This window comes from Podarcis muralis, chromosome 4 (assembly GCF_964188315.1).
Source record: "Podarcis muralis chromosome 4, rPodMur119.hap1.1, whole genome shotgun sequence".
NCBI classification, from domain to species: Eukaryota; Metazoa; Chordata; class Lepidosauria; order Squamata; family Lacertidae; genus Podarcis; species Podarcis muralis.
Genome location: NC_135658.1, coordinates 86,909,016 through 86,981,104, shown reverse-complemented (window position 1 = coordinate 86,981,104; position 72,089 = coordinate 86,909,016).

Below are 72,089 nucleotides of genomic sequence, written 5' to 3'. Positions count from 1 at the left end.
CAGTCTGGTCAAACTCATGCTGGTAGCTTCGAGAACACTGTCCAACCAACTTTGTAACCAGAGGTTCAACTGAATAGAATCTGAATCACATGCACCACAAGGCCTATGCAGCCTCAACTTGGCTCCCCGGCCTGGCTTTGCACTGCAAAGTTTGCAGCAGCACGTGCAACAAAATGGCATCCAGCATTCAAAAACCCCCTCAGCTTGCATTAACTAGCCACACACAAGGCATGCAAGCTCCACCCCCCAGTCGTTCTTAGACTTCTTATTGGGTGAGCAACACAGCCAAGCAACACAGTTGGAGCCTCCCTCCTCCCTGGCCGGCAGGGAGGGAGGGAGAGGAGCTGCTTCCTTTGAAATTTAAAGGACATCATTTAAGGGACATTTAAGGGACATCTATCAATAAGGGACAGCAGCAGGACATGGCGCTGGAATAAGGGACTGTCCCTTCAAATAAGGGATACTTGACAGCTATGCCCCCAAGCACAGCGAGTGCGACCGGGCAAAGTGGTGAAGCAGCTGCTCCCGCTCTCCCCCTTTCCCCGGCTCTCTGTAGGCTTAAGAGTCGTGGGAGAGGGGTGCCAAATGTCACCCCCCCTTCAGCCACGCAGATCTTCCCCATGGGTGCATTGCCCCGCCCCTCAGGTGGAAGGGAGGAGGGAAAAGCAAACTCTAGGATAAGTTCTTAAAGCTCTTAGAACACAGTCATATAGTTCTGCCTTAACAGATCCTGAGAGTCTAGAAGAGCAGCAACTCCTTGCCTATGTCAGTGACTGTTTCAGCTTAGGAATTACCTATGATCGTGAAGAAGCCCTTGGTGAAATCCTGGAACTGTTGTGGGTTTGTTGGGTGGGGTGGTGGTGGGGAGACTTCATTCTCTACAAGCAGCATCTTCTAAATTACTTGCTTTTGAGCCCATTCTACATATAAAAACAAGAAACAGATAGCTTACGTCTGCCACCTTATCTGCCTCAGTTGCACAGCCCTATTCTACATTGGCCTCTATTGATTTTCAAAGTCTTGCCAAAGTGAGTTATGTGCCGTTTTGATTGCCTTCACCCTGACCTGGAACTTCATTCTGATAAATTTTCATTTGGATGGCCCTGTCTGCTCCAATTTATTATGGGTTACTTTAACCAGTTAGCTCAATGCACTTGTTTCTTTTGATTTAAGGGCCACTTCTTTTAAGGGACACTTCTGGAAAAGTTTGCTCTAGCCCTTCCATAAGTCCAATTGCCTCATCTTTTCTGATTCTTCTTTTTCTTGCCATCTCACGTTTTTGTAATTTGCACTGCTGACCCTCTGTTATTCTTTCTAAGCTCTGTTGGAAACAATGGTATTTGCATGTATTTAATTGTACATTGGACTGCAGTGGTAGAGACTATATTCCTCTAATGAAAACAGCTAGTAATCTTACCAGGATGAAAAGATCTGATTAAAAGGAACTCAAAAAAAAAAGGTCTGTGGATAACAAATGTTAAATGATTTCTCCTGGGTATCTAAGAATACAGAAACAAAAGACACAGAAAAGGAATCTCAAATTCTTCAATATCATTCTGAGACTCATAAACTTTGAAAAATATATGTCCAATAAAATGAGTGTTAATAATTCCATAAATACTGATTTCTGCTAAATTTTATAGCAGCTCCAAGGAATATGTTACAATATTAAAGATGAATAATACATATTCCACCTATAATTATATAAAACATTCAGTCTAAATGCATTACACCTAATTTAGAGCACAGTTGAACATTCATAAATGGAATTTAGAGGATCGTAATTTTATTACACATAAACATATAGCTGAAGTCAAGTAGTGTGAAATCCTGATTGCACTGCAAATGGATCATAGGATGCTGCCTTATGCTGAATCAGAACATTGCTTCACCTAGCTCAGTATTGTCAACATTGACTTGCCAAGGTTGTAGGCAGGAATCCTTTCCAGACCTACCTGGATTGAACCTGGGTTGTTTTACAGGCACAGCTGGTCCTACAGTACTGCAATACAGCTACTGTATTTCACAAAGGACAGAAATATGTCAAAAGTATTCTAAATCACAGCTATGGTTTTCGCCCCACTCACAATGGATGATAGTGATGATTAGGGAATCAGATCAGGAAAAGCATTCAGAAATATGTTCTGATTTAATGAACTAAACATATATGTCCCCCCCCCCCTTTATCTTATTTCTTAATCAATTTGCCATTCATCTTTATGGCTCAGCTACAGCCCTTCCAACACAGCAAAGCAGTCTGGGTACATTGCCATGTTCATTATACTCTTTGCACAAGCTGATCAGTTCGTGGATACATGGGAAGCTCTTACCATCGTGTCATTGGACTTCTTGTTTGTCTGAATGGAAGAAAACTCTGACATTTGCATGGCTGGAATAAAGAGAGGACTCCCATATTTTGCCTCTGACCCCACCCAACATTTGCATGCAGCATCCATCACAGCTGGATGAAGGCTGCCATTTGAATACATTTCTAAAACACACATACACTTCCTGGTATCCCAGAATGTGCAGAAATGTCAAGGATAATGTCAAAACTGAAGGATAATACATTCTGATCTGTGTATTGGTATGAACTGGATCAGTTCCACCTAAAAATGTGGACAAAACCAATTTATTCCCCTTCCCTAGTTCAAGCATATACTGGCAAATCTTGATTTGTGAGCATTCAATACATGCACTACTACAAATGTGTGCGCCTAGTTTGGCACCAAAAGAGAGTAGAACAGGGGCAGAGTGGGGGCAGAACGGGGAAGGTTTATGCACACTCAGTCGGGACATACGATGACTTAGAACATACCCCGGTGCAAATGGGGGCTTGCCTGTATCAAAATACACATTTTAATACGTGTGTGTGTGTGTGTTTAAAAATGCTCATTTAGAATACAATGGTACATTGGTTCCCGAACGGCTTGGCTCCCAAACAAATCTGCTTTCAAAGGTCGTTCCGGTTTGCGAATATTTTTTGAAGCCGAACGTCCAACATGGTTTCTGTGGCTTCCGATTGAGTGCAGAAAGCTCCTGCAGCCAATCAGAAGCTACACCTTGGTTTTCAAACCGTTTTAGGAGTTGAACAGACTCCCAGAATGGATTAAGTTTGAGAAGCAAGGTACCACTGTATGTTTTTTGAAAGGACTATATTGTTGTCTTTAGTACATAGCTTCATGCAGAAATGAAAGAGTTACAATTAAGAACATGCAAAAATAAAGTATCAAACACCAGAATTGACAGATTCATCTATCCTATCGCTGTAACAAACAAAAGAAAAAAGAAAAGTCTGTCACACGAAGATGTGCCTCTTTTGGATCATATGGAAGAAATTAATTTTGCAACGTCACGTCACTAATGAAACACCTTCACTTCTGCTGGTTGGTTACTGTCTGGGAAGATAAAAACTCAGTGTATCACCCAGAGTAATGATGCTAGGATTTGAGTGCAGAGGATATTCTGATGGTGTAGAACAGGGGTGAAGAACCCTTTTTAGCCTGGGGGACATTTTCACCTCTTGGCAATTTTCTAGAGACCACATGACAGTAACGGTAAAAAGGTAAAGGTACCCCTGCCCGTATGGGCCAGTCTTGACAGACTCTAGGGTTGTGCGCCCATCTCACTCAAGAGGCCGGGGGCCAGCGCTGTCCGGAGACACTTCCGGATCACGTGGCCAGCATGACAAGCTGCATCTGGCGAGCCAGCGTAGCACACAGAAACGCCGTTTACCTTCCCGCTGGTAAGCGATCCCTATTTATCTACTTGCACCCAGGAGTGCTTTTGAACTGCTAGGTTGGCAGGCGCTGGGACTGAACAACGGGAGCGCACCCTGCCGCGGGGATTCGAACCGCCAACCTTTCAATCGGCAAGCCCTAGGCGCTGAGGCTTTTACCCACAGCGCCACCCGTGTCCCCGACAGTAATGGTACCCAGAGGCAAAAAGTGGGTGGACCAATCAGGGCAATGCACTAAAGGAGAGCATGGAACAGAGTTGGTGAGAGGTGAGTTGGTGTTAGAGTTGGTGCAAGAGACAAGAAGCAGCCACAGTCCTTTTTGTAATTTCTGGCTCCATCATTAATTACCCAGAGTACTTTCAATGACCTAGCAAAGGAGAACACACATCTAACAATACCCAAAATACCCTGAAGCACTATGCCGTTTCTTGACGCAAATATAGACTGCACTTGGCCTGAGCTTGCCGACTTTGAGCATGATATAGAGGGGAGTCACAAGAGTTGTAGAATCTTATTAAAGACTTGGACTTATCACACACATTTTCTCTGCCCTTGCATGTACCTCCATTTTTCTGTCTCTGTGTAAATCAAGCCTGTCAGATGTTCCATAGCTGCGGCTGGAAAATAATGTTGTTTAAGATGAAAGAGAGAGAGAGAGAGAGAGAGGAAGAGGAAGGAAGGAAGGAAGGAAGGAAGGAAGGAAGGAAGGAAGGAAGGAAGGAAGGAAGGAAGGAAGGGAGAGCTGCCCTGAAGTAAGAGAAAAGTTCCATTTTGGCATGATAGGTAATTTAAGAGACCTTCTATTTCAAGAGCATTGCTATTCAGAGTTTGCTAGTGTCTGTGTGTGTGTGTGTGTGTGTGTGTGTGTGTGTGTGTGTGTGTGAATAATGTGCATCCATTAATATGTAATAAACCAAGTACTATCTTAATCAAGCAAACAAGTGAGGAGTAATAAAAAATGAGGCAACCAACAGTGGAATATTTAACATGTAAAACTATTTACTAAAATAATTCTCAATAGATAAAATACACATATGGCATGCAGCTGACAAAGGTTATGGGCAAAATTAAATGATAAATTCAGGCTTTGGATATATTTATTTTTACTGCATTTCTACACTAGCCATGGAAGGTGTCCTTGACACACAAGGATGAAAGGTTAAGACTTTAGTACTGATATTACGAAAACCCCAAACTTGAAAGTGATGGTCGACTAAAATTGCCACCCTATTTTCATGTGACAATTACCTCCCCACCCCCAATGTGAAAATTAAGGAAGATTTTCAATAGCTCAGAGAAGCTGGGAGAAATTCTCCCCAAATTGTCAATGTGGGAAGGACTTAATTTTATGAAGCAGCCAAGGGTTCCTTCCTCTTACTACATTTATTATTTTATTTTATTTTATTTTAGTCTCAACAACTTTCAGTGGCTCAATCACACTGCATGGTGATGCACAATTCCCAAGGAGAGTGTTTTGAAAGCAAGGTTCATGTCTGTGATCAGTTGAATAAATTACATCTCCTTGCTAGTAGAACTGTCTCTTGCTGAAACTTTAAATCTGATATGTGTGGAAGCAGAAGAAATTTTCATTTCCCCCTTTTTAAAAGTTCTTTTGCATTAAATGCAGCTCTTAATATGCATGTGAACTCTTCATGACTGAGTCATATGCAATGTGGCCTCTGGCATCTGCACATGACTGCAAAACATCATTTGAGAGTCCCCTGGTAGAATTAAACTATATGCCTTCAGTCATCAAACTGCATACACTAGTCTGCTATTTTATTATTCTTCATTATTATTTATTCAATTTATATACTGCCCTTTATCAAAAGATCCCAGGGTGGTGTACAACATTAAAAACACATTAAGGTAAAGGTAAAGGGACCCCTGACCATTAGGTCCAGTCGTGACCGACTCTGGGGTTGCGGCGCTCATCTCACTTTACTGGCCGAGGGAGCTGGCGAACAGGTTCCAGGTCATGTGGCCAGCATGACTAAGCCGCTTCTGGCGAACCAGAACAGCACACGGAAACGCCGTTTGCAGTCCCGCAAAAGAGGTACCTATTTATCTACTTGCACTTTGACGTGCTTTCGAACTGCTAGGTTGGCAGCAGCAGGGACCCAGCAACAGGAGCTCACCCCATCGTGGGGATTCAAACCACCAACCTCCTGATCAGCAAGTCCTAAGCTCTGTGGTTTAACCCACAGCGCCACCCATGTCCCAATTACATTACAGAACATCAATGATATAAACTTAATAAAAATATATTAAGAAGCATACCGACAGGCAGCCTAATAATAAAATAGTCATCATAATAACAGCCCTCTCCCCCATTTTTTCATGCCAGTGTTACACTGAGAATATCCCCCAAATTTCTGACAAAGTTGGATGGATAGTTTTATTTCTGCTCTGCAGTTGGTATCAGAGTATCACTAGTCTACAGTCCATCTTGACTTGGCAGAGGGAGAAGGGAGAAAGGCCCTGAACAGATCAATGCACAGCCCAAAACTGCAGACAGGAAGTAGTTTCTGCTACTCATGTGGCCCCATTTACAGTGGTACCTCCGGTTAAGAACTTAATTCGTTCCGGAGGTCCATTCTTAACCTGAAACTGTTCTTAACCTGAAGCACCACTTTAGCTAATGGGGCCTCCTGCTGCTGCCCTGCTGCTGCCGCACCCGCACAATTTCTGTTCTCATCCTGAAGCGAAGCTCTTAGCCTGAGGTACTATTTCTGGGTTAGCAGAGTCTGTAACCTGAAGTGTCTGTAACCCAAGGTACCACTGTACAGCCCATTAACTTTATCCATAGCAAAATGTTTCCCCTTAAAATTTAAAGGTCTAGTATGGCTTGGCCATGCTAGATAGTGACTATTCTAGCTTCCCAGCAGGCGAGTTGCTGTTCCTTACCAGGAAAGAGAGCAGGAAGAGCAAGGCAGTGGATAGGTCAGCATGGTGCGAACCAATCTGACACTCCTGCTGGTGCATTAGCACCACACCAACCTCCCTGTCACCTCATTCTCCCAGCAAGCAACAGTGACCTATCTGCTGGGAAGCTAGGGTAGCAGTTCTGTCTCACCCTGCAAGCCCACTCTTGCAAACCCTGGTGTGACAAAGAGATGGCACACAGAAATGTCTGTTAAAGCTGAAAGTTGCCCTGTAGAAATCTGTATTAGTTGCATCCAACTTGGAAACAAGCCATATCTCAAAAAGTGGATTTCATTTTATGCTGGTGGTGTGACAGAAGGAATCTTTAAGACAATGGAAATCTCTTTGCCCAGTGCCCCTGTAAAAAAATTAAAAAAAATATGATAATGGGCTATGCTAGAGATGTTGACAAAAATATATTCCATTGCAATGGCTTTGACAAGGATCATTTGGTTCGGCAAGAAATCTCCATGCTAACTTTCCCAACCACAGTTATTAGTAACTAATAGGAAGGGAAAGTGGGAGGGAGAGTGTTTTATTAAATGTTGTTTGTACCCTCAAAGCATCCTTGATGTGTTGTTCTCACATTTCTGTCACAATTTCCATTATAAATAGTATCTTTCAAGGTTTAATATCTCGAGTGTTTCAAACTGTTAAATCTTGGTACAAAGACTGTCAGTCACTTGAAACTAGGGGGGGGGGGGGATTCAAAGCACAAAGCAGTAATTTTTTTATATAAAAAAAAATCCATCTGTACTATTCTAATATGGAAAGAAGGACTCAAGGACAATTGTTTTGCTGGGTAAAGCTCATAAACATTGACTTGAAAAGAAGATAAGCCTGGGGAATGAACAGTTGAGAATAGCTTTGCAAACTAACATAATCATATGCATGCCTAGCTAGAATTAAGTCAAACTGACTTCATTCGAGTTTATTTATGAGTGTACATAGAATTGCAAAACGAGATACCTAGTAGTAGAAGCACCAATCTTATTATTGTCGTTGTTGCTTATGAATCACGTTTCATGTCAGTATCACATAAGACGATTTACAAGCACACAGTAAGAAAAGAAAAACCTGTTTTAAATGATACAAAAATATACCAGAAGCCAATCATACGCAACAGCATCAAAGAGACCAATTAGGAAAAGAGATAGGCAAGCTTTCCTATTTCTGGTTCTCTGAGTTCCTTGTTTTCCAAATATTCTCAGTTCTAGTCTCAGAGTCATGGGTTTGAGCCCCACACTGGGCAAAAGATCCCTGCATTGCAGGGGATTGGACTAGATGACCCTCGCGGTCCCTTTCAACTCTACACGTCTGTGATTCTCAACATTTCTGTTTGTGATCCCCCACCCCTCCTCCAGTCCTCATGGAAATCCACCATCATTTTTAGTGCAGATTCCGTCTATTATGCTAGGGTTGCCATCTTTCAAAAAGTGGAAATCTGGACATAAAAGTTGTTGAGCTTATGGGGGAGGCGTAAAGTTTAGTTTTTGAGCTATTTTTTAATGAAATTCACCAAAATCTACACTACCAACATGGGCTGCCATAAATCCGGATTTTCCCAGACATTTAAGCGATTTCTGCCCAGACGTTGTTTACGAGAGCTATGCATTTTTTCTACACATTTGTCCGCATAACAGCAATGCAAAATTCAGAAAAGTGCAAATTTCAAAGGATAGCTGTGTTTTGGTTTGCATATTATTTCAGGAAGAGCAGAATTGGTAGATTCGCCTTTCAATGTAAAGTGGTTTAAATTTCTCCCGATTCCCACACAGAAGAAATCATATCCATGCCCCTTATCTTCTAGCCATTTCACAGTAAGATGAGGGCCTCAGAAGGATCAGCAAGCTGACTGTCTGAAAAATCTCTTTTATGTAGTACTTACAGAGTGCCAAAGTGCTTTACATACATAGTATACACATTACCCTTTTAGGCATTCAAAACTACATGTTTAATGTTGTGTGGAGTGAGGCCTAGCCCACTGACCCACACTACTGTCCCTGTATCTTCATTCTTCCCCTGCCCTACCACCACCCACATGTTGAGGGGCAAGATCTGAAGAGGGGAGCCTGAACTACACTCCCCCTCACTTGAGAAAGCGTGTTCTCCCTAACAGAGAGCACGTGTTGCGGTTGGGAGAACAAGCCACCCTGCCATTACTAGGCAGAATTGGTGAGGAACCCAAGCCTTTAAGTGGTTAAAATTGGGTTGCTGGGGAGTTTTGATTGTAGCCAATTTGGAGGTGGGGTCAGAGTCTTTAAATACAGGGGCCAGATGTTGGATGTCCTCTTGGCCATTTTGCACCGGATCACCCGCCCTCCCTCCCTTTAATAGGGTGTTTTTTTTCTTGATTGCTTGACCTTGCTATGCCTGTCATGGGGTTGTCCGCCTAGGAGCGGGGGCCTGGTAGGAATTTTGCCATCTGGCTGATTGGCTGGTGCCATTTGGTTTTTGCCTACTCCGTAGCAAATCATCACAACTTGTAAGGTTGGCGGTTAGGCATTGGTTAAATTGGTGCTTGGAGGGGTAAGTGCCTACCCCTCCAAATGATGCGGAAAGGGAATTCCGTTAAAGGAATCCAGGGGCTTGCCATTCTTTTCGTCCTTGTCCCTGGCATCGGACTTGGGCCGTGCAAGCCCCACAGGAACATGAGGGTGAGAAGTGAGGGGCTGTTGCCCAGCTTCATTTTCTCACCCAATACTTGTTTCCCACGCTGGCTTCCGTTGGTGTCCGGAAGTGCCAGCTCTGTCCTTGGGGGCAAGCACAGATAGTCATAACCAATGCCTAAGCAACCACTCACATTTTTTTGTATTTTGAATAAAGTTGTGGCCAAAATTATGCCAAAAACCTTAACCAAAAATTGATGTGTGAAGTGTGAATTTTTTGGGGGGTGGCATTGTGGGACTCAACACGCAACCTTGTATGACTTTTATAGTGAATGATATCAAATACTTAACACAGTCCTAGCTAGTATATCTGCCCCTCCTCACAAAAAAATCTTCTCCAAAGAGCCAATGATGGAAGCAGCTCTTGCAGCCAGCCAGCCTCTATCAGAAGTATAAATGTGAATAATTCAGATAACCACCCTTATTGAAATCTCTGCCAATATTTACATATGGAATAGCTTGATCTTGCCAACTCTTTTGCTGCTGTACTTGAGTTTATTCCATTTGTTGGAGACTGCCAGAACATTCCGTTCTAGCCAAAACATTTTGTTCAAATTAGAGATTAACGAACACCAGAATAGCCACAATCCATGCACACTAGTTGGCACAGCCTTTTGTGCAAGTAATTCTTCTTGTCTGTAATTTTGAGATTTCACATCTATAATTACTGGAATCTACATTAAAACCTGACGCGCAGAGAGCACTGGGTGGAAAGCACTCATTAAAATGGCTCTCCTTTCAACTTGCATTAGAATATTAGAACTAACACTGATAACATCCTGAGGTAATAGCAACTGGAGTCTCTTCTTTCTCTTCAACATTTTCCCTTTCCATATCACAGCACACAAATGAAAGAGGGGTGAGTATTCAATTGACAACAGAGGAACTAGCAAGCATATCTGCTTCTGGCCACAGATGTCATGTGAGAAAGCCGCTCCCACCCCTGGGGGGGGCTGTGTTGCAGGCAGGCCACATGCTCTCCCCACGTGGGGGGCGTGGTGCCTCCATCTGCATCACAGGGAGTCCTGGGCACGTCACTCCCCCCCATCCTTTCGACCAATCCTTTCAACCGTGGGGTGTGGCTTGCGTTATTTAAACAGCCGCACAGCCATGGGGTTCTCCCTCTTTATCTTGGTTGTGGCATTCACCTGCCCCTCTGCTTTCAGGGTATTCCGTTAAAGGGATCTGGTGGTGTGGATCTTGTCCAAAACCCGAGTATGCCATGACCCCATCGGGGACCCTGGGGGAGCTCTGAGTTGATGCACATCAGTGGCTCTCAACCTGTGGGTCCCCAGATGTTGTTGGTCTACAACTCCCATCATCCCTTAGCTCTGGCCTTGCTAGCTAGGGGTGATGGGAGTTGTAGTTCAACAACATCTGGGGACCCACAGGTTGAGAAAGGCTGTTGTACATCAACAGGGCTCCCCTACAGGTGGTTGACCCTTACTAGACTACCTGCATGGTGGGCAGGAGTCAGATATAGTTGGTTCAATGCCAATGCCAATGCCTAAGCCAATGCCGCTCACATTCTGTAACCAATAAAGTTGTGGCCTTAATTATCCCATTAACCTGAAATACTGGTGTCTGTGTGTTTTATTATTCAGTAAATGGGGGAGGGCTCAGGGCCCTGACATGCAATCAAGAAACAAATTCAGGAACACCTCCAAGCTGCTAACCGTCAGGGAAGAAGGGGCTGGAGTGGTAGACTTGGTTCAAATCTAGGGTTCAAATCTAGGGCTGCCAAACATCTGAGATTTCAAAGGCAGAAATGACATCTAAGGGGAAATGTGGCACTTTGTCCTGGATCTTAGGCAAGTCAATCGGAAAAAATGCATGGGGGGGGCATTTTTGTAAATATCAGTAGTTTCCCAAACAACCAAAAACTCAACAATTTTGGGCTCTTCCTAAAATGAGCTCAACAACTTTCAGGGTGTCCTGGTTTTGGCAACACTATTCAAATCCTCATTCAGCCATGGACTTACTGAGTGCCTTGGACCAGTTCTTTTCTCATAGGCTAGAATACTTCACAGCTCAGAAACTGTAGCGCCTGGACATAAATGGTCTGACGTATCTCTTTAGATACATGTTATTCCTTCAGTAATGAAGCACATAATTGACATTTCTCTTCTCTCCCTCCCAACCCCAGTCATTGAACACTTCACACTATGCCTATACATTGATGATATAGTAGAGCAAACAAACAAAAACCCCCAAACATTTCCCAAACCTGCTTATAAAAGAAATACTCTGAGGAGGTGCAGCTTCACATTTGAAACTTGCTTAAACCATGGTGCCATTATCAAGAATAAAATGGGGGTTGCTTCTGCTGCCTTGATGCTAAATACATATACTTGGAAATGGGTACCATCTTGTTTTATGTGCATGTATGTATCTTTGTGTTTGTGTGCATTTGTGTATGTACAGTGGTACCTCGGGTTACATACGCTTCAGGTTACATATGCTTCAGGTTACAGACTCCGCTAACCCAGAAATAGTGCTTCAGGTTAAGAACTTTGCTTCAGGATGAGAACAGAAATCGTGCTCCGGCAGTGCAGCGGCAGCAGGAGGCCCCATTAGCTAAAGTGGTGCTTCAGATTAAGAACAGTTTCAGGTTAAGAACGGACCTCTGGAACAAATTAAGAACTTAACCCGAGGTACCACTGTATAGGCTGCTGACACACAGCACACAGAGAGTCATCAAAACATCTTTAAACATCATTCTGCATACATCAAGAAAGGTGAGGTTACAAGTCATGGGATGCAAAATGTGCATGTCTTCTTTGTAAATCTCTTAAGTGGTTTACAAAGAAATAAATAAAAGAAAGATTAAAATTGTCAGTTATTGACCGGCTGCCATAATGACGTGATAATAGAACCTTTGTTGGCAAAAATGAAAAATCCAACCTGACAACTCAGGTGTTTCAATAAACCAAATGAAAATCAGCATCTTCACATTCATGAGGTACACAAGGCATATTGCCTATTGTGTACAATCCTTTACGAGCTGGGTCAACTGAGATATGAAAATATCTCAATTTAGCCCATTGTTCTCAAAGGTATTGGCTAGAATTGTGAGCATGTAAGAAACAGCCCACGTTGTTTGTAAGTTGTTTAAATTTCAATCTAACAATCAACCTTGAATGTTTAAGCCACTTCATAGATATAAAGCAGTGGAGAGATGTCATGATTTGAAGTGGAAAAGTGGAAGGAGAGGGCATACACAATCCATTTCTCCCTTGTTCCTTTCCTCTGAGAAGTCCTGCAATACAGCAAATGTGAAGAAGTCCAGATGGAAGACAAGTGATGGTGGGCAATTTCAGACAAAAGCAGATGGCGAGGAAAGGGTCTAGTATTAATTAACTGCTCCTCTCTTTGAAACTATTATGTTATACACCCTTCCCACTTTGCATGTGTTCAGCAGAGCTGCACGCTTCCAAATGAGGATATCAGCTGAACACAGAGTTTCACCCTAAGGATTTGGTAGGAAAGTGTGAGGAATTGGAGAAACGTATCTTCTGTCTTCCCTTGCTATTTTTAATGAAATGTGACACCTTCAAAATTAGCTGCAAAAATGAAGTCACTTTTTGAAAGAGATTTATATTTAGCCAACTCTTTCCTATTTACAAAATCTTTGGTGTAAGTTGAGTTGAATATTTTCTCTTTAGACATTCTTAACGAGAACTACGATTGTTACCGCAGATTTGTGGAACATATTTAAGCACGTATCCCTAGTAAACCTTTGGGGAGGGGCAAAAAAACCCTAGACTTATTTCAAATATTGTCACCATTTCATAGCATGGTTTATCTGGAAATGATTCCCCTGGAGACATGTTAATGAGAACAAAATATGCAGAAACCCACATGCACAAGCTGATGAAAAGTATTTTAAAATTAGAAGCAATTAACAGGAGGGCCTTTTTCTGATGCTCTAAATAAATATGAGTAGAAAATGACGTTTATAATGGCTTAGTAGTTAAGGACCTCTTCACTCACTACTTCTAAAATATGGATATGACTAACACTTGTTTGCAAACAGGTACACTTATAAGGGAGCCATGATGGTCTGTAGAGAAGGCTCACCTATTAAGATCCTCACCCAATGTGTGGACAACAGGAGGAGGCAGCAACTGCAATGGACCCAACTTTTTCCTTCATGCAGTGTTAAATCACATGCATTTGAACACCCCAATTCTAGAGCAAATTCTAGGGCTAGAGCTGTGAAGAAACAGGAGATAAAGGGTGCTCTTCCTTTCTTTAGATCCACAGTACCTATGAAGCTGCTGTCAGAAGTTCTTTTTGGTGTAAATAGGATGGTAATGTAAAGGTAAAGGGACCCCTGACCATTAGGTCCAGTCGCAGATGACTCTGGATTTGCGTCGCTCATCTCACTTTACTGGCCGAGGGAGCCGGCGTACAGCTTCCGGGTCATGTGGCCAGCATAACTTCTGGCAAACCAGAGCAGCACACAGAAGTACTGTTTACCTTCCCGCCGGAGCGGTACTTATTTATCTACTTGCACTTTGATGTGTTTTCAAACTGCTAGGTTGGCAGAAGCTGGGACCGAGCAACGGGAGCTCACCCCATCGCGGGGATTCAAATCGCCGACCTTCTGATCGGCAAGCCCCAGACTCTGTGGTTTAGACCACAGTGCCACCCACATCCCAAATAGGATGGTATTGTCCCATTATTCAAGGAAAACGGCAGGAAAGAAAGTCGCATTCTGAACTTGCATAATTTTTTTCACAGATAAGTTTACTGGCCAAAGCTGTTAGGCTGTGGGAATACATAACCAGGCCCCATTTGTTTTATCAGAACATTTCTGTGTGATCTGTCTAGAACTCGTGCGGTTGATTACATAATTCAGTCTGAATGAAGTTATTCATATGAATATTGACTTCAGTCCTGATGGAGAGCTGGCACTGTGTTTCTAGTTAGATAGAGATAGATAGAGATAGAGATAGAGAGAGATAGAGATGATGATAGAGATGATGATAGAGATGATAGAGATAGAGATAGAGATAGAGATAGAGATAGAGATGATAGAGATAGAGATAGAGATGATAGAGATAGAGATAGAGATGATAGAGATATACAGTATACATAGATAGATTAATTTCTGGGTGCCAAGATCCAATGCTGAGGCAAGTACTCTTTGATGAGAGAACTCCAGCAGAGATTTAAAACCACAAAATATGCAGCAAAGTAAAGTGTGAAAATATACGCCTTAAAAATATGTCCTTCCAAGTTTCTTCCAAAGTTTCCCTCTTCTCCTAGCATAGAAAAAGACCACACATTGGTAAGTTAAGTATTTATTTACTTACAAACTCTCCAAAGGTCTGGTTCATTTGCTTTTTGATACAGCATTCAGAAAAAAAGTGCACAGGCAGTAAAACTTAGCTTGCTTACAAAGTGGTGAAACTTCCTAAATTATCAGTATGGAACTCAGGAATGGTGATAAGAGCTATGCAGTTGAGCTGGGGGAACCAGCTCAAACTTCTTCACATGCTGAGCTTCTCAGGTAGATGCTTGGGGATAGGCTTGATTCCTTCCAAGGTAAGGGAAATGACATTGCCAAGCCTAGCAAGACAGCTTGCTCTATGGTATTAACCCCTTCATGCATCAACTAGACTGAAGGACCTTGGTTATATGAGGATGGTTATCTCACACGTCTTCCAGAGAATATGAACAAACAGTCCTTTGTTTATGACATATTGCACCGCTTCTGAGTTTTGTGGCTATTATATTAAAATTACATTACATTAAAGATGAAGCTTTTGACTACAATCCTACACACACATTTAACTGGGGGTAAGTCTCGTTGAAATGAATGAAATGTATTTCTGAGTTGGCATATCTATAGGATCATACTGTTAATCAGTTTTATTAGTCCAGACTTCCCCAACTTGGTGCCCCCAGACATTTTGAACTGCAACTCCCACAATCCCTGACCATTGACCATGTCAGCTGTGGATGATGGGAGTTGCAGTGCAAAAAGCAGCTAAAGGGCACCGGGTTGGGGTAGACTGGTCTATGTGCTGGCTGTCCTTTGTTATAGTATCATTGTGTAAAGATTACCCAAGTTAGAACACTGAATGGTAGTCATGATCAAGGCCAGGCAGAGAAAACATCAGAAAAGTGCCTTTCTGTTAGGTATACTGAAGAGGAAAGAATGCAGTCATTGTGGAGACAGATTAGGATCAATTTACATGAATATGAAGTGGATATGTGTTATCACCAGATAACTTCCTATAGTGCCAACAAGTATTCCCAGGCATCTTGAAGGAGCTCAAAGCATTGCACATGGGTTCCATTTCCTCCTTAGAAAATGGCTCTCATCTACCAGATTACTCTAAGAGACAGCAAGTTGCCCAAGGTCATCTGAGGAATGCTGAATCAAGCCTTCCGCAGTATATTATAACATATTTCTCCAGTTTCTAATTAGACCTAATTTTAGCCTTGATGTATTGTTAATGACTGTTTTGGAACTGCAGTCACCACTGTCAAGCATCTTATTTATGATTTGTATCTATATTAATGAAAACTATTCTTTCAAATTGTTAATAACGATCCACATTTTCAAGATACACCTGAGAAGTATATCCATGTAATAAATAAATCACTGCTGTATACTGAACAACACACACACACACACACACACACACAAAAAAAAAAATAATTCAGCAGCCAGTCTTCATCTGTAACAATCACAGGTATAAGCTTGCAAAGTTTCACTATATATAGCCAGGACAAATTCTGTGCAAATCAATTGAGAATAATGAGCCATTACTTCCTCATAAACTTGTTAATTACCAAAGTAGTGAGATCTATGGCTACCATGCAGGTATATAATGTACTGTCTGAATTACACCTTTGTCTTTGGCTGTGACCTCAAATGGAAAAGAAAACCTCTACCTGACCTGCTTATGTATCAGTTTAACTTGCTTCCCAGGTGATATATTCTTTTGGTACAAATTTAGCACTTTCCCGTCAACACAGCGGATACCAAGATGCAGTGACAAATGCAGTATGATATAATTATAATGAGAGATAGATGTTGACCTTTTCTTACAAGGCCTCACAACAGCAGAGCCTGTAAGCATGTTATACCTGTGATAATTTTATCAACACTCCGTAGAAGAAGGAGAGAAGAGCCTCTGGATGGGACTAGCAGGAGGTATTTTCTGTGAAACACTGACCACCCTGAAAAATAAAAAGAATTGTGAAACCAGAAAGAGAGATTGAAAGAAACTACATACCCGTATTGTACCTTGAGTTGTCCCCTGTTCCACCAGAGCCGGGCTGGTGAACCTTTGGTCATCCAGATGCTTCATAAGAATCACTTAGAATCATAGAGATGGAAGGGACCCTGAGGATGTTGTGGACTCCAGCTCCTATCAGCCCCATCTAGCATGGCCAATGGTCACAGATGATGGAAGCTGCAGTCCTGAAGCATATTGAGAGCCACAGGTTCCCCAGCCTGGCATCAGTGGAAAGTGTTTCTGCTCACCCCAACTGGGGCACCCAATTTATGCCATTCCCTTCTACGTACTGCAGTCCCCTGCATAACATCCCCTTTTTGTTCCAGAGCAGCACTCCAGGAGGAAGATAGGAAGGAATTAGTGAAACCTGCATGAATGGAGGTGCTTTTCATTAAGGCAAAGTCACCACTGAACATAACCATCCATATTTTGCAGGGCAAAGAGTAGCTGCAGAAGACTGGGTATTCAGATCACACAAAAGCAGCACAGACTCCCCCCCCCCCCCCATGTTGCCAAAACTGAAATCGAAAGCGCTCACACCCTTTCAGCAGCTGGATTTATCCTTGTAAAGAAATATGAGAGATCCAAACCAGGATCACTCACCATTCCATCTAGATATGACCTTAGACAGACAAAGGAGATCTCTGGTTCTTGGTAATATTAAAAGCATATATAGCTATATCCCATCAGGCACCATGGGTCTCAAATCTTGGCTCTGTTTTATGACAGCTCACCAGAAAAGAAAAGATACTGCATCCAGGATAATGATAGCTAGCTCCTTTGAACCATCTGGTGACTATCAAATGCTCAATGCATGTCACTTTCCTTATATAATATCCTGGATCTCCTCAGATTGTCAGTCAGAGCAATCCATATGCTAGTTCTTTTGTCTTTATTTATATATCAGATAACTAACCTGACTTTAAAATAAATACTAGAAATTGTAATTATCTGATTCATTGTTTAAATTTATACATCATGACGCTTCGCTGTAATACCATTTCCTCCAGTTTCCTTCTCAGAAACTTAAATGAAAGGCTGTGCTTACATTGTCTGTACTCAATAGACAAGGCAGGCACCCAATGCCAGCTGCACATGCCTTTCAGGTGACATCGCATCATGGCATCACATTAGCAGTTAGATAGTTGGACTCGGATCTCAGAGACCAAGGTTGTAGTCGCCACTCAGCCATGAACCTCACTGGGTGACCTTGGGCCAGTTAGCACCTCTCAGCCTAACCTACTTCATAGGGTTGCTGTGAGGATGACCTTGAGCTCCCTGGAGGAAAAGCGATATACAAATTTTACTAAGTGAGTTATGGAATATTTGGGGAGGACTGCCTCCCCAACTGGGATGTCGGTGGCACTGTGGTCTAAACCACAGAGCCTAGGGCTTGCCAATCAGAATGTTGGTGGTTCGAATCCCCACGACGGGGTGAGCTCCCGTTGTTCGGTCCCAGCTCCTGCCAATCTAGCAGTTTGAAAGCATGTCAAAGTGCAAGTAGATAAATAGGTACCGCTCTGGCAGGAAGGTAAATGGCGTTTCCGTGCGCTGCTCTGGTTCGCCAGAAGTGCCCTAATCATGCTGCCCACATGACCTGGAAGCTGTCTGTAGACAAACTCCGGCTCCCTCGGCCTATAGAGCAAGATGAGCATGCAACCCCAGAGTCGTCTGCGGTCAGAGGTACCTTTACCTTTACCTCAAAACTGGAAAGCAGCACAAAAACAGTATTGTAGCAAAATGGGAGGCTGATTTTGCTCCTTTTTTATTTCTGAAGCTGCCTCCAGTGTGGTGTAGTGGTTAAGAGTGGTAGTCTAGTAATCTGGTGAACCGGTGAATCGATTCCCCGCTCCTCCACATGCAGCTGCTGGGTGACCTTGGGCTAGTCACACTTCTTTGAAGTCTCTCAGCCTCACTCACCTCACAGAGTGTTTGTTGTGGGGGAGGAAGGGAAAGGAGAATGTTAGCAGCTTTGAGACTCCTTAGGGTAGTGATAAAGTGGGATATCAAATCCAAACTCTTCTTCTTCTTCTCCATCTTCAGCCAAAATTTCTCCTTTGGGAACTTTCAGTCCAATTTTACCAGAAGTTACCCTCTGCAAGCCCTCTTGAAAAAAGTGGAAGTGGCTCAGTGTTGTGTTCAGAAGGTTGAGACTCTTATAAATACTAGTGCTGTTTCCAACAATGCTTAACAGATGTATAGTTTAATTTTAGAGGTCCTGTATATGCAGACTAGCATCCTTTCTTCTGGAATTCCCCTTGCCCTGCCTCTACTATAGGTTTTATAGGTGGACTGGTCTAGCCTTAGTCCAGAGCATTCTGAAATCCTGGTCTGGATCAAGAACAGGTCTCCCATAAACATGACACTCAAGAACAGAACATACTCTTCCAACCAGGGTGAGGGATCACATTTAGGAAGTGCATCTTTACTTCTCATAGAAGGCAAGAAAGAGGGTGGCAGGCTGAAATGCCAATTGGGCCAATCCTTTCACTAACTACATACAGTCATGACTGGTGCTTGTTTGGACTGGTGGGACAGAAGGCAGACAGGTCAACCACAGATGGAGCCAGGGCCAATGAGAAACAGAGCTAACTAATTCAAGGTTTGTATCCATCTTCTCCCCCTTCTGAGTTCTACAAGGACAACACTGAAGCTAAGGATAAAGAAGGTAAGAGCTGCTGTACCAGCAACCCCAGATTGGATGTAAGCAAGGTCAGGCAGGGGCTGGAACTGTCTGAGGGCAGACTGGTGTCAGTGGAACAGTGCCCCATTTGTTCTAATGGACTGTCCTCCACTGACTACACAACCTTGGGAAATTCTGTGAATTCTTTATGAAACAAATGATTTAGCAAAAAGGAACCACCAGAGTTGACAGAGGAACATCTGGAGTTGCTTCATCACTTCCAGTGTCCTTGGGCTTTTAATTGTCCCTTCCCTTGTTGTCATGTGTGAATCTTACTATATCTGGCACAAAGCTGTCTTGATAATGAAAAAAATAGCAACAAGGACAGGCACCATCCAGGAAACTTAACACCCAAGCTAAAACCCTCACCAAGATGAAAGACAAAGAGGGTAAGAACAATATATATTTTTAGAGAGAAAAAACTGTCACAAAGTGGAAGATTTAAAATTGAGGGGAGGAAAACAATATGCTGCTATATGTGATAAGCAGCTTGCTCCTCTTTTGCAACACAAACTTCAGAAAAAGATCACAAAGTGCTTTCATACTTCAAGAACCTTGAGCTGCTTACTAAGCAAAGTGTAAATGATTGCTAGGAAACTCTTATGGCCAATTTTAATTGGTCCATGCTAATTGGGTTGCTAAATCTCAGGCTTTGCAGGATCACATCACTATAGTGAAAGCACAGTAGAAATCAGGGTGGGCACACATCAAGACCCATTTAGTGCATGCATAAAGTTAGGGGGAAAATTTTTTGTCCCAATGTGCATCACTTTTTTTACACTAATTACCTCAAAGTGCATTTGCCACTTCAGTGCACATTTAGCCAGTTTGGAGAGATGTTTTTTGGGTTACAGCGGGGATGAGGACCCGGTCTCTAAAGGGTCTCTCCAAACTGGCTGAATGACCAGAATTTCTTACCATAAGTCATATTAGCTGGCGTTGGTGAGAGTTGGAGTCTGACAACACCTGGAAGTCACAGGATCCCCATCCCTGGGTTACAGAAAACCAGACATGTTCATTCTCCTAAGAGCATGTTTTTGAAACTTTAAACAAGTCCAGTGCACAAAATGAAGCAGAAATGGTATCATCCACTGAACAAGTTACTGGTCTGCCATATGAGTGAGTTCAGACCAAGAATCTTTGTACTATGTGATGAGCAGAAGGAAGCACCATACACGCCCCACAGCTGAGTATCCTCTGTTTCCTGGATTTCTCTACAAATAAATTCCAGCCCAGTAGTACCTCAGGTTACATACGCTTCAGGTTACAGGCGCTTCAGGTTACAGACTCCGCTAACCCAGAAATAGTTCCTCGGGTTAAGAACTTTGCTTCAGGATGAGAACAGAAATCGTGCTCCGGCGGCACGGCAGCATCAGGAGGCCCCATTAGCTAAAGTGGTGCTTCAGGTTAAGAACAGTTTCAGGTTAAGAATGGACCTCCGGAACGAATTAAATACTTAACCCAAGGTACCACTGTACTATACAAAGGGAAGAAATCCTTTGCTAATTATAATTTCCTCTTCAAGGAGAGGTTAAGAAACCCAGTGAACTGAGCATTGGGTTTTGATCTTCTTTTTGTAAATTTCATGCCCTCCAACATTTCTCTAATGAAAATCCTATTCCATAATAAATACTAATACTAATAATACTACTAGTAATAATAATTACTACTACTACTACTATTTATACCCCACCCATTTGACTGGGTTGCCAACATATGTATATGTATGCCAACATATGTTTCCGACATATGTAAAAACATAATGAAACATTAAACATTAAAAAATAAACTTCCCTATACAGGCCTGCCTTCAAAAATTTATCCAATGAAAATAGGGACATTCTACCATACCCTCCAACATTTCCCTGATGAAAATAGGGAGGTCCTAAGGAAAAGTGGGACACTCCAGGATCAAATCAGAAACAGGCATGGCTTCTGTCAATCTGGAACTGTCCCTGGAAAATAGGGAAACTTGGAGGGTCTGATATTTTCTCTAGAGGGATTTTTGTAGTCGTGTTCAGAACTGTTCTTAGGGTTTCAAGGTGAAAGATCATAGCTTAGTGGCAGAACAACTGATTAGGATGCAGAAGATTCCTGGTTCAGACCCTGATACCTCCAGGTAGGGCTTGAAATGTCCCCTATCCAAAAACCCCAGAGACCTGCTGCCAATTAGCAAAGACAACACTGAGCTGGATAAAGCAGTGAACTGACTCAATATAAGGCAGTTTCCTCTCTTCCTATTTTACCAGAGCAATCCACTGCAATGATACCCCCCCCCCCATGTTCACTGAATGCATCGAGCATCAGCTTTGGGCTGTGAATAGCTGCACTGAGCCATGAATTTCACTGGGTGACCTTGGATAAATCATGGCTTCTTGGCCTTATCTTCCTCAGAAGGTTGTTGTGATACAAAATACTGGATAAATCCAGGTACTCCTTGGAAGAAGGGTGGAATACAAATATACATTTCAGGGATGTGGATGGATCTTGCCGTATATTGCCGCATTATCCAGCTATTTTGGAGGGACTCCAGACAACTGCACACAAATGTGTCCGGTTTTACAAGATTGCACACTAAGCTCCATTTATTTCCTTGACTTAAGCATTTAATGTTGTGCACTTTGGTTCTATTAGTGTAAATGGAAGTAGGGCATGCCTGATAGATGCTTGTTTACACCCCTGGGCTTAAAAGGCAAGAAAGCAAAGGAAAACAAAACAGAAATGGGGGCTTATTTTCTTAGCCAGTATAGATTTCTGGGCATTAATCTGTCTCTCTCTATTATCCACTTTCTTTAACCACCCACACGCCCACAAAGCATCCAAGCGGAACTTGAGAGTTAATCATTTGTCACAGCCTCTCGTCTACAAAATTCCTTGCTGCCATTCAAAAAGCCATCGGTGATCAATGCCCGATAACAGCCTGATTTACCTTCATTATTTTAGACAGCAAGGTGATCTTAGCTGTTTTGGAAGACCACCATGACTCAATGGCAAACCAGTCACTTACATTCTCAGGTTGAATGACTGGCACCTCAGATGGCTCTTGGGTGGCAAGATTGGGAGGAGTCAAGTCTTTCTTGGGACATTGGTATGGGTGGACTGTCAGGCCATGTGGTCAATGCTGTGTGCTGGGCCACTTGGTGACTTTTGAGGAGCCAGGCCAAGTACTTTCTGAGGTGCTGCAGGTCCGCTCACCTTCGGAAGGGGGTAGTGTTGCAGCCAGGCCATAGCCATGCTTGTGACCTGGGACTGGCTGGGCCAGGATCGGGCTGTCTCCCAGCGATTGGACAATGCTGGCAAGTAATGTGTGGGTGTTCCCCAGGTGTCAGACCCAACTGGCCAATGAGCACTACTTGGGCCCACTCCCAGGGGAATAAACTGTGGCCCACCTCCTCAGCCACCCATTTCTCCCCTGTCAGGAGCTCTTCCTACTATTGAGTAGGACCCTGGCAGAGACACATGCCCGGCTGGCATGTTCCCTCCCTCCTGGTTGATCATTCAGGAGCTTCAAAAGCTTTCTTCAGCCCGAACATCACAGGGACTGATGCCAACAGACATCGGCACACTTAGGGATCCGCAGAGTCTTTGCAGCTTGCGTAACAGACCTCAGCAACTCAGCATTTTGGCTAATCTACTTTATTTACATATAAACACACACGGAGCATTGCAACGTGGCTCCCTCTCTCTCTAGCATCAGACAGCAAAGAGAAAGAACAAAAGACAATAGTCCCACTTCACGGAGCACAGTAACACAAACATCCTGTCTCCGTCACTTCCCACTCTGTGGAATCAAAACATACACCATTATGTGAAAGACAACAATCCCATGACTGCAATCATGGAGCAGGAATTCTAACACTCCGTCCCTTCCTTTATTATTGGTTATTTGCTTATGCTACAACCTTGCTACGGACATTGTTGGCCACCATATTTGGGGATGGGCAGGAATTTTTCCCACTTGGCAAACTGGCCACTTGGTTTTTGCCTAACTCATAGCAATCGTCACAACTACTGTAGTGAGGTTTAGCATTGGATAAGTCTTGGTCTTGGTTGGAAGGGAGGTTGTAGCCTCTGTCTGCCCCTCTTTGATTAAGGGTATCCTGTTAAAGGGATCAAGGAAGAGTGGCTTTTGTCCAATGCCCAGGTGGGGGCTAGGGCCATAGTACTCTTCCAATGGTGACCCCTCAGGTGATAGCCCAATTTGATGTAGATCATAGGGCACCCCCAAGTTGAGTTTATCCTTAGATGCACTCCCAGCAAGAGGGCTGGAGTGGAATAATGTTCACTCAACGCCTACGCCAAACCATTCACATCTGTAACAAATAAAAGTTGTGCCTATTTGACCCCCAAAACTGTATGCTGTTGTCTTGTCTGGATATTTACTCCCTGGGAACTGTGTGTGGGAGGGTGTCACAGGGTCTTGGCATGACTTTTAGAAGACATCTGAAGGCAGCCCTGCTCAGGGAAGTTTGATGTTTTATTTGTTTTTAATATTCTGTTGGGTGCCACCCAGAGTGGCTGGGGCAACCCAGTCGGATGAGTGGAACATAAAAATAAAATTATTATTATTATTATTAGCTGCTGATGGGTTTGGGATGCTGAGAATTGAACCAGGATCCTTCTGTATGCAGAACACATGCTCTACCCCTGAGCCAACCCTCCCACAACAAATTCTGTGAGGATGAAGCTGACTTCACTCCATGATTTATTTGCTACTTGTGACCTTTCAAGCACAATACCTGGTCTATAATAGAACAATGTTCCATAAAGCTTTCCCCCCTTCATCTAAATCTAATCAAATGCTCATTTCGGGGAAGAAATTGCTTTTTGGATAAAGGATTTCTGAGGACCAGGGCAGAGACTTAGCATGCATATTTTAGCTTTGTAGCTCGGACCCCTCAAAAATAGAGGAGGGGGAATATGGGAGTGTGACAATAAAAAATTAGTTTCACAAGATGGATTTCCTGGAGCAAAACAGCAGAAAAGACAACAGTAGAAAAATAGAGAGAGAAAAGAACAACTGCACAGATGTGTAGTAACTTCACTGTAACAAAACAGAACATAAAACATTATTGGAACTGTATGCAAAGCAACAAGGATCTGTAGAGTTTAAAACTAGTAATAAAGTGCACATAGCCTTGAGAGGTGTTCAGTACATGCTTGAATGGGGAGTTGGGGGGGGGGCACAATCTCTTCCTTTGGATAAGATTGATTTTTGGAGGTCCTAAGAGTACAATATTATTCCCTGAGGTGAAAGTTTCTCCTTCTATTGGAATCATAGATCCAGACCTAGGTTTAGACCCAGTTTTAGGACACAGTTGGCCTTGGTCACCCTGGTGGATGGTCTTCTTCATGCGAGGGGTGGGAGGAGGCGATGCAACCTTGTTGCTCTGGCTCAATCTCTTTGCATCTTTCAGCGCCATTAACCACTGTATCCTCCTCGACTGTCTCCATTAGTTAGGAGTTTACGGCACTGTGTTGCAGTGCTTCTGTTCCTACCTATGGGGCTTCCAGACAGTTGTGTTGTGGGAGCAGGGTGCAAGGCAATAATTTATCTCCGGTGTTGTTTAATATTTATATAAAGCCACTGGGAGTGGTCATTAGGAGATTTGGGGCATAGTGTCCATCAGTATGATGATGACACCCAGCTCTTGGCTGCAGCACTGCTCACATGGTAGACATTTTGATCACAAACATTTTTACCCATCAAGCATATCACCTGGGAAATTCAAAAGGATTCAAACCCATCAGTAAGATTTGTGAAGTCCAATGTGTTAAAATGTGATGCAGACCCTGATATTTTTGTAGCAGGGTTATTTAAAAATCTCCCATATTGTTTTGCTTTTACAGTCAAGTTCTTTTATGTGATTGGACAGAAATCTTAGAGAATATCTGGCATTCATTCAATTTGGTAAACAGGAAGCAGCAAATTGACCTCTTGCATTCACTGGCTGTAACATAGAGCTGTAAACATAGACCTGTAAACTCTACACCAGCTGTAGAAAATATGCCTAGAAAATATGGGAAGAATTTCAAGGAAATCTAAAGTAGTTTTATTTTACTTTTGGGCATCCCTACAAATTTATCCAAAAGTAAACATTGAGACAAATTTGGAATTTTAAGGAAGCTGAAGTCGTCTGTGCAATGCTATTGATATTGTCAATGGATTTTATGCATCCCTAAAATCACTGTAATGCTTTGAACCCTTTCATTTATAACCTTATAAACAAACCCAGAATTGGTCTGAATCTTTGGATATCTCCAAGGAACAAGATGAGGGGCTTTGATTTGTGAAGACTTTTGTTCCACCTAATGCATTTGTAAGAAAAATGAGAGCACTCTGTTGTACTCATCTCTTTGGGGAGAGAGTTCAGTTTTGTATTTTCGCTTTAGGCTTTATGTAACTTTTGAGAGAACAATTAACCTTTAATTGAATCGCTCACGAAGTGTTAGGTGCCCTTTCTTTAGGAAGATATTTGTTCTTCTTCTCTGAGGTAATGACAATTCTTTTTGTAATCTAGAATGGGACTCAAGATGTACAGAAACAAAACAAAAAAGAAGCTCAGACACAACCAACGCCATTTGCTTTACCAACTTTACTAATGATATCTCTAATTTAGCAGCTTTGTACCCACTGCAATCCTCCATTGCTTACACTGCTTATATGAACCTGATTCACATCAAGTCAGGTTCATCAATATATGAACCTGACTTACATCAAGTCAGGCCTTCAGTGCATTTAGCAAAGTGCTGTCTAAGGTCTCAGACCAAAGTCTTTTCCTAAACCAGTCACCTAAGAACTATGTAACTGGAGTTGCCAGTGATGGAGTCTGATGGTTTCTCCCTGTAAACCTTATGCACAGGCACTTAGCTGTGGGCCCTCCAATATAATCAGCTGTTCATAAAAACAAATTAGTAAAAACCATGGGTGCAAATTGTCTTGAGTGCCCCTGTTCTTAAGTGTTCTGAAAAGGGGTGGGCTAGTTTACTTAAGCACATGATGAAGGAAATGGTTACATAATAAGTCGCTCATTTAAAGGAGTGGTGGGAGATATATATTTTTTCTGCCTGGTGATCACATTAGCTTGCGTGCCAAGGCCCTGTGACTACCCAGTTCCCTTGGGAATTAAATAACCAGACAAGACAACAGCATGTTGGTTTTGGGGTTTAAAATTAGGGCACAACTTTTATTGTTTACAGTTGTGAACAGTTTGGTGTAGGCATTGGGTAAAGCCATTGTTATTCTACTCCAGCCCATCTGCTGGAAGTGTATCAAAGGGTAAACCACATCTTGAAAGGGGTGGCCATGGACCACACCAAGGAATGGCAGGCGAAATCATCCACCTGCCAACAATTTGTCCAATGTTGTCAGGCTATGCTGGGCAGGACTTGGGAATGGACCCAACTGACCAATCAATGTGTCTTAGGCCCAGACCCACATGGGGATAAATTGCATTAGCCAAACGCATGAAGATTCCTTCTTTAGATGTTCTCACACAACCTGAAAAGATCTGGGCTTACAGGAGGTGAGGGACATGGATGTTGGGGACATGTCTACCATGCATGGTCTGCTCTTCCTTCCATTCATTGGTGACAAACACCTGAACAGGACATGAGTCACAAGCTTTTGATGGTTTCCTTTCTAGATCTTTAGGGACACAGGTGGCGCTGTGGTCTAAACCACAGAGCCTAGGACTTGCCGATCAGAAGGTTGGTGGTTCGAATCCCTGCGATGGAGTGAGCTCCCATTGCTCGGTCTCTGGTCCTGCCAACCTAGCAGTTTGAAAGCACATCAAAGTGCAAGTAGATAAATAGGTACCGCTCCAGTGGGAAGGTAAATGGCGTTTCTGATTTCACCAGAAGTGGCTTAGTCATGCTGGCCACATGACCCGGAAAAACTGTCTGTGGACAAATGCCGGCTCCCTTGGCCAGTCAAGCGAGATGAGTGCCGCAACCCCAGTGTCGTCCGCGACTGGACTTCACGGTCAGGGGCCCCTTTACCTTTCTAGATCTTGTAGGAACCATTAATACCAAAATTTTAGAAACACAAGAAGCTGTTTTATACTGAGTCAAAGCATTGGTCAATCTAGCTTAGTACTATCTACAGTTGTCTAGTAGTATTTTGGGTAGGAATCTTTTCCCAGTACTACCTACAGATGCCAGGGATAGAACACAATTAGGCTTTTCACCCCATTAAGAATGAATTTTTTGGTCCTCAGGGGTTCAGATATGGAACAGCGTTCTGGAAGGCATTCTTATTTAATGAAGCCAAAACATTTTTGTCTAACTTCATTTCTTATCCATTTTGCCCTTTATCCTTCTTAGGGTAAAAGAGTTAGAAGTGGTAGCTATTCTCAAGGGAAAATGATGAATAAGGTTCAAATGTTTAGGTTCGTTGTTTTTTTAAAAAAATAACAAGGCATATTCAATTGCTGAAATATAATTTTGATGGCTCAGCTGTTGGCAACAACTTATACTCTTCCTGTTTTACTAAATTAATCCATAGTCTAGTGATGTCTTCCATAAGCACTAAAATGCACTTCTGGCTTAAGAAGTCAAATGAACATCTTGGCATGTACGCAACTCTTTTTTTTTATCACATTTACATTGACTAATTTTCTAGTGCCACGTAAAATCAATACAGTACACTATACATGCTTTGTATTGAAAATTCTAGTTTAGAAAAATGACTTCCATCCACATATAACTAAAGTCAGCAGAAAGTGGGGAATCACAGTTGTGGCAACACTTTCCAGCTGCAGTGATCAGCTGAAATAGCGGCTGGTGATAGCAGCCCATATGTATACTGCCAGTTCATGAAATTCCCATAATGGGGTTCCTTAAACAGGAAGAGTTGCAGGAAGAAAACAAGTCATTTATCATGTATGAGCCATCATTAAAATGGTCACCAAATGCAGAGTTGGGGGAAAAAATCTTTCCACTTGATTCACTTTGTAGTTTGGGGTTCACATAACACTTCAGATAGAATTTCTTGATTTGAAGAACAAAGAACGGTTTTTGTTCAACTTACTTCTGATTTGCCTTTCCTTGTTTCTGCACTCTGCTTTTGGAATACAGTGGTACCTCGGGTTACATACGCTTCAGGTTACATACTCCGCTAACCCAGAAATTGTACCTCGGGTTCAGAACTTTGCTTCAGGATGAGAACAGAAATCGTGCTCTGGCAGCAGCAGGAGGCCCCATTAGTTATAGTGGTGCTTCAGGTTAAGAACAGTTTCAGGTTAAGAATGGACCTTCGGAACGAATTAAGTACTTAACCTGAGGTACCACTGTATAACATTTTGTAAGAATGATAGGTGGAGTACAGTTTCATTGAACCCACATCTTTAGGCTAGATGACCTTCATCCACTTCCTAAACGAATACAAGGATCAGAATATAATTAACTTTTGGATTTCTCCAAAAATTTTGCAAAATTTCTCCAAATTTTGCAATATAGTTCTCTGCTTGAAAAGTGTACCAAAAAGGAATTCAAAAGTATTTTAGGATAAAACACGTTTATAAATGTATTCATTGAGAGGTGTCAGAACTCACCATGAACACCTCCCATGTTCTCTTACAATGGCAATGACACCCATCAGAGGTGCCGGAACTGAGTTTTGTTGAGTTCCAGCTAAATAAAGTGCCCTGGCATACATTATCTGATAAACTATTTGTCTTAAATTAATTTTCATATGGCTTAACAAAAACCCACCAACCAGTGCTTTTTCTTCTGGAGCTCCTCAAGGGTACGCAGTACAGACACGTTTTTATACAAGAAAAACACTGTTTAAAAGTGTGGCACTTACTGTAACAACTTCATGGTGAGTAGTGACACCTTTTTTCTAGAAGAAAAGCACGGCTATGGATTAATGCAGAAATGTAATAAACTGGAGTAAATCAGACTTACGACTGAACACATGTGAAATAGAGATGGACTAGGAAGAGACTGGGATGCGGGTGGCACTGTGGGTTAAACCACAGAGCCTAGGACTTGCCGATCAGAAGGTTGGCGGTTCGAATCCCCGGGATGGGGTGATCTCCCGCTGTTTGGTCCCAGCTCCTGCCCACCTTGCAGTTCGAAAGCACGTCAAAGTGCAAGTAGATAAATAGGTACCACTCCGGCAGGAAGGTAAACGGTGTTTCCGTGTGCTGCTCTGGTTCACCAGAAGCGGCTTAGTCATGCTGGCCACATGACCCGGAAGCTGTACGCCGGCTCCCTCGGCCAGTAAAGTGAGATGAGCGCCGCAACCCCAGAGTCAGTCACGACTGGACCTAATGGTCAGGGGTCCCTTTACCTTTACCTAGGAAGAGACTGACCTATCCATCCCTAATAGGAATGTGGCTTCATGCTTCTGAGAGGGACTATTGATATATACATGAACTGTATGTCATTGTTAGGTGCTTTAGAGGTACTATTTAGTCACCCGTTGCATTTATGTCCCAGCTGCCCTCCCAGTTTCCTTTCCTCTAAAGCCATGGGACACCATATGTTGGGCTGGACTGCCCAGACAGATCTGTGGCTGTCAAGGACTAAAGGAGCCATGGCCAGCACTGGACAGGATTCTACCACATAAGTGTGTGTGTGGGGGGGGGGGGAATCCCATCCTTCGAAGTACTGGTTGCTGCTCCCCTGTGAGATGTTTCTTTTGTGTGCAGGGAAACTACTTGTAATGTGGCACATGCCAGCACAGTGAAGGCCTGGAAATTTCCATTTAACAGCAGTTAAGTGGGAGGACCTAATCCTGCAGCGTTGTGTGCACCCCGGCATTCTAAAAGGGTCAGGTTGTCAAATCGTTTCGGCACAGGGCAAATTGTCCTGACCCAAGGGCCACGGGGGTCTGTGCACAGCCCTTTTGTAAAAACAAATTTACTAATTGACTCTCCCCCAAGTACAGAAGAAGAAAAAATGGAGAGGAAGCAATGGATCCAACCTGCCCAGAGACACAGCAGTCTGACTGCTCTGTTAATATCCCCATTGTGAAGAAGCCTGGCTTTAATGAAGACATTTGTTGTGCATTCATTCTAATTGCAGTGGGCCTAGGGAGAAGATAGCACTATTATTTAAAATGCTGCTACAGTTGCAATGATGAACTGCCTACATATTATAATAGGAAAGTCACTGTGTCCTTTTAAAAAAACAAACAAAACATACTAGAGGAGCATTCATTTGTACTATTACATGTACTTTCTGGTAGAAAACTTGCGCTCGGACCAGGGGCGGAGGAAGGGGGGGAGGGGGGCGGTTCGCCCTGGGTGTCTTCGCTGAGGAAGGGTGACATTTTGTGCACCGCGCACCTGCAACTCCCAAGCCTACCCCGAGCCATTGGGAGAAGGGGGGGGGGGAGCTGTGAAGCTCCCTGGTGGACAAGAGAGCTAAAGCTGTGGAGGCGATCCCAGGACTCACACCCCACCCCCAGGAGACAAGAGAAAGCAAAGGAATGGTACTTACAGCCTGCACATCTTCTTGATGAAAAATCCCCCCCTCCTTTCTAAGCTAACTACCTAGCTAAAATTCCCACCCAAGCCTGATCCCAAACTCTGATCCCACCCCCACCCCCAAACCCAGCCCTAACCCTAAACCTAACCCCCACCCTAACCCTATGGTTACCCTAACTATTCCTCTGTAAACAAAAGAAATATGCACACAAATGCGCACAAATGCGCACAAATATGCACAAATGCGCACAAATATGCAAAAAACAAAAAAACAAAAAACAAAAAATAGAAATAAAAAACAAAACAATAAAACAAAAAACACAAAAACAAAAAACAAAAAATAAAATAAAAGTGTTAAAATAAAAAAGGAAAAATAAAAAATAAAATAAAAATAAATTAAATAAAATGAATTAAATAAAAGTAAAAAGAAAAAAGAAAAATAGCAAGCAAGCCTCTCCTCTTCTACAACTACCACCACCACTACCTCTCTCTCCTGACCTCTCCTCACTAACCCACAATGGCCGCCTGCCAGTCAGAGGCTTTTAAGGGAAGAGCAAGAGATGTCACAAAGGAAGAAGAAGAAGAAGAAGAGTTTGGATTTGATATCCCGCTTTATCACTACCCTAAGGAGTCTCAAAGCGGCTAACATTCTCCTTTCCCTTCCTCCCCCACAACAAACACTCTGTGAGGTGAGTGAGGCTGAGAGACTTCAGAGAAGTGTGACTAGCCCAAGGTCACCCAGCAGCTGCATGTGGAGGAGCAGGGAATCGAACCCGGTTCACCAGATTACAAGTCCACCGCTCTTAACCACTACACTACACTACAAAGGAGGGCAGGTCCTTGTCACCATGGCAACCCCTCCACCTGGACCTGGACCTGGCCCCTCCTGAGAGGTGATGCTTCTCTGTCAAAACTTGGAGGCACCTTCTGTTCCGACTGCAGCTGGGCTGTATCTTCTATCCACAGATTCATATCGGTATTTCACATCCTTGCTGCAGCCCCATTTCCAAAGGGAGACCACCCCCACATCCTTCAAGGCAGGCTGGGGGTCTCCATAGCGCAGCATTGGACCATCTGCTTTGCATGCAGGCCTTCTGTCCTGGTAATGCCCCCCCCCCATTCAAAATCCTGGATAGCTGCTGCCAGTCAGTGCAGGCTAGTTGAAGAAGGATATTGAGCAGCTGGAAGGTGAGCAGAGAAGGGCGACCAGGATGATGAAGGGTCTGGAAACCAAGCCTGATGAGGAACAGTTGAGGCAGCTGGGTATCCAGGCAACAGTGGGTGCGTGATTTTTTGGGTGCAGGCTGTAGCCATGGACATGCTATGTGATCTGATGGTGAATTTGGGGTGACCCAATGCAAAAATCCTGAGGATCCATGTGGATCCGTGCTTTGTAACCACCTTTTAAGTGGGGAGGGAAGGAAAAACACTGAAGGGACAAGGAGCATGTGTGGGGAAGGAGCTTTTCAGCTCGCTGAGCCAGGGAGGTAGAGAGGGAAAGAGAGCACGGTTGCTTTAAGTGTAAGTGGCTCCTCTTGTATTCAGCAGGGCTCTTCTTGTATTCTAGGTAAGCTCTTTAAGAGTGGGAGCATATCCGCACTGGTGCTTGTTTTTTGCAGTTGTACTTACACAGCTTCTTGCAGTCCACATCAACAGTAGCTTGCAAAACAGCGAAATTACCGTTGTAGCACGTGAACGTAAGCAGGTACTCTCTTGGCGTTAATAAGGATCAGCCAGACTCAGCAATGGAGAATTAGAAGGTGAAGTTTATTGCCAGGCAATAAGGACCCAGTTTGGAATCTCTTCCAAAAGGAACTGGGACCCCGATTGACAGAAATCCAGAGGTCTTTATACCTGAGCAGATCACAGCAAATCATAGATCATGAGACAACCATGAGGCAGTCACGATTTTTCCAGCGAAATTAGCCAATTAGCAAGCTTCTTGCCACGCTTCCAGCTCCTGGTCAAGCACGGAGTTCTACTTCTGCTTTCCATTGCTTGCAGTGACACTCTGTCTAACCTCTCCCCTAGTTATGACAGGACAGGGAGGTTTGGAGATTTTGTGGTTTTGCTCTTCCTGTTCTGTGGATTAATTTAGCCTGTATCTGAGGGGATTTTGTACCAGAATCTCTGATTCACGTCTTCCCCTTGTTCAGGGTACACGGATGTTTGTAGGGGAAAGGCCGGCTCCTAATTTTGCTGTTTCAAGCAGTTTGCAGTTAGCTAAGGCACAGCTTCCCTTTGATTCAAAATGGATTATAAAATACTGTAAGCCCTGATTATGTGTGAGCATGTATGAATATATTGATTACTGATAACTGATTATATGAATAGCATAAGGATAGCCCTTCTTCCTTGCCTCACCGTAAGTAAAAAAATTTATTCATAAGAAATTCCCATCATGAAAAAAGATGTGTAAGTGCTTATGCTCACAATGTTAAGTAAATAAACCAGAAAATAACACTTGTAACTGCAAGTATCTTATTTTTCTTTCTTTTAATAATTTCAAAGTAGGGGGATGACAAGGGGGGGGGGGATTCTGCACCAGGTAGCACCTGACCTTGCTACATCACTGGCTCAGACATTTCTGAAAGACACCTGGGCAGGGCAACCCTATAATCTATCTTCACTGGAGTTAGGGGAAGAAACACACTGCTAGTTCAACAGAATGGCCAATAAATATCCTACCAGCAGGGAGTATCTATTGCTAACTGGGAATTGTTAGAAACTAAAAAATACTGTTAAAAGGGTAAAGGTAAAGGGACCCCTGACCATTAGGTCCTGTCGTGACCGACTCTGGGGTTGCGGCGCTCATCTCGCTTTATTGGCCGAGGGAGCCAGTGTACAGGTCATGTGGCCAGCATGACTAAGCCGCTTCTGGCAAACCAGAGCAGTGCACGGAAACGCCATTTACCTTCTGCCGTATTTATTTAAAATTGTGCCTTGCATCCCATCTCTATCTCAGGAACCCTTGAGCCAAGTTTGGCAATGATATCTCAAGAAACTATGTCAAAAAGTGAGCAAAGTCACTCCAAATTGACGTTTCGGTCCTAGATTCAGGACTAAGCTCTAACAAAAATAAAAACAGAGAGAGAGAACGAGAGAGAGAGAGAGAGAGAGAGAGAGAGAGAGAGAGAGAGAGAGTGCTTCAGAAAACCAACCAGGCCACTCAAAAACCACTTGAATACCAATAGACTAGAGCAGGTCATGTAATAAAGCTTGACTTGCAACAATAGCAAGTACAAGCAACAGAGGAACTCAGATGCCCTTACACCATCATCAGGGTTATGCCTTTGTACAATGATGGATGTAGTCAGCTTCATAGATTTTTCTCCACATCCGAAACTGATTGGATAAAAAGTGGTATTGCTAGGTGCAAATTATAGGTAATCTCATGGCTTAATGAACTCCCTACAATGTTCCTACCGATTCATTAATAGTCGGTTTCATAACCGGCTAGATAGACACTTTCAGAGAAAGGAAGCCATACCACTACCAACCAAGTTTCTCTTGGCAAGGTCTCTGATTCTTTTTTACCCCAGCACAAGATGCTTCAATCTGTGCTTGAAAACTACCATAGCAACATACAGGAAAAGACAGATGTGTGTAGAGAAGGAGGGGGAAAGAGGGCAGCATCACTCAAGGAAATCTTCATGAAGACATACTTTAATGAGCTATGTTCAGTTCACAAATTCTTCAAGACATCTCATGCTTAAACTGACAAAGAGAAGACAGAAACAGCAGCTGCAGTCTAATTTATTTGTAGAATGGGGAAAGTGGGAAGTATTTCTGACAATGGAAAATATACCCTTGCTTGAGTATGGAGTTGACAGTGAAGAAGAAATATTATGATTTCTATCTCCAAGCCAAGCAGATGCCAACTTTGCCCAGGAAATGGATACATTCACCACGTTTATTGCGTAGTACGGTTATGTGTTGCATGCTTATAACTGTAGATCATTATCCTATTTCTGCTCAGAAGCTCCTCCATATCGCAGCTGGTATCAGAGAACAATAGCAAAGCTAGTTCTGTCCACTTGAGCCAGGGATGAGTAATTGGTAGCCCTTCAGATGTTACAGGACTCCATTTCCCATCAGCCCCAGCTGACATGGCCAGTGGTTATGGACGACATTGCTGGATGACAGCAACAATACCTCTAACCCCGCCTTGGGCAAGGGTTTGCAGGGTGTTGAAGTGGTTAACCCCCCATGGCCTCTTCCAATTCTACACTTCTATGATTCTATTCTTTTCATGCTTCTACCGATCCCCACTGCCACTTTTCCTTCGGACTTTGAAAAATGGACAACTGGAAATGCCTCCAAACTCTTATCACAGGCATCCTTCCTCTTTATATAGGGAATTGGTGGTATAAAACAACAACAACCCAACAACACAAGCCGTCTTTCTCTAGGGTACTTCCCTGGGCCCCAAAAGAAATGATTTTTGCCTAGGCTTGCAACCTTCTTTTATGTACTTTCCATGTGTAAATATATTCCAGAAAAGTAGGGCTGGTGAAAAGGTATAGTACTAGAAAGTTTTGCAATATTGATATTAAAGACAGGCATACTGGGATGATTTAAATTCAGCTATGAAGTGGATTGGATTACACCACCAGCCAGGAAATCATATTTCCCTAGTCCCAATAAGGGCTGGTGATACTCTTTTATGAACTGTACGCCTTGTGCCTTTCTGATATCCTTGCTGCAATTCCATATATCACAGCTGGGAAGATCCATAATTCTAGTGATTTGTGCAATATATAGTGAGGTGACAATCCTTAAGAGCACTGCAAGAAGAGAATTTCCCATGGGGCAAGGATGGTTGTGCCACTTAAAAACTACAAAGATATACTCAAGATTTGTAGCAAACACTTTCCTCCACTTCCTGGCTCCTGTTAGTGCCTTAACCATATCTCTAGACATATTTGGATCCATTAACATGGTTAATAATAATAATAATAATAATAATAATTTATTATTTATACCCCGCCTATCTGGCTGAGTCTCCCCAGCCACTCTGGGCGGCTTCCAATCAAGTGTTAAAAACAATACAGCATTAAATATTAAAAACTTCCCTAAACAGGGCTTCCTTCAGATGTCTTTTAAAGAGAAGATAGCTGCTTATTTCCTTCACATCTGAAGGGAGGGTGTTCCACAGGGTGGGCGCCACTACCAAGAAGGCCCTCTGTCTGGTTCCCTGTAACCTCACTTCTCGCAATGAGGGAACCGCCAGAAGGCCCTCGGCGCTGGATCTCAGTGTCCGGGCTGAACGATGGGGGTGGAGACACTCCTTCAGGTATACTGGACCGAGGCCGTTTAGGGCTTTAAAGGTCAGCACCAACACTTTGAATTGTGCTCGGAAACGTACTGGGATCCAATATAGATATCTCAGGACCAGTGTTATGTGGTCCCGGCGGCCACTCCCAGTCACCACTCTAGCTGCCGCATTCTGGATTAATTGCAGGTTAATGAAAGGAGGGGAAGAATGGGCAAATAGCATTGGTGTGAATGCAAAAGATTAACATTTAGAAAATCAGACCAAGGAAAAGAGACGGTGGATGAAGATTGGAAGAAATTTAAAGTTTACCTTAAGAATTGTTGTAAAATTGATGAGTGCTAAAATGTCAATGGTTAAGAAAATATAGAATTACAGCTGTAAATTGATTAAGTAAGAGAAGAAAGGAGGGGGGGAAAAGAAAATGAGTAATCAGTCAATTGAAGTGAGGGGTTGCTGAAGAAATTTTGAAATAGGGATGCAGAAGGGGGAGGTATGGGGAAGTCGGGGAAGTAAGGTTTATGAAAAGGAGGTTGTGAAATTATACGTGTTTATATGTTTGTGTGCTTATGTATTGTCTATTGGTGGCGGTTTTGTTGCCTATGGACCTGGCATTGCACAGCACCAATGACGGAGGTGTGTAATCCTTGCTCTCCCTACCCTCATCCCTTGGGATGGGGCATAGTTTGAAAGGGGTTTGAGGATCACTGCATCTCAAAACCCTTCGCCGATAGAGATATCTGTCCCCTGGATCTCAAGAACTAAGGCAACAGGAGATTTGATAGGAAGCCCAGTCTTGATGTAGGTGCATTCAAGATGTTTTATCATCGGGAATCTCTTGGGGAGAAAGGGTCTACATAGGAGGAGGGAAAATCAGAGTAGACTATGCTGTATACAAGAAGGCAATGAGAATATAGTAAGCCCTTCAGTTTCTTTGGGCCTTTGTTGGGATATCAGCTCCTTATTGAACTCACGGCTTCCCTACTAAGTGCTGGGCAGGGACACCAGTTCACATTTCTAGTTGGTCACTATGGAGAAATTTGGTGCAAGTAAAAAGGAATAGATATGTTGGTGTACCTATGGCATAATAAAAGTTAAGGGAAGCTCACAAAATCAATCTCTCATAGCTTGAGGGGACCTAGGAAGTGAAGAATTGGGGCAATGATGAGAAGAAGAGAAGAGTTTGGATTTGATATCCCGCTTTATCACTACCCGAAGGAGTCTCAAAGTGGCTAACATTCTCCTTTCCCTTCCTCCCCCACAACAAACACTCTGTGAGGTGAGTGGGGCTGAGAGACTTCAAAGAAGTGTGACTAGCCCAAGGTCACCCAGCAGTTGCATGTGGAGGAGCGGGGAATCGAACTCAGTTCACCAGATTACAAGTCTACCGCTCTTAACCACTACACCATACTGGATGAGCTCTTTGATACAAGAGTTTCACTAATTTGAAGGTCATCATTGTTTTGAGATCAGGTGGGGTGTCATATGAACAAGGTTGGTAGTTGGAAAAGTTGCTTCCTAGCTCTAACCATAGAAGCTGGCAAACCCTTCTAGGTGTGCAGGGGTGAAGGGATGGAGACATTTGACAGACTATTTTATGTCATCCATTAAATCAATGAAGCTGTGGCCCCTTTGCTCAATCCATTTATGATGCTTAAAGGCTTCGCTCAAATGAAGAGTGAGATGACCGCCATCCATCTTCATGTCTGATGAAGTGGACTGTAGTCCACACAAAAACATAAGAAGAGTCGGTTGGATTAGACCAATGCCTCATTGAGTTCTGCATCCTGCTGTCACAGTGACCAACCAGACCCAAGTAGAAGACCACTCCCCCCAATCTCGCATGGTTGCCAGCAACTGGTAGTCATATACTTTACTGCCTCTGACCCTAGAGACACCCAATGCCCCTATAAAATTTGTCAAAGAGAGGGGATTATTGGGTTATTTTTGTTCTTGTTTTTATTGTGGATTTTGTGCTTTTATATTGTGATTTTATGTTGTAACCACCCTGAGACCTGAGGGCATATGGCAGTATACAAATTTAAATAACAACAACAACCACCAGCAACAACCATCATGGCTAGCAGCCATTGGTAGGTTTGCCATGTACCACAATAAATCTGTTAGTTATTAAGTTGTCATGAGATTCTTCTTTTTCATGTCAACAGATTAACACATCCAACCTCTTGAGGTCCTTCATATTTGTTTTCAGACATATTTTCTTCCTAGTGTTTTTCTTTTTTAATGGTTTCACTGTTATGTTCCTTAGTAAGAGCTTATAATAACTGATCTCTTTTCTGGGCAGTCCCCTAATTTGTTCAGTATGAAGATTACTACATACAAAGGCTATTAACCTGAGTTATCCCTGCTCTCTCTTTGTTGACAGGCAACAAATGTCCAATTGCTTGAGAACTGTTTTATGAATCCATTCATGTTGAACTGGATGCAGCGAAGCAAGGAAATTTCACCACTGATATATCAAAGTTACTAGTTCTGCTGTTCGCATTATTTATGTTACCCACACATTGCATTCCTAACAAATGCATACATGAGTTAGGATGCATATTATTTCCAATAAATTCAAAAAGGCTGTTACGGCTAAAATGAAATTCATGAACTACATCGCCAGTCCCTACTGTCTGTTAACATATTACTCATTCTATTGCATGGGAGATTACATTTTAAAACAGTTTTCAGGTTGATTTTAAGGAACAGGCAGCATTCATTATTCTTCATGGTTAAGGATATGGAAGGGATAAATATAGTGGTTGAGGAAGCTTTTGGAATGCATGTTTGTGGTAGAGCAACCAAAGTCTTGATCATCAAATCATTTCTTCTTCTTCTTCTTCTTCTTCTTCTTCTTCTTCTTCTTCTTCTTCTTCTTCTTCTTCTTCTTCTTCTTCTCCTCCTCCTCCTCCTCCTCCTCCTCCTCTTCCTCCTTCCAATTTGTATGCTGTCTGTTATGTATGCAGGTATTGTGTGTTTTGCCTGGGCTGGTTTAAGGTATATATACTGGGCCAAGTACCTCTGTCTTTCTTATTCTTCTTGTTTCTGATGTTCCAATAAATCCTTTTTGAGATGAACTTCGGTCTTGGGTCATGCCTGTACCCACCTAAACTCCAATGCCCTTCATCCAAAGATTTCAGGGTGGTTCACAAACTAAAAATACAAGATGAGAACACAAAATAGATAATAAAACAAAAAACAAAGCTAATAAACCCCATTCCACAAACACATTTAGAAGGCTATAGAATGTTTATCAGACATTTTTATCAGAGAAACATTTTTGCCTTGTGCCTAAAGATATGTAATGGAGGCGTTAGGCAAGCCTCTCTAGGTAAAGCATTCTATAAATGGGAAGCCACCAGATAAATGACCCGTTCTCATGGCCACCTTCTGGACCTCTTCTGGAGGAGGTACACAAAGAAGGACCTCAGAGTATGATCACAGGGTATGGTTTGTTCATATGGGGAGAACTGGTCCTTGAGGTTATGTAGGATGTCACTGACAATGAATGAATTCATGAAAATGAATACTATGCCCTATGTTGCTAATCTTTAAGACTATACTTATTCAGGGATTCAGGGATAACATTTGGAACAAAGACAAGAACAAAATAATGAAATACTATTGATCTTTCCAGTTAAGACACTACAGTCTTAACACAGAAATTTTGCCATTGTTGTTGAGTTCAATTCTCTCCCCCCTTTATATTCACAGCATTCAAAGATGTAGACTTTTTTAAGGGAACAGATGCATTAAGAACAGCAGGATGCTCTTTGCTATTTTGTTATGATGTTGATTTCAAATCACAGAACAAACAGATTAAAGAAGCGAACAACAATTCTGAGATGATTCAGATGCTGTATGTGGCAGAGGTGCTGGGTGGCCTTTTGGCTTCAGTGTAAGCAGTCCTTTTTTAAAAAAAAGGCCTAAACACAACCTGTAAGAAACAAACAAAAACAACAACAATAGTAGAATAAGCAATTTGCACACTGTTTCATATTATTTCTAAATATTAAGAAGTCTGTAAATACATAAATGTCTCCTGTGATGCCCTCTGAGGGATAGCTTCATACATTTTCTTTTGCTGTTTCCGTAAAAGATTGTCTCCTAGAAAGGAAGCAGTCATACAAGGCAATGTGAAAAGTTCAACCTGATTGTCTCAAAAATTGGCTGACGTGATTAAACAAGAATAATAAAAAACCGAGATAATGCAAGCTTAATTAAAATTGCAATATTGGAGTGCAATATATAGAGATATTTGAAGGCTTGGTGTATTCATTAGTTCAGTCCCAGAAGATCAAACACCTAGCTCCAGTTCTCTCTTTTGTATGTTGCATGAAAAATGCTGGAGCAAGATAATCATATATATATTATAGTGATAAGCTACCTTAGTGCCAATGGTCTTTGAAGCTCCCCATTGATATCAAGAATAGGAAACCAACTTTCTACAGGGGATTTAATCACATCAAGCATTTTCAGATTTTACTATTTTGCTATACTGCTGTTGTCATTTCTCTTTAGTTTTTCTTGTTGGGTTTTTGAAAGATATTACTAACTCTCCGAACATTTAGATCAGCAGCATGCAAAGCAAAAGCACACAAGTCCTATACAACTTGCACATATATTGGCACATAAATAAACTGTGTGAAATATCTTCTGTTGCTGATCTCTAAAGGTTCTGCTATTCACACCCTATTTGACATGTTCTGTTTCTACAGGATAAAATATCTTTTAACTACCATAAAGAAATATGTTAAGTACAGTGGTACCTCGGGTTACATACGCTTCAGGTTACAGACTCCACTAACCCAGAAATAGTGCTTCAGGTTAAGAACTTTGCTTCAGTATGAGAACAGAAATCATGCTCTGGTGGCGTGGCAGCAGCAGGAGGCCCCATGAGCTAAAGTGGTGCTTCAGGTTAAGAACAGTTTCAGTTTAAGAACGGACCTCCAGAACGAATTAAGTACTTAACCCAAGGTACCACTGTATGACTATTTATTTTAGACTGAATATTAGCGTAAAGTAAAGGTAAAGGGACCCCTGACCATTAGGTCCAGTCATGACCGACTCTGGGGTTGCGGCGCTCATCTCGCTTTATTGGCAAAGGGAACCGGCGTACAGCTTCCGGGTCATGTGGCCAGCATGACAAAGCCGCTTCTGGCGATCCAGAACAGCACACGGAAATGCCATTTACCTTCCCGTCGGAGTGGTACCTATTTATCAACTTGCACTTTGATGTGCTTTCAAACTGCTAGATTGGCAGGAGCAGGGACTGAGCAACGGGAGCTCACCTCGTTGCGGGGATTCGAACTGCCAACCTTCTAATGGGCAAGTCCTAGGCTCTGTGGTTTAACCCACAGCGCCACCCACATCCCTTTAATATTAGCGTAGCAGCACCTAAACATAGGAGCTCCCTGCCTATTAACATCAGGCAGGTGCCTTCACTGTCTTCTTTTCAGCACCTGTTTAAAACGTATTGGTTTAGGCAAGCCTACCTACACATGTTGATGTTGATGTGTTTTAATCTCTCTTTTTTTCATTTACTGCTGATTTTGATTATTTTAAGAATGCCTAATTGTTTTTAACTGGTGTTATTGATAATTATAATATAGTTCCTAATCCGTTTAGAGGTTCTGTTACAATCAAGCAGTATACAATTTTGGTTAAACAGATTATTAAATTGAATTAACAGATCAGGGTGAATGATCAACCCTGTCTTTTAACTCATTCCAAATTAAACAAAAGTGTTGTACCTTTACAAGCAAGAACAGAGAAAGAAACAATTAAGAGAGATGTTCAAGGGGCAATTTAGGAATCATGCAATACTAATCCCCATATATTCTGGAGTTGGGCAGAGAGTGGGCAACGGATGGCTATTTCAGAGAAGCCCCATTCTGTGTCCAATAAGCATGGAATGACTTTGTCCGGTGGCACTCTGTGCCCCATGGATTGCAGCAAAATACTGGGCAAGGTTTTGCCCAGTATCCTCTCTGTGTGATGGCCCCATGAGCCCATGTGGGGAGGGGAGGGGAAGGCCAATATAAGGCTGCTTCTGCTGCAGTGGCGGACGAACCCTCTCCAGCACCCGGGTTGGGGCAGACCGTACAGATTGTGCATGTGTGGTGACCGTACGGGATGGTGCATATGTGCACTCCGTACGGGCTGCCGTGCGAGCAGCATTCCATATGGACTGCGCATATGCGGCATCCCGTACGGAGTGCACATGCACAGCAGCCCATACAGTCGCTGTGCGAGAGGCAGCCTATACAGACGACGTACGAGCGGCGCCCTCAGCCGCTCTACAGCTGGGGGAAGGCAGGGGCCATCTTGTCACCCCCCCGAGTGGCACCCAGGGTGAGCCGCCCCCTCTGCCCCCCACTTCCTCTGTTCCCCTGGAGCTCACAGCCATTTTGCTTGAGAGCTTCCCACCTTCCCATCTTCGGGTTAGAGCCTTCACTGAGCAATTATGGGTCATTGGTTGACAGGACCAGAAATTATTATTTTTTTCTCTCTATCTGATTGGCACTTGGTGTACCCCCCACATACCTTTCCTTCAGTGAAATTATGGATTTCTTTGTTAGGCAGTAGAACATAGTATGAGGGTGGAAATGGCATTGGTCAGGATCAACATAGTATGGGGGGGGGGCATAAGGTGCCTGAAGGGAGGATTGGCCATGGCACACCCAAGCATGTATTTGGTATCTTCCAGGTTGGATTCTGCACCCTGGTCCCCCAGTGAGACCTTGCTTGCTTTGCTTGCACCATGGCAAAGTTCAACACTGGCCAACTCCTGACATACAGGCTGTAGGGATTTATGACACTCTGAGGTCGCCCCCTCAGTCTCCCTGACCTTTCCAAGCATCCTCTCAGTAAGCACAACTCTGGAATGGCATGTCCCTTCAATCCAGTGTGTCCTTCAGTGACATCTCCCAGATGAAAGATGCACACTAATCTTCTGGCATAGCACAGCAAGAAGAATGAACCATCCATAGATCTAAACTACGTATTTATTTACACTATATACAGACACAGAATCATGACGCTCTCTCTCATGCAGCTCTGAGAGACGACAGGCAAAAGTGAAAGGACATCACATAATACATACAGATAGGACTATATCCAGTTCTCACGCTTCCTCTCAGACACTGTGTGATTTCCACTAATCACAAAATGCAGCCTCGGAGGAGTGATTTGCTAACACAGGTTTGGAGTGATCCAAGCCCTGCAGATCCATTCCATCAACGTGGGGCTTGTAGACTGATGAACTGATCCTGGGACCCCATGCCATGCCAACCCTTGCCCTGCCTGCTGCTGTCAATAAAGAATTGGCCTGATTTTATCCCATCACCGTGGTACAATCTGGCTATTTTGGGTCACATAAATGAGAGCAAAAGGACTGATGTGGAAGCAACCTATATCTCTGTTGACATTAGTTGCTTCTCAGCCGATAGCGCCACACTGTTGCCAGAATATGCTACTTCCCGTGTCTGACACAGTCATTTTCCTTGTTCCATACCGGCAGGGAAGCACGCTTAAGGAAACTGCAAAGACCAAGGCGACAATGATAGGGAGATGTAATTGTTTCCAAAATACATCAATTTCCCTTTCAGATGCATGTAAATCTACCTTGTCACAGCACTGGTGCTGAATTGTGCAGTGGAGAGAAAAAGGCAGGGCAGTCAGCAGATGATGGATGGCTATAGTGATGGACAGATGGAGAAATGAAGAACAAGGGCTTTATCATCCACCTGCCACTTGCTGAATGGCAGCTAATACTAGCAGCAAAGTAGAAAGGAGCTGCAGCAAGTTAGATAATGCAATATTATGCGCAGCATTACTAACACACACATATCCATTTTATTATAAAGAGGTGTTCCCATCCCACTTTGAGAGCTACAAAGATCTAATTGGTTTAATCAGTAGATTCATCAACTAAAGCTTTACCCATTTAATCAGTGGAGCTACATTAAGGTCATACTCATTTGGGTTTTGGGGCCTGTTTTGATTCTGATGTGTTACAATAACGGGGAATAAAAAAGGAAATATTAAAGATGCCTTTTTCTTCTCGTAAGTGGTAACGTTTCTTCATTAAAGCGTAGGTTTCACCATTACTTCCATCAATATTTCAGAAAGGCGTCAGTATTTAAGTTTATGAAATATGCATGTTTATTTAGCTATAGTTGTTTAATCATCTGCATTTTAACCAGTTAATAAACAACTCTCTCTCTTTTACTTTGAAAATATGGAGCTGCCTTATAGTGAATTGATCTATCAATCTTTGATCCATCTAGCACAGCTTTTCTCAACCCGGGGGCCTCTAAATGTTTTGGATTACATCTCCCAACAGCCACAGACAACCTAGCCAATGGCCGGGGTGATAGGAACTGTAGTCCAATAGATCTGGAGAACTCCAAATTGGGGACAGCTGATCTAGTCTAGTAGTGGCTCTCCAACATTTTAGAGACTGAGATCTTCCTCAGTTCTACTTGAGACTCATCACATATCTTACAGTCTTTGTGTGAGAGCTAGTGTAGAATGGGTTAATGTTGGAAGACGTGGTCCAATGGGAAAAACTCTTTGTTTTGGCTCCTAAACAATGCACTGTGTGAAGTGACCCTTAAGGAACCCAAGTTGGGGAAGAGCGATGTAGCTGGTCCATAATGCACATTATCCATAGTGCTGAGTACGTTGTTGGCTCTATCTCGGTTTCAAAAGAATATGAGATGAGAGTGAGCCAGCTGTCCTTTGAATCAAAGTAGATCTGTTCATTATTCCAAATCCCCAAGGTCTAATCAACTGATGTTTCACTGAATAAATCATCTCCAGCTTGCATCCATGGTGTACCTTCATGTTCCATATATGACAGGGAGTCTCATCTGAGCAATATGCATTCCATGAAGATTTCATCCTAGCTTTACGGTGCCGTTAACATCTAGGCAACAGGAGCACTTCAAAGAAACGTTATGGGATGCAGGCATTCATAGAAAGACAGCAAGTTAATATTCCAGGAGAAAAAAAGATCTAATGTAGCAAAGAACGCCTTACCAACCTCTCCGTCTCCAGATAGCAGCAGACTAAGCAGACTTAACCTCCGTCTGCTTAAGCCATTCAGATTCAAATTACAAATCTTTTAAACCTGAATTCATCTTATTACATTTAAAAATGGATTGGATGGGATGGATTTGGTTCCCAGCGGTTATTTTTTATTCATGTGAGCCCCCCACACCAAGATCCTCCTGATCTTGCCGAGTCTATTCACAGCGCCTTCCGGATTCAAGCTGTGAGCAGGGGTTAGATTTTATGCCGCTTCAAATTAAGCAGCTGATCCTCGCAAAGAGCCTGTTCCAAAAGGAGCAGGAAGAGGAGAAAGACTTATGAAAAGTTCACCACTCTCTGCTTTATGTCGAGGGCCCTTACTCAGCAGCAGGGCACAAGCTCTGACTCTATGTGATCCCATATTTAATCTCTAATTAAAAGATTGCAACCAGCTGCTCATATGGAGAAGCCTGGAGTCGGACATTTTATTTTTCTACGCTTTTATGATGGTACATTTGATGAATAGATGGGTATAGGAAAACACTGCATCTTACAGAAAGGTTGCAGGGCTCATTTCGCTTTCAGGCCGAGGGAGCCGGCGTTTGTCCACAGACAGCTTTCCGGAAACCACACCATGACGGAAACCAGAGTGCACGGAAATGCCATTTACCTTCCCGCCACAGCAGTACTTATTTATCTGCTTGCACTGGTATGCTTTCGAACTGCTAGGTTGGCAGGAGCTGGGACAGAACAACAGGAGCTCACTCCATTGCGGGGATTCGAACCGCCGACCTTCCGATCGGCAAGCCCAATTCATTATGTCACTAAATTGGATACCTGTAAAATAAAGGATAGAGGGAAACAAACAACTTAAGCATTTCTACAAATATCATATCCACTGCCCCACCACAAATTTCCAGAAAGATATACCTGCATTCTGAATTCACCTTTTCGGCTTGCAACTTACAGTTAAGTCCTCTATCTCCATCTCTTTGCAAAAACATGTGTTTATCCTTTCATGCATCTAGCTCCTCATACTTTTCCTTACATTCCCAGGCAGTCTCAACTATTTCCCAACCATTCTAGGCCATTTACCTATAACTCCCTAGCAGAAGATGTGGCTTGCGTAGCTTGGCCACTGACTGTTAAGAAATGTTATCCAGTCTAGCCTCTTTGACCTACTTTTGTCCAAAACCTCAGACTTGTGCTTGGCAATTAGACAGCAAACACCCAAGTTCTTTTTCACAGGGATTCAAAACTCAAGGAATGGGATATGCCCTGCTCACAGATGATTGTCTTCCTTTAACCTTCCTGTTTTCAGGAGCAATGGTGACTTTCAGGAAAGCGAAGGTGATATCGCAGAACGTTAATCAAAAAAATGGATAGAGTTATCCACAACCCAATCACTGGATAAGGAAAACAAAAAGAGAAGATTAAATTACAAGTTGCTCATATGTATTCAGCTTGCAGTGAATAAATGTCAGTTCTTCCTGAAGTCTATTCAATGGCATTTTGGTTTTGATTAGCAGGGATTTGTGGCAGGGGGAGAATAAGAGGGGGAAAATGCAATGCAATGATTTGTTGTTGTTGTTTAGTCGTTTAGTCGTGTCCGACTCTTTGTGACCCCATGGACCAGAGCACGCCAGGCACTTCTGTCTTCCACTGCCTCCCGCAGTTTGGTCAAACTCATGCTGGTAGCTTCGAGAACACTATCCAACCATCTCGTCCTCTGTTGTCCCCTTCTCCTTGTGAGAGGAGGGGGTCCCAACATCAGGGGGTCTTCTCTTCTCATGAGGTGGCCAAAGTATTGGAGCCTCAGCTTCAGGATCTGTCCTTCCAGTGAGCACTTAGGGCTGATTTCCTTAAGAATGGATAAGTTTGTTCTTCTTGCAGTCCATGGGACTCTCAAGAGTCTCCTCCAGCACCATAATTCAAAAGCATCAATTCTTCGGCGATCAGCCTTCTTTATGGTCCAGCAAAGATGCAAAGATGCAAAGATATTTAAGAATAAATAAAAACATGCAGTGCACAGATAGTTAAATTATTGGAACATATTTATATTTCCTAAGTTAGATTTCCTTTATGTGGACCATTTGCTTATTGCTGAGGAGCTCCATATTTTGGAGCTCAAGTAGGCAGTGTCTTAATCTGATGGGCCACTGATGGTGCATGAACACAGAGAACAGTCCAGGCATATTTGTGCTTCAATCAAGGTTAACTGCAGTTGCAGCTCAATCAGCAGGCTGTGAGCCTCACTTGGGAAATCTGAAATCACCACCTGTTGTTTTCTTTAGAGGCCAGAGTGATGCACTCCATTTGGTTTTGACGGAATGCAGAACATCCGTTTACTCTACTGGGTGCACTTGCAGGTCTGCTGTGCACAATTCATATCCATTAGGCAGGCAAATAACCAGCTGGAACAATGCAGGTTGCTTACATCTCATATCGACATTTTAACCACCATGTTGCATTGCTCAAGGGCTAACAGGTGCGTAATATCTTGAATCTTAGTTAAAATTGCTAACTGTAAAGTCTTTTTTAAAAAAAAGAAGAAAGAAAAAGAAATTATGTTGTGAGACATTAAGCCAGAAGTGGGGGAACTTGTGGCCTTCTAGGTATAAGCCCCATCATCCCTGCCAACTGGTGATGTTTACTGAGGCTGATGGGAGTTGGAATCCAATGGCCTCGATCCAGTATATCTGAAGGAACGTCTCCACCCCCATTGTTCTACCTGGACACTGAGGTCCAGCACCGAGTGCCTTCTGGCAGTTCCCTCACTGTGAGAAGCCAAGTTACAGGGAACCAGGCAGAGGGCCTTCTCGGTAGTGGCACCCTCCCTGTGGAACGCCCTCCCACCAGATGTGAAAGAGAACAACAACTACCAGACTTTTAGAAGACATCTGAAGGCAGCCCTGTTTAGGGAACCTTTTAGTGTTTGATGTATTGCAGTATTTTAATATTTTTTTGGAAGCTGCCCAGAGTGGCTGGGGAAGCCCAGCCAGATGGGCGGGGTATAAATAATAAAAATTATTATTATTATTATTATTATTATTATTATTATTATTATTATTATCCAATAACATATTGAGGTTCTCCACCTGTGTCCAGTGGGAAACTGTAGTTGCAACAAAGAGCTTCTTGGAATGTGGAACTTAAAACAACCAGGCCCTACTCCAGTGATTCCGCTACATTAGTAAGGAAACAATGTTTTGGATGCGTTGTAAACATGCAACACCAGATGGCACCAGAGAGTAAAACAAAATTTATACATAATTTCCCATAGCGTTTTTTTCCTGCGTGTAGATCCACCGCACATTGGGTGGGCTCACCTCGTTTTTGTTGCTGTTGCTGCTCACTGCTGGTTCAAGACACGTGGCTGCCTGAAGTGAACAACTCCTTCATTCCACGTACAGAATTTGGCTAGACTCGCAGCTGAACCTGACAGGGCAGGATAGAGTCCTCTATTGTACCTGAAGGCAGCAGGCTAGCTTAAGGAGTACGGAATAGGTTGCTGAGCACATCCAGTTCTGCCCTCCAACACTTTGCTGCTGCTCTGTGCCCCTCTTCCCAACATCTGCCATCCAAGGCAGATTCTTCACTTTGCCTAATGATAGGGCCGGACCTGTTGCTGCCCCTTCAGTTGGCCCTCTCCCTCTGGGTTTCATCTGCACATCCACACAGAAGGCAAGGTGGCTCAAGGCTTCTTCTTTTCCTATCTTCTGTCACTGCTCACTATGAGAGAGCAGGTAAACAGGCAGTCATAGCAAGGAGGCAGCTCCAGCGATTGATAACAGATGACCAGGCATGGTCAATCCCTGGACATGACCTCCACATAGTTCCATGGCACTGGGTGTGTGGAAACGCAGTTTGAAGGAAAGAAATTCAGGGCCATAATTGTGTGGCTCTTTGGATTCTGTCCAGATACTTTTTTCAGTAGGTAAATATGTATGTATGTGCATAAAACTTTGAATTAATTCTCAGACTCGGTTGGTCACTGCCACTTTCAGATGCCCCAATAAGTGACTTATCCCCAATAAGGATAAAAAATGGGGGTTGTTTTGTTTTTGCCTGACTGAAGAGGGTGTTGTTGTTGTTTGCAACATTTTCAGAGCAATCATAAGCATGCCTATTCAGAGGTAAGTTTGCATTTGCAGCTTGCTCTTAAATCAGCATCTGTAGGATTGCAGCCAGATGGCCTGAATAACTGCCACAATGTTCTGATACATGCCCACTATCCCTACCATGAGTGTGAATTTGAAAGGTTTAGCCGAAATTGGTCCTGAACATCTGCTCCCTATTCTTCGCTTGCTAATTCTCTCTGATATCGCAATGGAGTTACCTGCGTGACATTTACAAAAAGCAAAACTGGGCTGTGTATTTTGCAGGTGGCCATTTCAGAAACCTGCTCTGAAATAGTCATCTCAAAATCTGCCCTCCGCCCCATTTATTATTATTATTATTATTATTATTATTATTATTATTATTATTGCACAGATGTCTTCCTGCAGATATTTGGAATCTATGGTTGCCATCCAGGAGAGTCAGTACAACATACATGCATGTGCATGAGACGGTACACGTGATGTCTTCTGTTTTTGCCTCACTTGCATCCATGCTGAGTTTCAAATCTCCTTGGAGTGATTTGCAAATCGCTTCTAATCAAGATTAGAAGGTGATGTTATAGGCAGCTGATGAAGAGAAAAGAGGGAAGAAAAACAATCAGGGACTTGGAGCCAAGCTACATGAGCCAGAGAATTACGAACGTACGCGTCTGGCAGTTGCTTGAGAGACTGCAGAAGATGGGTTGGAATGCTTGAAATATCTCAGGTGTGTATGTGTATATGTGTGTGTCCTTCTACTAGCAAGTTCAGGTGGTGAGTGTCACAATGATGAGTGCTGCTGTCACAGGAGCGGACCAGTCAGTAATCACTGTCCAAAGTTGGATTTAACTCTTTATATGCAAAAGCACAATCTCCACACACTTGGTTGAGCATCGGAGCAGCTCCTTCCTAGTGGTCTTCTCCCGTCAAAATCAATTGTCAAAACTCAAAATCCCCACCTCCTCACAGCTGTCTAAGTCCCCTCCCTTCTAGGGCTTTTTCCAAGCAATTAGAGCCTGCCCCTGTGTGCAGCCAACCTCTCCTCCACCCTTTCCAGGCCTCTTCTAGGAGGAAAAACAAAGTAGGCCCTGTGGTCTAAACCACTGAGCCTCTTGGGCTTACTGATCGGAAGGTCGGTGGTTCGAATCCCCGCAACAGGGTGAGCTCCCATTGCTCTGTCCCAGCTGCTGCCAACCTAGCAGTTTGAAAGCATATCAGTGTGAGTAGATAAATAGGTACCACACTGGCAGGAAAGTAAACGGCAATCTTGGCCTGAATGTGAGATGAGTGCCACAACCCCATAGTCACCTTTGACTGGACTTATCGGTCCAGCGGCCCTTTACCTTTTTACCTTTTACCAAGGAGACAAAAGGATGAGCTTGTCACAGCCGGAGTGGGAGACACCCATGACTCTTCACCAGCCATACTCATCTCTGCCTCAGGGCCTCTCTCTTCCCAATTTCTTGCTTCAGCTTCAGCTTCTGCCCCTGATTCTGAACTTCTCTCTACCACAGACTCTCCCAGCTCACTAAGCTCTGTTACCTCTTCAGCTTCCGACACCTCCTCTTCCCTGCCTTCTCCCTCTGACTATTCATCATTGTCCCACCACCACTCCCTAGGCACTGACCCTTCTTCCCTTGGTTGTTCCTCAGCTAGTTCCTCCCACCACCCCTCTGCATGCAACTAGTCCATGACAGCTGAAGTGAAATTGGAACTGAAATACTTTATTGTCACTTGTACAATTTGTATACAGTGAGATTATACGAGCACTGCCCACTCAGCTCTCTTAGTCTTAATTCCCCTCATTTACTGACACACACTCACCAAACCTGAAAGTCAGTTGCCCTGTTGTTATCTTTTCATTCAGCAGCCTAACAGCCCACAGATAGAAGCTGTTCTTTACCCTGTTGGTGCAACTAATCATGCTTCTATATCTTCTGCCCGAGGGCAGGAGATCAAGAAAGTGCCGGCCAGAGTGTGAATCATCCCTGAGAATTTTCCTCACTCTCCTGAGGCAACGTTCTTCCACTATTCCATCTAGCGGATTCACGGGACAGCCCATAATACCTTGTGCTGTATTCACCACCCTCCGTAGGCACTTCCTATCAGATGATGTCAAACCAGCGTACCACACCGTGATGCAGTATGAAAGGACACTTTCTATTGTTGACCGGTAGATGGAGATCATCAAATGTTGATTGACATCGTTCTTCCACAATACTCTCAGGAGATGGCGTCTCTGTTGGGCTTTCTTAACCACCTGAGTTGTATTTATTTTCCAACTAAGGTCTTCACTGAGATAAACTCCTAGGAATTTAAAGGAAGAGACTCTCTCCACACAGCCCTCCCCGATGTACGGCAGGGCTAGTTCTCCTCTCTTCCTCTGAAAGTCCAACACCATCTCCTTTGTCTTGCTATTGGGAGCTCAGAGTCACAGCGTATGAACGTGCCACCATCTTGGAATGGAAACTCAATGAAGGAAGCCAAAGAAGAACTGAGAAACAACAAGGAGGTGCCTACATGCTCAGGGTACCCCAAGGGGTGCAGAAGTACTTTTCAGAAAAAAGCCAAGGGGGGCATAAACAAAAAGTCATCCCAGGGGGGACTGAGCATGCTCAGTGCTAATAAAATGTAGAGTGACGAGTGGGGGAAAAATGGAACTTTGACAAGGGGTGGGAATGGCACACTCAGAGGGAACAGGTGGACTGGGCAAGCAATGTGCACTCCTCCATGGAGGCCGAGTGTGCAAAGTCTGTTCCTGTCGGTGTTGTTGCATCTGTGGAGATAGAGGCGGAGGCAACGGAGGCAACTTGCTGTTGGATTTTTCTCTAGGCACCTTCACCAAAAGGGAAAGCTCCTCACTAACAGGGGAAAGTGCCTATGTGACTGGTAGTGACATTGCACTTGTGGTAACCAGTGACACAGAGGTGGACAGTTCCCTTGAAAACCATCTCAGCCCTCTCTCTGGATCCAAGTGTCCACCTCCCAAGCTTCTGGGAACCTCCCCATTGACAGATTCCTCTTGCGGTCTCCCCCATCACCGCAAACCTCTGGGTTGGACTCCTCCAGCTTCCCAATCACCTCCCACTCCTCATCAATAGTGCCAGCTCCGGGAGGCCAAGGCACTGTGTCCCCCAATCTTTATTTTGGAAGGGGCCAGGCACCTTCAATGCTCAGATGTGATGTGCATGTGATGTCAGGACATTGCATCAGCCCCCTCAATTCTCTGGAGAAAGCAACACCTCTGCTCCTTGTCATTATTTAACTACCCTTTCCACAATGTCTCCCCAGAGTTCATGACAAATATCCTCCTGTCAATAGCGTTACTGCCACTTATCTGGAGGGGCAAGCTAGTGGCAAGCGTGTAGAGCCAATCCATCACACAGCCTTGACCTTGCCACTGGCTCACTCTCCCCCTCCTGGCAAGAAGCAGTGACTCCACTGCCAAGAGGTTATTGCTAGTGTGGTTCTGCTCCACTGTTCAAGCCAATGCTGTCTTCAGCTCTTTTAATGTGTTTTAACCCTTTCTCTCTCGCAGCTCTTCAAATCCTGATCTTCAAGAGGTCATCTCTCTGTTGCCTCAGCTTTCTGATGAATCTATTAACTCAACTTATATGCAATGTTTTCACACACACCCCTCCGAACCTTTGAGCCTGGGAGACTTCTGATTAAGTTTCTATTCCTCCTCAATAGTCAGTTGCCTAAGGCAGACTTTTGACCCTCCTGTGCAAAACACCTCCTTGCATCATTGACCTTCCTGTGAACTGCTGACCCTTTTATGCAGGGAAGTTTATTGGGGAAATGTAATTTTATAACAACCAAACAGAATCCAACAAACAGGGGTTTGTTCCCCCTTTCATGTGGATTGTGTCTGTCTCTAAAGGACTCTCCATCATTCACAAATATGGAAGTCATTCTCCTTAATCTCTGAAATGCTGTTCTGCTCAGCAGTGGTTTCACAAATTAAGACCATTCTTCTTCTTTACTTCTCTTCTTCTTCTTCTTCTTCTTCTTCTTCTTCTTCTTCTTCTTCTTCTTCTTCTTCTTCTTCTTCTTGTAGTAGTATAAGAATAAGAATAACCTGTATATCATGAGTAGCCATTTCACTTTTCATAATACACCCATTCAACAACGTACAAATAACAGACTGGACAAGCGAGGCAAGGAAGTTCTCTTTTAATCATGTCAGGTTAGTTGTTTATTCCTCTGTTCATAAACAATACAAGGTTGGTGACATCATTCACATTGCCATGCAATGAAATACCAGGGCACCGCAATCAGAGTAAACAGGCACTGGGTGGTCAGAAGCAATAATCAAGAAGGAAGAGATTACAACCCAACTCCAATTAAAAAATATATGCCCCAAAGCAGGGAACATACATGTAGTTGTTTATAAACTATATCCTGGACCTGAAGCAATCAAGTATAGCTAACTGCATTAATCTAGCGGTGAATAAAGATTGATTGTGGCAAAGCAAGGTCTTTGTCAGGTTGTACTTTGCGGGATTTTCGGTATGTATGATTAATGTGGGCAAGCTTTGTGTGAAAGCTGGAGTCACAGCTAATCGTTTGCTGTTACTGCCATCTACTGATTAAGCCTACAAAGCAATTTTGAGAAGACAGCTTCATCCACTGGATTCACAACCACAGTTGTGGCTCCTGAGGCAGATGTTTGCATAACAGCCACTGTGAGATGGAAGATTCAGCAGGAAGGTTATAAGCACAGAAAGCAGTTGCTAAAACTAGGAAGAGACAGTAGTCTCCTGAAATGTGAAATCCTGTGCATAGTTGGAGCGAGAGCAAAGTAACTCGCAAAGCAAGATGAATGAAAGCACCCTAAGGGTGGTAGTATATAAACACGTATCGAAGTGAAATGAGCTACATGACAGAAGTACTAAATTCCATTGAACGTCATATGTCAGCTGCTGTGAATTATTGGCTGTAAAAAAAGTTGATTGCTGCCCACCTGATACTGCCAAATTTTGACACCTGTCACATGTAATCCGTCAGCTTCAGTCAAGTGTTGCCTGCTACCACAAAATATTCAGGATTCAAATGTGGATGCTTTGTATCACAGGGTTTCTAAATATTTGCTGGATGCTTGCATGCCCAGGATTGGGTCCATACTTAGGTTGCATTAAGACTTGGAGTTTATTGTGCTAATTCTTCAGGTTTATAATGCTAGTGCTTCTGTCCCAATTCCTACCTATGGAACTGTGGTTTCTTTGAACAATATATAATACTAAATGGCAGGAAAGAACAACATAGTCAGTGCTTTTTTCTGGGGGGTACTCAAAGGTCTGCAGTACCGGCACTTTTTTTCTAGAAGAAAAGCACTCTATATAGTGCCCCAAATTTTGTCCAGGCGAAACTCCAGTGATTTTCCTACTTAATGGGGTTGCGTTGTTGTTTTTCTGAAAACATATAATACAGAAATAAGCACTAATTTCCCATTAATTCCAGATGGATCTCCTAAAAGTTACCAGAAGTGACTTTTACATTCATTTTCATAAATTGTGAAAATGACCAGGTAAGGAAGCATCATGAAGTTGGAATCAAGTGTCATCTGAATACAGCTTCAACCATGCTTACTTTGATCCGTTACTGAATGGGACTCACATTAGGCACAACTAATTTATGTCCCATGAATTTCAATGGGTCTGCTCTAAGTATGGTTTGGAGACAACCTCCCAGAAAATATTTGGTGGACAGTCACCATCAAAATTTGCTGGAGCAAAAGTTGAGAATTTTGGAGATGGGGGTAGCCAGCCCGATGCCGTTTAGACGTTGTTGGAAACCCAACTCCCGACTCCCATCATCCTTGACCATTGGCCAATGGCAGCTGAGGCTGATGGACTCCAACAATATTTTGAGGGACACTATGTTGCCTGGTCTAGGGCAAATTTGGTTCAGTCCCGGCAAAACCGCAGCAATAAGCATGTGCACTGTGGAAGGAGGGGTGGTCAAAATAGTGGGGAGAGAGAAGGGCAGACAAAATAACCATCTAATATCTTGATTCAGCAGCAAATTTAAAGATCTAGTTGGCTAGCCTTGCCTTAGAAAGTTTGAAATAGATACCCTTAGTTTTCCTAGACAGCTGCTAAACAGCATCTCAGTGCAATTCTCTCACTCACTCTCTATTTTCTTTTTGTATTAAAACTATTCTTTATTGACAGGATTCTATAGAAGCTATTAAAAACAACAACAATAAACGGTTAAAAGGAGTCAGACCCAAACTTAGTAATCTTCACTACAGAGACCTTGTACAATAATTTACATCCCTATAACATCTAAATCTTGGTTATCATATCCCATGGAGGCACTGTCAATTACTTTTTAATATGCTTTACACACTAAAATAAAATAAAATCCCTCATCTAATTAAAATGCAGTTTAAAAGAAGTTAAACAACAGCTTCTTTGCTTGCTGATTACAGTGTAATCCTAACCACGTCTACTAAGAAGTCATGGTAAAGAATTGGAGCCTCAGTGGATTTTCTGTTTAGCGCCCATTGATTTTTGTTGTGCTGCTTTTACTAAACTTTAAAATCAGCAAGCCTTTTAAAGTAGTTATTTGTTTGTATAAACTTTGCTATGCAGGTTTATGCTTGCTTTTATTTGGGCATTGTCTTTTAAGTCCCATAGATCTTTATAACAGTTTCGTTCCATTTTCTATTGAATGCACCCAACTGAGGAATTAGAACACAGCAGTTATGTCTTTGATGTAACACGCTGGAGGTCCTATTCAGATGGTACTTTCTGAGAAGTCTCAGAAACCTGGATATACAAATCTCCACCTCCCCCACTCAGGACTGTACTGTGCTTATTAGGGTACCCAGCCATAGACTGTAAAGGAGAACAAATGTAGTGGTTAAGAAGAAGAGTTTGGATTTGATATCCCGCTTTATCATTACCCGAAGGAGTCTTCAAGCAGCTAACATTCTCCTTTCCCTCCCCCCCCCCCCACAACAAACACTCTGTGAGGTGAGTGGGGCTGAGAGACTTCAAAGAAGTGTGACTAGCCCAAGGTAACCCAGCAGCTGCATGTGGAGGAGCGGAGACGCGAACCCAGTTCTCCAGATTACGAGACTACTGCTATTAACCACTACACCACACTGGTTAAGGAGATCATGGGTTTAAATACCACAGTGGCGTGGCCCAAAGTTCAGTGGTAAGACATCTGCTTTGCATGCAAAAGGTCCCAGGTTCAGTTCCAGGATCTCCAGGTTGGGTGAAAAATGTTCCCTGTTGGAGAGGGAGCGCTGCTATCAGTCTGTGTAGACCCTCGCAAACTGTAAGTTCCATCATTCCCTAGCTAGCAGGACCAGTGGTCAGGGATGATGGAAACAGCTGGAGAGCCAAGTATCGGGAACCCTGGACAATACTGAGCTAGATGGACCAATGTCCTGTCTTGGTATAATGGTATAATGTCCTGTTCCGATATAGTCACTTTTTTGCTGTTGCTTTCATAACGGGCAGGTAGTGATTGTGCAAACATGCCTCAGACTTATACTAAACTAATGATGTGCTAAGCACCAAATAAATAAGTTGTTTCGTTCCACAAGAATGTAATGATCTGACACAAGTCCTTTGGTGCCAAAAACAGCAACTTCACTTCCCCGATCAATACGGATGCAAATCAGTATTCTGATATGACACCCGCTTGAGTTCTCCAGACTACTCTAGCAAATTGGAGACTTCTGGAGGTGAAGAAAGTCTCACAAGCATGCCAACTCCAGGAGGCAGAGGTGTTTTTAGAGGTAAAGGTAAAGGTACCCCTGCCTGTACGGGCCAGTCGTGACCGACTCTAGGGTTGCGCGCTCATCTCGCTCAAGAGGCCGTGAGCCAGCACCGACCGAAGACACTTCCGGGTCACGTGGCCAGCGTGACGAAGCTGCAACTGGCGAGCCAGCACCAGTGCCGCACACGGAAATGCCGTTTACCTTCCCGCTATAAAGCGGTACTTATTTATCTACTTGCACTTAGGGGTGCTTTCGAACTGGTAGGTGGGCAGGAGCCGGGACCGAACGACGGGAGCTCACCCCACTGCGGGTATTCGAACCGCCGTCCTTCTGATCGGCAAGTCTTAGGCACTGAGGTTTTACCCACAGTGCCACCCGCGTCCCGAGAGGTGTTTTTAGTCCCCTAAATATTTTTTGAGGGGGCCCAGAGCGACGTCTCGGAAGGCTGCACTGGCCTGCACGGAACTGGCGTGTGGCAGAAGACTGTGCCAACCTGCACAGCGTTGGGAGACGTGTGTCATGTTGCATGACATGTCATGCGTGTGACATCACCCACATGCACCACAAATAGTGTGTGTGACGTCACATGCATGCAGCACACACCAACTGCTCCGACGTAAATCAGCGACCCGGGCTTACTCAGCCAGGGCACACTATCAGCAGATTGAACTGTGCACACAGAATAGGCGTGAGGCTTCTGGAAGCATACTACAACTACAGATTTCTTAATCATAAATCAGGACAAAGAAACATGTCTTCTCTCTCTCATGTCGTCTCAGAGGGAACAGCTAAAAGCAAAAGCTATACACACAATGGAAGTTCCCAGCATACTGTGCTGGAATGTTAACAGACATGTGACACATAACAATCCAATGCCTGTTTCTTAAGGTGGAATGGAATTCTCAATACCAACAACCCCTCCATGGATATATGACCTGTCTGTCTCCTGGTACTGGGATCACCTGCAAGGGATTCCCATACCGTGGGGTTAATGTTGCCACGTTTGCAGACGTCTTTGTAACACAGAGTTGGTCTGCCAACAGGCCTAGTGCCTGAAGCCAGCTCCCTGTGTACATGACCAAGCCAGTGTAGGCATTGCTGAGAAAGAACTGTGAACAAGCTAGGGATGTAGACTTGGGAGAGCACATCTTTGTTTGAGATTCTGTCCTGCCATATGATGCCCATAATCTTCCTGACTCAATGCATGTGGAAGTCATTGAAGCATCACTCCTGGCAGGTGTGAGATGCTCATGACTTACTTCCATAAAGCAGTGTGCTCAACATGCAAGCCTGTTAGACCCTCATCTAGCTGCAACATTTCTACACACGTATCCCAAAATATGTGCGCATCTGTATCTCTATACATAAATTGTACAATACTGTACTTGCTCTGTAGACAAGTGGCATGATACTGCTTCAAATATATATAGCACAGGTGGAATCTACTGTCTCCTCCATGAGAGGTCTGGATGGTAGAAACACGAGAACAGGCATTTTGGGCAGTGACTCCCCATTTCTGGAATGCTCTCCCCAGGGATGTTCAGCTGATGCCTTCATTATACACCTTTCGGTGCCAGGTGAAAACGTTCCTCTTTAACCAGGCCTTTGGCTGATTAACACCTGATGCCCTATTAAAATGTGTTGTGGAAGGGGGGATAATTGGGTTGTCTTCATTTTTGTTTTTGTTATATATTTTCTGTTTTTTTATATTGTGCATTTATGTTGTGAACCGCCAAGATCTATGTGTATATGGCAGTTTTAAATAATAAAAATAATATTTTCAGTAGGGAATGACAGCTAACAATCCATTGGGCTATGCTATGGTGCATTTAACCCTAGTAATCAACGTGGTTAATGATTAAATGTTCCAGTAAGTTGGTTGACTTCAGGGGTGCCGAGATTGGTAAGAACTCTTTCAAGGATCCCCTGGGTCCGTTACAACTGTGCACTCTGGTCGTCATGAACCTCCCTCCTTCATTGTTCTGAAAACAAGCAAAGATGTGCCAAACACATTCTGGTCTATCTTTCTTACAAAGACACTGTGTATACACCCTGGTTTTACATATGTGATTTTCCTGTGCATTTTCCACTTCATTTCACACCTTGCTTAAGACTGCAATCAACTAAATTACCCTTCTCTGATGTGTAGCCTTAAGAGGACAGATGTTTGGATGTAAAGCTCAAACTTGTTTTGTGAGTGTTCCTCCACATTGAGCTAATGGCTTGTTTCCAATATAATCCATTCATGTAAAATGCAAATAATATACATACATACAGTACATACATAGATATAGATGATATAGATAGATATAGATATATAGATATAGATATAGATATAGATATAGATATAGATATAGATATAGATATAGATATATAGATATATCCCACAACAGAGCTAATAGACCTCATTCATTTAAATAGGAGAACTAAGCATATATTCCATATATCTATGGAATCTACAGCACAATCTGATGTATGTTTATTGAGAAGTCCCGTTGTGTCCAATAGTGGTTATTCCAAAGGAATGCACATAGGGATTGCTGCCCTACAGTACAATCCTATGCAAAGATTATTTAGAAGCAAATCCCAGAGTCCAGTGGGACTTAATCCCTAGTGTATTTAGGACTGCAAGCTTAGAAAGCTTATCATTGGCTGGATCATGCTCACAATTACATTCTCATCCCACCCTACCTTTTAGGTAAAGGTAAACGTAAAGGACCCCTGGACTGTTAAGTCCAGTCAAAGGCGACTATGGGGTTGTGGTGCTCATCTTGCTTTCAGGCCAAGGGAGCTGGTGTTTGTCCACAGACAGCTTTCTGGGTCATGTGGCCAGCATGACTAAACTGCTTCTGGCGCAACAGGACACTGTGACAGAAACCAGAGCGCACGGAAACGCTGTTTACCTTCCCGCTGCAGGGGTACCTATTTATCTACTTGCACTGGCATGCTTTTGAATTGCTAGGTTGGAAGGAGCTGGGACAGAACAATGGGAACTCACCACCATCACACAGATTTGAACCACCAACCTTCTCATCGGCAAGCCCAAGAGGCTCAGTGTTTTAGACCACAGCACCACCTTTAAGCAGCTCCAAGAAGGAGGCATGGCCATCTCAACATATCTGACAATAGAGATTGGTTGTAGCCAGGGTTATAGTTCACTGGGGCTTGGAAACCAGGCTTTAGCCTATCCTAGGAATAACAACAACAACAACAACAACAACAACAACAACAACAACAACAACAATTTCATTATTTATAGCCCTCCCATCTAGCTGGGTTTCCCCAACCACTCTGGGTGGCTTCCAGCAGATGATAAAACATAATAAAATGTCAAATGACTGCCTTCAGATGTCTTCTAAAAATTGTGTCGTTCTTTATCTCCTTGACATCTACTGGGAGGGTGTTCCAAAGGGTGTTCCATTCTGTCTGCTAACCAATGTTCTTCAACCTTGGGTCCCAAGATGTTATTGAACTGCAACTATTTCATGCCCAGCCAGCTTACCTAATGTTGAAGGATAATGGTAGTTGCTCTAACAACATCTGGGGAACAGGCATGAAGAACATTATGCCAGTCCACCCATGAGGCAAGGTGAGGCAATTGCCTCTGGAGGCAGGATCCACAGGAACATCAGTACAGCATGGTGGAAGCTTTTTTTTTTTTTTTTTTTTGTACATATCATGGCCTTTTGTTCACAGAATTACGGAGAAGGTGGTCTGCAGTTTGTTCATCCTGCTTCTTCCAAGTAACTTTATACTGATAAAATCAATGGGATGGGGAGACAGAAGAGCCCTTGGGGCACCTCATAAGTACAGAGATCAAACCATTAGATTAAATGACAGATCTGTGTTCTGTTGTGACTGAGGTCTGGTTCAATGGGATGAAAAGGGGGTGAAGCAAATTGTGGACTGAACCAAAATCCTCTTGACATCCCTGACAGGTCACCTAGTCAAGTCACCTAGTCACCGTCTTCCCCGCTGTGATGAGAGGTCCTATGTTTCTATTTAAATTATAGTAATTATTGCTAAATTTGCATCTTTGCATATAAATGAGCATATGCAAATAGGTGTCCTCTTTTGTCCTCATTTTTGGTGACAGATAAGTTGCTACCCCACTTCCGAGCATAACATGGACATAGCTGTCAACTTTTCCTTTTTCTTGCGAGGAATCCTATTCGGAATAAGGGAATTTCCCTTTAAAAAAAGGGAAATGTTGACAGCTATGAACATGGATGGGATTGCCCAGAATGAGGAAACAATTCTGTTTTGCTTTGAGTTATCTCTCCTCCTTTCCCAGCTCTTGCCAGCTGAAGTTTGGAATGTGAAACAGATTTTTACCCCATTTCAAATGTGTCCCAGATTTTCATGTCTCAAAGATCTCAAAGGGTACAACAGGAAACGGATCCTAGCCCTATCTGGGAATCCCTGTTGCTGGATCTGTTTCTGTGTGAATAGCTATAGAGCTGGCTTTTATATCTCGATATATATTTGACACCTCTCCTTAATAGCAGATGGATTATCTTAAATTGAACTGGGCCTGTGTTAACATGAATTGTTTCTTGATTCAGCCATTGTCTTTTGAAAATGGCTTTTACTCATAATCAGCTGCCGAGCTTTAACAGCAGACTGCATGACATGTCCTGCCTTAGACATTCTCCGCTGTGCTAATTGGTTTGTAGATAAACACAACTCTGTTTTGAAGGAACTGATAACTTGGCAAAGTGTGGGATGGAACCAATTTATCTCAGTCAGGCAGCTTGGCTCACTAGCTTCTAAAGTGGAACAATGAACCAACTTGGCATTGCGCAGGAAGGTAAAAGAATAATGCATTGACTGGAACTGGAATTTTGAGGCTAGATCTGAACACATTGATTCATATGTACTAAGGCTCTGCTTAGATACACTTATCTAGATGTAAGCCCAGGGCCTTTCTTTTCAGCTGGATCGTGCCGGAACACAGTTCCAGCAGCTCTCCTCATGCTATGTCTCTGGCTCACAAGAAGACCAGGGCCATCTTACCCATAGGCACTAGGGGTGTGGGGCACCTGGGCGCTGGGCTCTCAGGGGCACCAGGCCAAAAGTCCGGGGCTGAGATTTGGAGTCCAGGGATTGGGATGAGCCGACAGCCGCTGCTGAGTGGAGCAGAGCCCATCAAGCACCGCAGCTCTTCTGCTGTGGGTGAGTAAGGCACTGAGGCAGCTGGCCAGCTCTGCCCTCCGGCACGCCTGGAATTGGAGGGTTGACAAGAGGCCCACCCAGTGCACGCTGCTCACATGAAGCGCCCGGCTTCACTCAGTCTCCGCCACCGCCTTGGCCTCGACTGTTGGTGAGATAGGGCTCTGCTCCCCACCCCCCAGACACCCGGCACCAGCCTTGCTCTGCTGATGCTGACACCTCGGGCTCTGCTGTTGCCACTGTGGTGGCTGGCCCGGGCAGCTCTGCTGTGCACGCCTCGTGGGCCTGCCCTAAAAAAAGTCAACAACTTTGGGTTCCCCCCTTTAAAAAGGTTGACAACTCTGGGGAACTTGGGGGGAGGGCGCCGTGCGGATATTTGCACGCTGCGAGCCACATATGCTTAAGACGGCCCTGGGGAAGACTTTCCCTGGAGTGCAGAGAAGGTCTTCTCATGAAGAAGAAGAAGAGGAGGAGGAGGAGGAGGAGGAGTTTGGATTTGATATCCCGCTTTATCACTACCCAAGGAGTCTCAAAGCAGCTAACATTCTCCTTTCCCTTCCTCCGCCACAACAAACACCCTGTGAGGTGAGTGGGGCTGAGAGACTTCAGAGAAGTGTGACTAGCCCAAGGTCACCCAGCAGCTGCAGGTGGAGGAGTGGAGACGCAAACCCGGTTCCCCAGATTACGAGACTACCGCTCTTAACCACTACACCACACTGGCTCTCATAAGGCAGAGGTGCAGTGTGGCTTCAGCCTCCTTCAGCCTTCCTTCCCATGCCTCAGCTCTGCAAGCCACCCTGCCTCTCCAGCTTGCACACGCAAGCAGAAGGGACAGGGCAACTTGCAGAGCTGACTCACAGAGATGAAGCTTCTCTGTGCATCTGCTCTGCACAGAGCAGCCCTCACTTTTCCACTGGCGCAGAAGCAGGAGGGACAGGGCAGCGTTCCTGCACCTTTTTTTTCTAGGAAAAATAAAAAGCACTGTGTAAGCGCTTTTGAGGCCACCGGCACTTATTTCCAAGTAAGGAATTGCCACAAATGTTTTTAACCCTTAGTTAATCCTGTGGGATATTTACAATATCTAATGGGAAAGAATGGAATCTTTAGCCACAGGAATGGTCTCTACCCGTGCAACTCAACAGCTTTGGCAAACATGGCAAAAATATCACTGATTGCACCTATCCCCTCAGGTGGATGTGACTGAAGTCATATTTTGTATGCATTTTGATTTGGTCTGTTGGAGATTTGCATCCAGTGTTTCAAACATTGACCTTAATACCTGTGAAAGCATAGTGCATGGAGCGTGCCTACCGTCTCGGAGAAGGCTGTTGTCTCGTTAATACTGTCTCCTGCAGAGTTGAAAAGGAAAGATGCCTGCAATTCCGGCAAGTGTTTTCAGTTTAACAAAGTCAACAGGATCCGCATTCTTCTATCAGCATGTCCGTGGCACCGCTGTTAAGAGATGGTGTCGGCATTTCCATTATAAATAATGGAACAGTTTCTTGCAAAGGGAGAACACATTATGGTTGTCTAATAAAGGAACGGTTTCTACCATGTGCCTTTTCAGACTAAAAGGAGCATAAGATTGGGCTGGTACTAAATGCTTGTCAATTTCAATATTGGGGCAAAAATAGACATTTGAGAAGGGACAATCTCCTTTCTGCAAACTCCCTTCCCTTTTATAATGTGCTCACTAGGGATAGGGCCCCTTCCTCCTTAATGAAAAAACACACACTGTGCCTCATTTTGTGCTAACCCAGACCCAGGCTTGGGTCCATTCTCAAAATGTGTATTATTATTATTTTATTTTCATTTTCATTTCACTTTCAATTTGTATACAGTCGTACCTTGGAAGTCAAATGGAATCTGTTCCAGAAGTCCGTTCAACTTCTGAAACATTCGAAAACCAAATTGCGGCTTCTGATTGGCTGCAGGAAGCTCCTGCAGCCAATCAGAAGCCACAGAAGCCCCATCAGATGTTCAGCTTCTCAAAATAGTTTGCAAACCGGAACAGTCACTTCCTGGTTTGCGACGTTCAGGAGCCAAAACGTTTGGGAACTAAGCTGTTTGGAAACCAAGGTAAGACTGTACTGCCTTTCTATATTACTATACACAAGGCAGTTTACAGCAACCACGTATACAACAAATAACACACACCTTTTAACAATCTGACCCAATGCAAAAAGTCACAATAAAACATAACTTTAAAATGGAATGACTTTCATAGAGTATTTGTGGATACTGAAGCCCAGTGGGAAGACCAACTTAATATACTCCTCAATTTGGAGTCTAATAAGAGAAATGACTGGATATTTATTATCTCTGGAGCCAAAAATATTTCTGTTGGGTTACTAAAAGAACTGGAATATAGATAAGGGCAAACCTTTTTACTGCTGCTGCAGCAAAAAGCAAAAATCCCAATTGCTCTATCAGTTTCAGAAAGGTATAACAAAACGAGGATTATTATAACAATGTCTTAATTAACATGTTGTAGGAGAGAGCTGGAATGATCATTTTCAGGATAATAGACATTCCTTTTGCATTATTGTAATTATAATAATGTGTGTGTGTGTGTACTCGCTAATTCTATTTACGTATACATTAAGTAAAAGGATAATTAAATGGAAATAAAGAGCAAGTTTTACACATTCTTAATTGCAAATGAATGTTTCCCAGTACAGGTACATCGAAACAAACTAAACCTGGGCTATTTCACGTTTCAACTTAAAATCTCATTGCTAACGAAACTTCTGATGTAATTTCTACATCTCATTTTGTGATATTTAGCTATTTATCTCCAAAACCCAAGGAGGTATGCAGCAACTGGTTAAAATATCAATCTCTTTCAGGTGCCAATACAAATATCATTGTAACTATGGGTTGTGACAGGGAGAGTGGCGGTGGGAGTTTTACGATATTGGAAAAGACGGTGCCAATCTTTGTTGGCGATGCTCATTTTCCTTGAATATGCCATGCTGTTATGGGGAACATCTATCATTAGGAAGGCTGAGGTTGATTCCCTTAAGAGAGATCTTCCAGCATCTCTTATAACAATACCAAAGCAAAGTGTGAAACTCAGATATTTATTACAGCCTACATAGTAAACCAGAAGATAATGCATCTTGTTTTATACACAGCCACACAACTGTATCCATAAACTGTACAATAAACTAAATCTACAGGAGTGCTGCAGCTCATTATAATTTCTTCTTCTGGCATTACAGTTCCCTAGAGGAAACTATGTTTGATGTAAGCAGCAAAGCCTACTCAGTAACTTCCATAACAATATACATTTCAACACCTATGGCTTTTAAGAATAGGTCGAACATTAGAACACATAATTATAATTTCTTATAAAATACCCATTACGGTGTAAAGAAATACAATACTACATTTTTAAGGATTGATTCACTTATCATAAAACTCCTATACTGAAGTCACCTGTGTGGGAATTGATGCCTTATCCTCTAGGAGAATGCTATGTGATGATATGACGATGACGATGATGATGACGACAACGACACATTCATGCACACGTACCAGGGAGTTTCTGCCTGTGCCTTTTCCTCTTTGCATAATCTGCTACTTATAAATCACTGTGATACACATATGGGGAAAATATAAGGGGCTATAGCAGGCATGGGGAAACTTGGTCCTCCAGATGTTTTGGGACTACAACTCCCACCATCCCTAGCTAACAGGACTAGTGGTCAGGGATGATGGGAACTGTAGTCCCCAAACACCTGGAGGGCCAAGTTTGCCCATGCCTGAGCTACAGCTTCACCATACATACTCATCCACTGATTTACAAGCATGTAGTAGCAGCTGGTGTGGTGGGGCAGAAACTAGGTTTGCCATACGTCCAGGTTTTCCCTGACATGTCCTCTTTAGGGGGGGGGGCAGCATGACCCTCTTGGCAGATTTGTGCAATTTACATGAAATGTCAATTGGTGTGTTTGTTTGTTTTTGTTTGTTTATTATTCTGGGGGGCGGCATTTCTGCTGACCGTCAGGCCTTGCATGGACCTCTGGCCTCCCATCGTCCAGAGATGCAGAATCTTGTGAGCAGAAGGTCTAAGACAGGCAAAGGTAAGAGAGGGGAAGGAAGGAGGGAGCGAACAGGTGGGTGAGGAAGGGGTCAGTAGCAGGGAAGGAGGGAATGACGGAGATGTGGGGTGGTGGTGGTGGGGTGCCCTGAATGCGTCTGGGATTTTGCGCTTTGGAATATGGCAGCCCTAGCAGAAACACCCTCCATCGCTGACCTCATTGTGGTTTACCTGGATGGGGCAGAGTGGCAGCAAGGTCAAGGCTCTGCAGACACACCAGGAGAGCCAATTCAGCATTTCTGCTAGCGCATCCGCACAGCCCTGACCTTGCCACTACCCTGCCCTGTCCAGGTAAGCTCAGCAACACCAGAGTTTGGAGGCCAGTTGTACAGTTCTAACCCACCATAGTGACTGCCACTCTGCAGGGTACACATTTTAAGTCATGGCATGTGACATTCTTGTGGGATGTGAAACACAAAAGCAGTCAAGTACAACACCCCTAGAGTGAACATGTTTATACATGGGGAGGAATGTTTGTCCAGCCAGTAGGTAAACTTTCTGTTTCCTTCTGGGCTGGGACAGACTTCCTCTGCATGTGGTGGGCGTGGCCTCACCTATGCAGGTAACAACAGCATAGGACTGGCCGCCATCTCTCTCTCTACGACTACTTTCGTTGAAGAAGCAACATCTAGGGACTGTCTCTTTATGAGAAAGTTTCCAGGTGTATGTTCCTTTTCTAAGATAAGTCTGCCTTCTGGGATCTGATTGTGAACAGAATGTGAGTGAGTAAACTCTTTTTATACTTTTATAGAAGACTGTGTCGTGTCTTATCTTTTCTGAGGGAATAAGGGGAAAATACCAGAACAGTTAGGGACACGGGTGGCGCTGTGGGTAAAAGCCTCAGCACCTAGGGCTTGCCGATCGAAAGGTTGGTGGTTCGAATCCCCGTGGCGGGGTGCGCTCCTGTTGCTCGGTCCCAGCGCCTGCCAACCTAGCAGTTCGAAAGCACCCCCAGGTGCAAGTAGATAAATAGGGATCGCTTACTGGCGGGAAGGTAAACGGTGTTTCCGTGTGCGGCTCTGGCTCACCAGATGCAGCTTTGTCACGCTGGCCACGTGACCCGGAAGTGTCTCTGGACAGCGCTGGCCCTCGGCCTCTTAAGTGAGATGGGCGCACAACCCTAGAGTCTGTCAAGACTGGCCCGTACGGGCAGGGGTACCTTTACCTTTACCTTTTACCAGAACAGTTATTATAGAGGCTTTAGCAAGCCTGAGCAAATGCATCCGCTAAGGGGGAATGTTACTCTGCTAAATTGTGAACTTGTTTACACAATTTGGAAAGGCTATAATCAAACAATATAACCTCTCCTGCATCCCTGAACATTCCCACAATTCTGCATATGTAAGTATGCACATTTCTAGATAGGACTTTTCTTGTTTGGGAATTGTTTAGCATGTGATGGTAGGATGGCAGAAATCTTTGCAAGTTTGTGCAGGGTCTTTCTGACCCTGATTTTGCAGCTGAGTAACATGGTCAATAGACATTGATCCAAGCCTGAAGTCCTGGGCAGCAGACCAAGCATGAGCTAAGGTAAGTAGCATTGTGGCAGGTCTGGACTCAGACCTTCCATTATATTTCTTTCCCCAAGTGCCCCCTTGTGATAGTTGAGGTAGAATCAACATATGCTTGATTATCTCTGCTTGGAAAAGTCCCTTGGAAAATTCAAAGAGGAATGTGGTTTTGCTACTCCTTTTCCTTCTGTATGTCTTGGTGATACTAGAGTTTTGGTGTGCACACTTGCATGATGGAAATGGGTGAGGGAAACAGGAAGCGGGGTGGTTTCAAAAGGGGAAAGGAACAGGTTGTGGGATACTTAGGCCAGATTTAGTTAAGTCAACATGAAAAGCAGTGGGAGAGTTATAGAAATGCAATGGTACCCCACCCTGTCCTAGTACACTTCAAAAACCAGTCCACCCACAAAGGAGGAACACTACACTGGAAGTCTAGTGTAACCAAGGCACAAAACTGATAAGTATCTTGTAATTGCATATGTCTTTACAGCCTTCCGGTACATTATGACCCCAACCCAAATCCTTCTTTAGCTGTGGTCAGATTGGAAGAGAGAAGTATCTTTTCCATGGCAATGCCTGTTTTCTGGATTATCTTCTCCAAGGAGGTTTGCCAGCCCAGCTCTGTGCTCTCCTTCTGGATGTTAGTGAAGACATGTTCATTTCACTAGCTATTTAGAAGATGCATTGTTTGTCTTCAGCTAAGCAACAGGGAATCTGTAGCTGGTATCTGGGTTCCTTTCCCCCCATATCCATTTCAAAACAGTTGTTTTCAGTGCTGTGGATTTTGATTATAAAGGATACCACTTTCATTTAAACAGGAATTTAGGGATACGATGTTTTATCTGTTGTGTGCTACTGCTTTTTGTTTTGTTGCAAACATTCCTAAGATCCGTTGAATGAATGGATGGATGATACTAATTAATTCTCCTGGTTTTCTCAACCAGAAAAGAAAATACAGTCTTAAAATATGAGACAGAGAGAACACAATCCACACTATTGCCTTTTTGAGAAAGTTCCTGCCAGTGATTTATTCCTTTAATATACTTTCAGAGTGTACTAATTCACAAACATTTCATTGAGAGAGAAACCCCACTAAAACCCAGCATAACATATACATTTACATTGCGACTTATCTTAGCAACTTAACATTATTCTACTTTATGAGTTTATATCTGGAGCCTTTATTTTCCTGTGTAATTCAGTATGCAGTATCCTTGTGTCTTTTTGTTTTCTGTTCTGCCTTCATATTCAAATGTTAGCCATGCAAAACTAACTATTGATTCCAAACAGTGGTGGCTGGTGTCCATTTGTGCTGGTGTAGAATAAAAGGTAAGGTAAAAGACCCCTGGGTGGTTAAAACCAGTCAAACTTGACTATGGGGTTCAGCTCTCTCCCCCCCCCCCAATATAATATTTATTTATTTTTAAATTCCTTTATAACAACCAAATAAAATCTCTTCATCACATATATCTTTGCTCAAATTGAGCTTTGACCTCCTCCCGTTCCCCTCCCTGACTTCCATATGCAATCACTTTTATCTTCGTGCTTCTAAATCACCTTATTTACCTTACCTCCGTACTTAATAGACTTACTTCTAATATTTATAAACAGGTATCCAGTCATAACCTAACAAAATATTTCAAAACAATCCTGCAAATGTTTACAATGTTCGTTCATATAGTATACCAATTTATCCCAGTCCTTTGCAAACAATTTGTCGCGCTGGTTTCGGATTTCCCCCGTCGGTCTTGCCAGTTGGCGTATTCAATCATCTTCGCCTGCCATTCTTCCAATGCTGGAAGTTCCGGCTGCTTCCATTTCTGGGCTAAAAGTATCCTTGCTGCCGTGGTAGCATACATAAATATATTTATGTCTTTTGGGGCTATTTCTTCACCTAATTATCACTAATAAAAAACCCTCTGTTTTTTTACTAAAGGTATTTTTGAAAATCTTTTTCAGTTCATTATTATCATATCTCAGTAGGTTTTAATCTTAGGACACATCCACCACATATGAAAGAAATTCCCTTCCTTCTCCTTACATTTCCAACATACCTTATATTGAGTTCTATACATTTTAGCTAGTTTAAAGGTAAAGGGACCCCTGACCATTAGGTCCAGTCATGGCCGACTCTGGGGTTGCAGCACTCATCTCGCTTTATTGGCCGAGGGAGCCGGCGTACAGCTTCCGGGTCATGTGGCCAGCATGACTATACTGCTTCTGGCGAACCAGAGCAGCGCATGGAAACGCCATTTACCTTCCTTCCGGAGCGGTACCTATTTATCTACTTGCACTTTGACGTGCTTTCAAACTGCTAGGTTGGCAGGAGCAGGGACAGAGCAACGGGAGCTCACCCCATCGCAGGGATTCGAACCGCCGACCTTCTGATTGGCAAGTCCTCGGCTCTGTGGTTTAACCCACAGCGCCACCCACACCTATACATTTTACCTAGTTTAGTCGGTGTCAAATACCACCTATACATCATCTTCATTATATTTTCTTTTAATGCCGTACATGCAGTGAATTTAATTGTTTTTGTCCATAATCTTTCCCACATCTCTAATTCAATATTGTGACCAAAATCTTGCACCCATTTAATCACAACTGTCTTAACTTCTTCATCTTTAGTATGCCATTCTAGTAATAGCTTATACATTTTTGACAAAGTTTTCCTTTTACTTTCTAGCAACTCTGTCTCTAGTTTGGATTTAGTAGTTATGGGGTGCAGCTCTCATCTCATCTGGCATTAGTCCGCAGACAGTTTTCGGGTCATGTGGCCAGCATGAGTAAACCTCTTCTAGCGCAACGAGATACCGTGATGAGTGCCAAAGTGCATGGAAACGCTGTTTACCTTCCCGCCATAGCAGTACCTATTCACCTCCTCAGGCTGGTATGCTTTCGAACTGCTAGGTTGGTAGGAGCTGGGACAGAGCAACGGGAGCCCACCCTGTTGTGTGGACTCGAACCGTTGACCTTCCGATCGGCAAGCCCAGAGTCCACCACAACAGTTTGCATTATACCAGTGTTAACTAAAATGTTATACTGAGTGTGTACCAGTTTTTGAGGATTTCTTTATGTAAGAGCCTACATAGTATTAGGAAGTTTCAAAGCAAATTTCTGAAGTGTGTGTGTGTGTGTGTGTGTGTGTGTGTGTTTGAGAGAGAGAGAGAGAGAGAGAGAGAGAGAATGAGAAGGGGGAGAACAGTTAAAAAGCTTTATTTTTTTTTAAAAAAATAACATTTCATTTTGCAATCTCCTTGAAATCATTCTGTGACAAGGCAAGAAACCGCAGCCACCTAAGTAACCTCCCCCCACAAAGAAACTTCAAATGTGAAGAGATTGGATTTAAAAACAAAACAAAAAAACAAAACAAAAACCCACTACCATTCTGCTTTTCTTAGCCCACATTGGAAGCAAAGGATAAGGACACTTGAAATGCTAATTTTCAGTTGGCATTTTAGTCATGTCTTGACAGAAAGTAGGGTTCCATACAGGACTGAGAAAACAATTCTGACATTTCCTAAACAATTGCTCACATTATCTTGCTTTGTAGGAGAAATGGAAATTTATGGAAATTTTTTAACACAGATAATGAAGCACGACATTATGCCCTATCAAGGGGAACATGAGGTTTGCCTGAAAATATGAAATAGAAGTGCTGTAATTTGATGGAGCTTTTTAAAGTCCACTAGTTTTCCTACTTAATGTTTGACATTTTCATTTAAAATCTGTGAATGTATGAGAATCTGGGGTTTTTTCCCTCCCAAGGAAAAAGAAGAAGCCTTTTTATTACTATTTGTGTTAGGAGTGAGATGATTAATCACATCCAGCTTTCTTTATTAACTTACCAGGCCTATTTTTATACAGACACACAGTGCATCCTCATCACTCACCAGTTTTCAATTAAAATTGACTTTCCTTATTCACAAATATGACAATGTATGGATATCTTGCTTAATACTGCATGCATAAGACTGTTGTCGCTTTAGGCCAGAAGGAAATACAGAAATAACTAAGGCCCAGTGTGGCTACTACCAAACTCCAAGTTTGATCCCATATCTTCTTAATATGGAAGTAGCCAGAATAGTGCCCTCCAGATAGTCATATCATATGTAAGGGAACAAACTGGACCCATTGCAGTATAGGGTAGAGGGTGTTGGATGAGGTTAAGCTAGTGGAAGCGAGTTTAAATCCCAGCTCAGCCATTGTAATCTTAAGAGTGGCCACTGTGATACCCTCCACATGTTGTGAACCACAACTCCCATCCATCATGGCCAATGGTCAAGGATAGTAGATGCTCTATACATCAGGAGGGTATGATGATGCTATCTCTGCCTTAGTAATTTGTGAAGTTCTGATCATATGAACAGATGGGAGGCAATGCTTATGTGGAAAGAAATGACTCAAGGTATAGAATCAATGAGTTCTTT